At 37.5% G+C, this 72089-nt stretch overlaps 3 protein-coding genes and 1 pseudogene across 4 annotated transcripts; 3 read left to right on the forward strand and 1 right to left on the reverse strand.

Annotated features, from left to right (window-relative positions):
* Positions 1-7999: 7999 nt before the first annotated feature.
* LOC137740831 (uncharacterized) lies at positions 8000-14535 on the forward strand. 2 transcript variants are annotated; one of them, XM_068480640.2, is made up of 7 exons: positions 8000-8325; positions 8571-8656; positions 9372-9518; positions 9618-9726; positions 12073-12196; positions 13226-13496; positions 14126-14535. In XM_068480640.2, the coding sequence occupies exons 1-7, from the start codon at positions 8202-8204 to the stop codon at positions 14231-14233; spliced, it is 969 nt and encodes a 322-aa protein (XP_068336741.2). In that variant the 5' UTR covers positions 8000-8201; the 3' UTR covers positions 14234-14535. The 2 variants fall into 2 exon arrangements, with proteins under 2 accessions (XP_068336741.2, XP_088542511.1); XM_088686385.1 differs by having other exon boundaries at positions 8067-8325; positions 14109-14535.
* A 9524-nt stretch (positions 14536-24059) lies between these two features.
* On the forward strand, positions 24060-24563 carry LOC148690582 (uncharacterized). The gene is made up of 2 exons (XM_088684957.1): positions 24060-24332; positions 24435-24563. The coding sequence occupies exons 1-2, from the start codon at positions 24060-24062 to the stop codon at positions 24561-24563; spliced, it is 402 nt and encodes a 133-aa protein (XP_088541083.1).
* A 37631-nt stretch (positions 24564-62194) lies between these two features.
* On the forward strand, positions 62195-63070 carry LOC148690583 (E3 ubiquitin-protein ligase RHA2B-like). The gene has a single exon (XM_088686736.1). It carries the CDS (start codon positions 62227-62229, stop codon positions 62749-62751), a length of 525 nt encoding a protein of 174 aa, XP_088542862.1. The 5' UTR covers positions 62195-62226; the 3' UTR covers positions 62752-63070.
* A 6324-nt stretch (positions 63071-69394) lies between these two features.
* LOC148690584 (uncharacterized) overlaps positions 69395-72089 on the reverse strand; it is a 3471-nt pseudogene continuing 776 nt past the window's right edge.

The raw sequence follows: 72089 nt of genomic DNA on the forward strand, positions 1-72089 counted from the left end.
ATTAGAAAATGGGCCATAGGTTTTGACAAGAAATTATGACATAAAAAAGAAGAGCTATTCAGTTACAAATTCTGATAACAGCTAGTTGTTTTAGGTATATCTTTTGTTCTGACTCGAAGTTGATGTTAATCTGATCAAAGATCAATTTTTGAAAAATATAGGGCACCTTTCAGTTGATCAAATAAATCATCAATCCTAGGTAAAGGGTACTTATTCTTTATAGTGATTCTATTGAGCAACCGATAGTCAATGCATAATCTAAGGGTTGTATCACTTTTCCTAACAAATAATGCAGCAACACCCTATGGTGAAGTGCTTGGCCAAATAAATCCTAAGAGATATCCTCTAAATCACTGGTATGGCTATCAAAATCGTAAGCATCAGTGTGTAGGTTCTAGATCCAAGTCGTAGTGTTACGTCCCTTAGCTATTGTTCTTGAGAAATGATCCTGCAGAAGCACCCTAAGGTGAAGTACTTGGCCGAATAAATCCTTTCTCTTGAAGTTCTTGAATATTCTTTTTGAGTTCTTTTAGTTCTAATGGTACCATTCGATGAGGAGGTATAGAAATAGGTGTTGAACCTAAGCATAATTCTATCACAAACTCCACTTCACGCTGTGGTGGTAATCTAGATAACTCTTATGAGAAAACATCCTTTATTATAGGGATTAATTCTTTTATGCAATTTGTGAGCTTGCTTATCCTTATAGAAACTGAAAGTTTCCCCCTCAAGAGTATTTATGGTAATTTTCTTTGTGTTGTAATCAACTATAACTTAAGCCAGTCTACCCCTAAGATAATATCATACATTTTTGAAGCCAGTCCACCCCTAAGATAATAGCATACTCCAATATGTCTAATATCTTCAAATCAAAAGGAATTCTATGGTTTGACATTTCTGTCTCACAATACTTACACACTTTATTAACCACTTTACTACCACTCAAAGGAGATCCAACTAACAGAGAAAATGCCATGTTTTGAGTTTCTAACCCAAGAGTAGATGCAAAGCATTTCAATATAAACGAGTGTGTAGCATCACCATCAAATAACACTCTAGCCGAAGAGTTGAAAACTAGAAGCGTACCTTCCACTAGTTCATGCTTAGCTTGATTTGTCGTAGTTCCTATGGTATAAACTCGTCCTTGTGTGAGTTGTCTAGATTTCTTTGTATTTGGAAGAGCACTTGGTCTGGTTTGTGAAAATTGCCCTCCTGGACGTTGTGATGGTTGAATAATTTATGGTATTGGCCAACTTCCTTGAGTTTGATAAGGAACATAATTCTAGGGTGGTGGTGCATGACATTGTTTTTGTGGAGTATAAAATTGTACTTAGGGGGCATGATATTGTACTTGAGGTCCTTGATTCCTTCGTCGCCGTAGACAATTCTTCTTAATCTGTCCGATTTGATGATAGTGATAACATATATGGGGTTCTTGCCTGTCCTGTGATTGATACGGAAGAGGAATAAATCTTGTTCGCTTATAGGTATGTCCATCACTAGAGTTCTTATAATCCAATATTCTCTTATTTTCAAACTGTTCCGCTATGCATGCCCTTTCCTTTACATCAACATACTTGCTTAACTTTAGAATTTCCACCTTTTCCAAGATTGGTTGTCTCAATCCTTCTTCAAATTTCCTTGCTTTTGGCGTCGTCAGGAATCATATATGATGCAAAACCCATAAGCTCTTCAAATTTAATCTCATATTCATTGATAGTTAAGTCTCCTTGTACGACATTAACAAACTCTCTTGCTTTCATACTCCACAAAGTACTTGGGAAATACTTATCCAAGAAGATAATCTCAAATTCTTCCCAAGTTGTAACTTAAGTAACTGGAATACTTAAAATTGACTTCTACCAATGGTATGCTTGTTCTTCCAAATAAGTACAAGCAACAACCCCTCGAACATCTTCTAGAACCTCTTGGTTGTCCATTGTTCTCTTTATCTGCCTCAACCATTCTTCCATGGTTATAGGGTTTGGCTCACCACTAAATATAGTTGGTTTTGTCTCGTGGAATTCTCCTTGTATCTTTTATAACTCGATTTTCTTCAGTTTCATAATGTAGGTCTTGGTCATTACTTTCTTTAATTGTTGTGGCCATATCCTGAATAGCTAAAATTACGTCGACATTTTTGTGGAACTCTTTTTGATTGTTCGCCATCTTGAATCCAACAAAGAAATTATCTCAAAATAAAAGAAAGAAATAATTATAATATATAGTATATGATAATACAAAGACAATTAAGAAAGCATATATTTAATAACATTTACACTATTTTACAACAAAAAGTTGTACACACTACTTCAACTATCTTATAGTATTTTACAGCAAAAAGTCTTATACCCTACCCCCTACTATCTTACACTATTTTACATCAAAAGACTAGTACTTAGCTTGTAAGACTTAGTAAGGTTTTTCTACAACTATTAACATGTATACAACTACCGCTTCATTTTTTTAATCTTCCTCATCTGAATGAATGATGATCACTTCTAATGGTGTGCTTCATGGTTGTGTAACGCTTGTAACTGAATTTTCACTCGAATCTTCTTCTTCTTCGTTTTCTTCTTGTACTAGCTCATTAGGTGGGTCTCTAGACAATGAATTTTGGATATCTAATGGAGGCCACATATTTCCATTCTCTTCTTAATGGTAACAAAAGCAAAACTTCCTTCTTAATGGTAAGAATACTTAAAATGGCAACTCCTAATCTAAGGATTGTAAACCTAATTCTATGACACCAATTTGTCATTTTTTTTAAGAGCATGAATTAAAAGGGTAACTTTAATGTAATAATAGGTGACTGTGTTGAATGAATTAAACTAAGTTATTTACATAGTCATTACACGTAAAATAAATGACAACAACTCCTCAAAAAATTTTAAACTATTTATAAGCAGTCTCTTTCTTCCAAGTCAGCCACTAGAATTCTGTCTAAGCTCTTGTAACACAATAATACGGGATGAGCTAAAAGCTCAGTAGGGGCCCAATGTCTTCTGTGATTAATGTTATTAATGTTTTATGAGTAATGCAAGAATTTACTTCTTTTCTACCCAACCCGTTAATCTATATATTACAAACAAACAAACATGCATGTCACATACCATGCATTTTACCACTGTAGTCCCAAATGCTTTAATATATAAAATAACCCCCATAAAATATCCCAAGTTCATGAACCCCTTTTGCTAGTCATCTTATCTAATTCATTGATCTCGAGCCCAAATCACCCACATCGACGATTTATCCCGCTGATACCTTATTCTAATGTGCACACTGGGCTCGCTTGGAATTGGTTCCACAATGAATAGATTCAACAACACAAAAGCTAATTTCCACATTTTCCCACACAACCCAAGTAACTCCTTTACTTTGTTGACAAATGATAATGATCATGCTAGTCTAAATATACCATATGTATTACATTTAAGCCAATAGCTAAAATACATCATGTTAATATATCAACATTTCACGTAAATATATCAACATTTCACGTAATACAAATAACCCATGTAATGAATGAATCCGCAAATTTCCCCTGCCTCGAATCCTAAGCTCTGCACTACACGAGCAAAGCACCTCACTTCTTACTCCACGAGTACTTCTTCCGCTTATCTCCTTCATCACTCTCTTACCCACTTTCTACGTAATGCATGTATTGCATGCATGAGGCTTTGTGCTGTAAAGACAAAGGAACATTGCTCCTATTTATATTACCATGAGGCAGCTCCAAAACTTAAGAACTAAGGAAATATATAATAATATATGCATAAGGATTGGATGAAATGATGACTAAAAACAAAGCAAAGTAGGAGATGGATAAATATAGGTTAACAAGTAGCTTGGTAAAACATGCGGTACACATAAGCACTAGGCAAATAGCTAAATGAATGTATAAGAATTCGACACTTGTTTCTCAGGTGTGATCAAGATACAAGAGTAACAAAGGCTTGTCACAAGGTTGCAGGATGTGGCTGGTAAAAAAAGAAAAAAGAACTCATATTGATCTCTTTCTTCAAATGGAGGTGTACAATTGGACAAGCACAACCTAATATGATAGTAAACCCAAGTTCTAAGTAATGCATGTGTGGAGGCTCCCATGCATGCAATTATGTTTATATAATTATACAGAGAATTAATACATAATAGTTTATGTGTCGAAATAACTTTCGGAATGCGGAATCTTTCAAAGCTTTCCCATAGAGCAGGTTTGGCATGCTATATCCTGCTGGACCTCACCTAACCTTCTGGTTATGGGATGCTAGTGAGTAAATTTGAAAACACGGTCCATAAAGCGCAATTAAATTGATCGCCTGAACTTTAGTAAATACACCAAGCACTATGACGAGTATGATAAGCAAGTGCGATGAATTCTAACTTTCAGAGTGTTGCTCCAGACGTATTGCTCTGATCTAGCTAAAATGACGAGATCATATATTAGCTGTAAACATGCCTGTAAGGATAGACGTACATAACAGACATCGAGTTAACATCCCTAAAGGGTGTGCCGCATTTGAAGAACGGTTGGTCACCTCTATTAGACAACCGGTACGTCGGCGGATAACTAATCAATCTGTCCATGGCTTGATGCGCGACAAATCACTCAGTTTGTAGGATTGACTTCCCAAGAAGATGAAGGATAAGGCACAAAATGAATCCCTACTTGATTGTGTCATAATCATTTCCATCTCATGAGATTAGTCCAGATTACTCCCAAGACTTGAAGTTCTTATACCAATATATGGAATTGGAATAAGATCATCATCGATGATGTTTTCACTTATAGGGTAACTACTGACATGAATGAAAAGCGACGATATCGAACCATGTTCTGTTAGTGAAAACGTAGAAGTGATTAGATAACTAAAAGTACAAGCCATGTTGAATTAGATTCCTTACCAAAGTATGTTTGAACGTGTCGTTCCTACACTGCTCAAGGTAACCCTGTTATGTTACAACTGGGAAATGAAGGTTAATGAGATGAATGAAATAATGTGATGTAATGCATGCCTAATGGCGCAAGGCTTCTCTCAAATACCATGTGATTCATTGTAGCATTATGAATGTGGTTAGTGTTTCTCTATGGGGATATCAATTTGTGTAAATCTCCAAAGAGTTACATGGACTGATTCAAATAGATCTAAACCACAAAATACCCTCTCAATTCAAATAAGGCATTCACTTTATGGATTGAAGCAATTTGGGCGGATGTGGTATACCTATATAAGTGATTATTTGATCAGTCTGGGATATGAATAAAGGCCATTGTGTGTTCAATTAAGAAGTCATATCCCAATTGCTAGAGTTGCAGTTTTTATCCATGACATGAACTCACTAAGACTCTGGAAAAGTTTGTGAAAACTGCTTAATACTTGGAGACAGAATTTGAGATAAAGGATCTTGGAAAAAATCGTTTATACTGGACCTGAAGTTCACGCGTTTTTCTTAGGGTAATTTGGTTCACTAGTCGAGCTACACCTTGAAAGTGTTACCTTTTGAGTATACCTATGATCATCCATACATCAGATGCAAATAACACCTTGTAGAAGTTGTGGAATTCGAAGTTCCATATCTAAGTTCAACTAGCGCTTTGTTGTACTTAGCTCATTGCATTAGGCATAACATCTCATTTGTTGTTGATCTATTGTGAAAGATGCAGCATTGCACTTAGACCAATCACTAAATTGACACTTACGACATATTTTGTGCTACCCTGAAGGTATTATGGATTTGGGCTTATCCCTATGTATTTCGAGCGGATCTAACCCCTAATCCTCGGAATGATGTTTACCTTGTTTGTTATGCCGACACATGTTACTTATCAAACTAGCAGAAGACATATTCTTAAATGGTTACGTCTTTACTATTAGGGATATTGTAATATCTTGGAGGTCCATGATATAGACCTTAGTTGCGAAATCTTTTAATCGTGTTCCACCACACTTCACTACGCCACACATGAGACATAGTTGAGAGCTTTTGTTGAGCATATTCGAAGCACTTACTGTTTTCATCTATCGTTGAGTCCTAATGATGATCCATAAAGACTATGCTGCATGTATCTTTCAAACCAATACCTGATACATCAACAAAGTCAACACCAAACATATTGTTTACATCTCACCAGCAAAGCATCAGGAGATTGAAGTCAAGCAATCCGATCCCAGACAACCTTGTTGACCTCTTCACGATGTTATTGCTAAAGTCTACCTTCTAGAAGCTTGTTCAAGGAATTGATATGTGTAACTATCTCATATGTAACACTTGTAGTTTTCATTTGGAAGTTTTGTTAACCTCAGAGGGAGTGTTCAGAATTGTACTCACTTGATCTTAGTGTATTATTTTTCCCATGATTAAGAGCATTTTTCCCACTGGCTTTTAGTTACCTAACTAGGTTTTAATGAGACACTCATCCCGGGCTGGTCATACCCTTATTAGCTTTCCACTTGCATTTAAAAGACGTATAATTTTGACTTAATGCAAACTTCTCACGTTTCTTCTTAAACTATGAGTTTTATTCCCATAATGAGACCATAGCCAGGTTTGTAAGTTTTACTACTAGTGCATTCTTCTGTTTAATTTAAGACTCGTATTCTCTCATTGTGCCGATGACTTCAGCAATTGAACTTACTTCATCACTGAAGACTTGATGCGATATTTTAGTTAAGTATTTATACACCTAAGGGGGACTATTGCAGTCCTAATTAGATTAAGAATGTGATTGTGTAAATCTTGTTTAGATTATGTTATATCTTTTAGGTAGTGTCCTATTTCTATTGTAATACTTAAAAGGTAAGGAATTTACCTTCTCCACTACTATGAATAAAGGCACAATAGGTTGAGAAAACACATCACAAAATTCACCCAATTTTCTACTCTTTGCCACACCCTCTCTCTATAATTCTGCAATTAAGTAGGCCTCCAATAGTTTATGCATTGTAAGTTAAGTTATAAAGCCATGGTTATATATAACAGGATAGGATACTCTTCGGATCCAACCCATCTGGATCCTACGGATCCTTCTTCTTCTTTTCTTCTTTCATCTCTTTAGTTTTGCTTTTGCTTCCTCTTGTTCTTCAATCTTTTTCTTCAATTCATCTTCTTCTTCTTCAATCCTGCTTCTTCTTCTTCATTTTTTCTACTTGTTTCTGGGGAACTTCTACGCATCCTATTTTTCAGAACGACGAGCGGAGTTTGTCATTCCAGATGACTATGATGTTGCTGATTACCAGTGCTAAGGAAGCCACCATGTCGACTCCGGGGAAGCCACCACGCCAAGTCCGGGGAAGCTAGGATGCCAACTCGGACCGTAAAGAAGAAGGATCCGGATGGGTATGCTTTGGAGACGATCCTATCCTATATATAACATGGGCGTATCTCTTTTAAGTACAAAGAATTCTTCTATTTTAATATTTACTAGAAATTATTTGGTTGTGAATTCGTCATTCACGAGATTCAAAACTTAGACTTCTCACTTACAAGTGAAAAAAAAATACAACTAGGCTGTAATGCTAAATGGTGACGTTTGTACAAACTAAGTGAGGGAGAAACACATGAGTGTTCCTGTAAACTGTTGTGCACAAATTTAGTTGATAGAGTCTTAAGATTCTTAACCATGTAAGATGAAAATTAAAGTTTAAAGGAGTTAAAATGTCAAAATTTGAAGAAGTAAAAAAATAGGCCAAGATGATAAAGAAGGGATTATTTTTGCTCACCACTTCAAGTGATGATAATTTTCACCACTTTATTTATCACCGTTAGATGAATTTAAATTTTGAAATCTATGCAGTGAATAGACACAAATATCAAATTTAAGATTATCAAATGATAATAAATAGAATAATAAGCATTAACAGATAAATAAAAAAAAAATGCTAAAAAGATTAAATTTTTACATTAAATTTACAGACTAAAAATGATGTTTTATCTATAAGAAATAAACGCGTTAAAAAAAAAATCCAATAAAAAAAGCAAATAGGGTCCACGTATTGGAAACGCACCAAGCGAGAGACCTTTTTCGCTTCTTACTCTTTGTCTTGTCCAGTTGTCTTAATACGACCATTCCCCAATTACCAGATATATAGCGGGGAGAGAGAGAGAGAGAGAGAGATTGGGGAAATCAATTAGGTCTTGGCTCAATGCAATACTTACAGTTTCGAAATTGAAGAGCCCCATTTCTCTGAAGTATTTCAATGGCCGATCACTCAGACGCTTCGCCTCTCATGCCTCCGAAGCAGATCACCGAGCCCAGCGAGATCGACCTCGAAGCGGGCCCTGGCGAACAAATCCAGTGCCGAATTTGCCTTGAAAGTGATGGTATTTCTCTTCAACTTCACTTATTCGCTCGCCCAATTGATTTCATTTTTCTATTGGAGTGGTTGCCAAATTCTAAATTTGTGTTTCAAGTCTACCAACCTGATAAGCGTGTCTTGCAATTGGAAATGTTGCACAATTCCAAATGTATTTCGAATTGAGTGTGAAACTGTGATTTTTTCTTTTGGGTTCCTTTTAAATGCTTAGAGTTTGGTATTAGAAGCTTATAGTGGGGGTTTTCCACTCAGGTAGGGACTTCATTGCTCCCTGCAAGTGCAAAGGGACTTCCAAGTATGTCCACCGGGAGTGTTTGGATCATTGGAGAGCTGTAAAGGTTTGGTTGCCATCTCTATTTTTTTGTTTTTGTTTTTCTCTTTTCAAATTCAGTGCAGATAACACCATGTTGTGGGTTTCCACGCAAATGCAAGCTGAGTGATCCCATCCATCCATCCATCCATCTACTATATCAATTTTTATTACTTGTCATTCTTCTCAAACTGTTACTGTATCGTGTTGTGTTGTATGATTTTTTTGGGTATTTGAAAAATAATAGAATGCAAATCCAATGACAAGGAAAGGTCATTAATTAGAATCTAGATTGGTGTGTCGTGTATGGGCTTCAAAATGTGCTTGTTGTAGTTCAAGTATGAAATAAATTTTATTGAAGTGAAGTTCCCTCAACCCTAATGTCTCTGGCTGTCCAGCATATGATGAAATGGAATCGAGATCTTGTTACGCTTGCATTGTCATGATTTGTTGCCACTTGCCAGTTGTTTGTTAAGAATATATTGATCGCAGTGTGTTATACATGCGTAGCAAATTAATTTTGTTTTCCTTGTTGATGACTATTTAAGTCAGTTTTAGACTGTCAGTGCGTTGCAGTAAGACCACACTTGTAGAACTCAGAAGTGGGCTTTAATTGGTCCTTCCATTATGTGTATGATTTATCTAACTAAGACAAATTAGTAACATATGTCCACATGTTCGTGTCTGGCTTCTTGTTGGGTTTCTCCAAATGATATCTGATTATCTTATTTTAACTTTTCCAGGAAGGGTTTGCATTTTCTCATTGCACAACCTGCAAGGCTCCTTATCATTTGAGAGTTCATGTCATTGCTGATAGAAAATGGCGTACCTTGAAATTCAGATTCTTCGTGACGAGGGACATTATATTCATATTTCTGTCTGTTCAACTTGTAGGTCATTTGTTTTTTCCTTTAGTTTCTTAGTTTTGCTTGATAGTTTGCATACGTTTTGCATATATAAGCATTAAACATTTTTGTTCATTTGTACAGGTGATTGCTTCGTTGGCCTATTTGGTTTATTTAATAGATGCTTTACAGCAATTCTGGCTTCGTCTTGCATGGGGTTTTGACAGTGAGCTTAGCTTCTACTATATATGTGGTAAAGTCTCAAGTTATAATGTAAATGCTTATGCTAGACAAATAAATAGTGATAAATGTTATAGATAGTGTATGCGATTCTTATTTTGGGCTGTATAAAATTATGTATGGCACCTTAGCCTGTTTTGTTAACCGACTTATATCTATGTCCTTACTAACAAGGTTTCTGAGATGAACATGTTCATCAGATTGAAATTACATAGGAAAGTAACATGTGATTGAATAGACAAAAAACCAAGTGACTGAGCAAGCTAGCAAGAAAAGAGGAAGAATGAAGAATATATATTGGTCTGTAGACAGTAGCGGAGGGAAAGAGAGGGGGGGGGGGGGGGTTCAATGGGTTCACATGACCCCAACAACTCTATATTACTCCACACTATTTTTGCTATTGATCCCAATACCCCAATAAGAACTTCCAATAATCAAGTTCAGTTTAAATTTTAGGTTCAGTTTAAGTTTATGTGTGTATGCTTGCTTTGATTTTCATTATTTATTAAAACACTATATTAATCAACAGTATTTCATAGTGAGTTGAATGAATTGAAAAGATTGATCAATAATCTTGCACAAAAGTTGGTGTATTTGCTTATGGCAGTCGAATTGAAGGTTGTGACTGCTTAAGTGGAAAAATCTAATATTATACAGTTAAGATCACTATATGGTTATAACTTGGTTGTATACGTCGAAATAAATATTGTCATTATTGATAATGATATAGTACAACGACAAGTTCAAATTATAAGAATCAGTCATGAATTATATATATCTAAATAACAAAATATTACAACATTTATTTCTTTATTATGACCCTAGTGAGTTCAAATCCTGCCTCCGCCACTGTCTGTAGATGTATGTTTATCACTTCTTTTGTTTTGTTTTTTTTGTAGTTGTTTCTACTCTATCCTTATTTGTCATGGACGTGTACTTGATTAGGTGTTAGCACTTGCAATTGTATAAAAAACTGTGGCCTTCAGGGCCCACTACAGTCTTACTTCCAATTTAAATTATTATTCACCAAACAAGCTCTCTTATGTTTTGATCAAAGCAGCTGGGAGGATATGATGGTCCTCAAAAAGTAACTGGTTAAGTGCAATAGAATTAGTGGGTCTAATTTTAGTGCTAAAACACTAATCAAGGATCATTCATATAAAAATATGTTTGGAAATAAGCGTACTATATGTTAAATGTCTCATTTATTATTGTGACAATACAGAAACGTTCTCTTTGCCCTTTTAAATAGTAGAATAGAGGTGAAAAAATGGAGATTCGGTATGACTTTATTAAACACCTGATCAACTTTGTTTTTGTCTCCATGTGTTGAACAGTTATTGACCGAAAGAATTGACATTTAGGTGTCACAGCAGTGAATATTTTTGTTCCGAGATGAAATCACATGGATTTGTCTCACTTCACTTTCATGTTTGCTGATAAATGGTTTGAGAAAACTCATGATGTTATTGGGATTTTCGTTTTACAAATTAATAGTGTTTTAAGCCATTCTGAATTTTATGGATCAGTTTGAGATTTCAAAGTTTCGGAAATAAATATATAATGAAAATCTGCAAATGTAGTCTAGTGATATTTTCTGTAGCCATGTTGAAACCCGAGAAGTTTTTATCCCAATAAGAAAGGGGTAAAAGAAATACAGAGAGTGAGGTGGTCTTCAAGGTCTTCACGGGAGGAAGATACTAACTGTAGGGGTAATAGATTTATTAGTGTGTTACTGGGATTACTGGCTGAACACTGTGCTGTCAAACAATGACATTTAGCATTTTGTAATGGTATCTCAAACTTTATTGCACGGACTAAGAAAAATTTCAAGATAGTTACAATTGTATTCTCAGATAAAATTATTTTTTATTTTTTTATTTTATTCTCATTTATACGAAACATAGTTATCTCTCACAACACTTTCTGAGTGTGTTTTATACATTATATATCTACATTTTACTCTGGTTCTCTGAGTTTTGGGGAAAATTTTGAGGGTTTAGGGTTTATATATTGTGCCATGGTAGTTGGTATGGGTAGAGTCTCATTGCTACCTTTAACCACAAGTAGTACATGTTTTAAGTGCCTTCTATCTGAGATCTTTATGTTATGTTTCTAGAAGTCAAAAAGAAAATAAAAGATAGTGTTAATGTTTCTTTGACCACAATGAAATCTTTGTTGCAACTCTTTGTTTTATAACTTTTCTGTTATTTAGCTTGGCAATTAGTAATCAATTGATTGAAATGTTGAAATATATATTTAGCATAATGGAAGAGTACATGTTTGCTCCCTTGTTCTCTGGGTTAATACTTCTCCTTTTTGGTTATGGTAATTTACATACTTCTATTGTTAACTACAGGAGCTCTATTGTTTTTCGCTTTGCTTGGGTTGTCTGGCTGCTTCATTACTTGTTACGACCGTAGGGTGCGCAACGATTTGGCTCAGCCATGTCGTGAATTATGCCTTTGTTGCTGTCAACCTGGGTATAAGTCTACACTTGGAAATCTTTGACCCAGTTGGTACACATGATTTACGTGGTTATATTATCACCTCTAAATGTATTAAGTTTTTGTATTTACAGTGAAGAATTTGTGTTTGTAAAATATAGATGCATAGTAATACAACCATAGCAACTCTTAGAAGAAAAATGATCAAACACCTATCATCTTTTACAGGCAAGCTCTGTATTGTTTGTGACACACACACACATATATATATATGCTATTGCTATGCATGTGAGATAGTTTTCTTGTCAAGCTTCATTAAATTTCAACTGGCAAACGGGCACATGCTATGCATGTGAGGTAATTTTTGCTAGAAGAAATTGAAAAGTGGGAAAAAAGCAGTGGGGGAGAGAAATATGGGTTTATTTTATTTTTATTTTTTATATAAAAATTTTAATTACTATTATCCCCTGAACATATTAAATTTATTTTATTCAAACTACAATAAATAAGGGCATGTTTTTCTTTTCACCCTCATTGGTTGATAAGGAGGGTTCTCTTAATAATGTATATAAATTTGAAAAATTTGACATTTGATTCCATGCATGCATATATTGGATTGTCCAATTGCTGTTCCTTCCCTTCTCATTTCAATTGTTTCTTTGGCAAATGAGGAAATGTGGCTTCCTTGCATATATTACACTTTATTAATATGTTTTTATTTATTTATTTATTTATAATGTTTTTCACTTAATATCTTGTAAGACAACTTTTTGTTGACTTTCTGTTTACTGCAGATAGGTTTCATTCATATTATCACATACCAAACTTTCTACTTTTAATTATCAATTTTTGTTTTGTTTGCTTTTTTTTTTTTATTAACTGCATCAATAGTTGGATACTGTATTATAAATCACAACCCAGACGCTTAATGTGCTACATCTGTCCACTTCTTTAGTGTGCATAATATGTTGTCCTTATGATTCATTAATTCACATCACAACTTAGTGTTTATTCATTGAAATCAGTTTTTGAACGATGCAACTTAATTTTGAACAATCTCTGCAGTGTGTGCGCAGACTGTCATTTACCTGGAACACTTTGTATGTGGACTGACTGTACTACATGCTGGGGAAGTTGTGCAAGTATGGCAGGTGAATGTGGTTGCTTGGGAGGCGCTGGTGAAGCAGGGCTACCAATATTATTTATAATGGCTCTGATTGTGCTGGGACTTTTCACCGTGATTGGGATATTCTATAGTGTCCTCGTAGCTACAATGGTTGGACAACGGATTTGGCAGCGGCATTATCATATACTTGCAAAAAGGATGCTGACAAAAGTGAGTTAGGGACCTTACTTTTATAATTTGGTTTTTCAGGTCATGTTAATGTATCGTCTAGACACTGACTAGAGATTACCATTTCATCATGCACCATGCCAAGTAAAGATCAATGACCGAACATAATTTCTTTTTCTTGAATTTTTTATTTTTTTATTTTTTTTTATAACTACTAGGGCCATTAAATTGTAGTTGAATTCAGTAGAGGGACACCTATAGCAGACTTAAACAGTATTGCATGGTAACCCATGTCATCGATGAGAAATAGTGTAGTTAATAATATAATCTCTTGGTGAAAAGTGATCGAACTGTGCATCTGCCCGCACATGTTGCAGTTAAAACTCAGTATAAGATGTTGATCATGTCCCCTTGGCCCATTTATGGAACAAGGAATGCTTAACTTTGGAAGCTTATGCTATCTGCTAAGCCGGATCTGTGAGTTGTTGTGATGAATTAGTAGGTCTACTTAAGTCCGTAATAGATTAAACAGATTTTTGTATATACTAATCTAACTAAACAATTTCTGTTTATCAAAAAACGGAAGAAAATTTATCGTTTCTGTAATTTGTAATGATACTGGATATTGTCATACAGGATCTTTATTTCTTAAAGTTTGTTTACTGGTGTAGGAATATGTTGTTGAGGATGTTGATGGTGAGATAACAGGATCTGATTGGTCTCCCCCACCTCTCCCAGCTGAGCATATTCAGCAGCTGAAAACGCTTGGCCTACTATAGATATGAAGAGGGCTTGTTTACTGTTTACCAGAATAACACGACATTGAGATAGACTGCCTGCCTCTGCATTTGGTGGGTCAAGTGTTTTTACTATAGGCTTCCGAGTCTCGTTCGCTCGCTTTGATCCGAAAAGAGTTGATGGTCACTGAAAATATCCCATAACCATTTCTTCTTGTTTGAGTTATATTTGTAAAATTTTATCAGTGTAAGAAATCAAGAGTAGGAGAATCTCAAAATCACTAACATGTATATCATTGATGTTTTCTAGCCATAAAAAGGAACGACTCCTTAATTTTCTCGCATTTCTTATTTTTGGGGGAATGTCTGAGTGTTATCTTGTGGTTTTTTTTTGTTTTTCTGTTTTCCTTCCAGGCAATGAAATGTACAGGTCTGATGTGGCCTATGCATTATCTACTTGTTATTGGTTTGATTGGTACTTCTCTTTGAAAATTTGGAACCAAATGCCGTAAGCTTTCGGTATTTGCGGGGTTCAAATTAGTACTATACTAGATTAGAAATTAGAGATTGAGTGAAATTTTGCGCTCTTCTAAAGTGAGAGGGTGGTGCTTATTTAGTTTAAATTTTAAGATTCAGGTCTTAAATCAATTAAACTAAACTACTAATCTAACAACAATCAATAGGATGAGTATCACCTTTATTTTAGAGGGTGTACGAAGTTGCATTTATAAAGATTAGAGGTGTGATTTTCCGTAATTTAAAAGTACTTTGTTTAGATAATATCAGGAATATCAAAATTTTAAACCAAATTTGAAACCAAATGAGATGTCATTAATAAGAATATCGACATTTAATTAATAATTCAATCATCTACAATCACATTATTTAATTTATAATTTAGTTTGAAAGATTTGGTTTAGCATTACCTTGTTTAGTAAGCTTCTTGGTCTTTTGGGGTGATGATGGGGCTCCTAGATTCTTAGTGGGTCCTTATCATCTTAAGAGATCAAAATTGTTTTATAGAATAATCGAACATTCGAGATGCAATGGATTGAATCGCGTGAAATGGTGGGTTTGGTCTGGTTGTTTGTATCACAGAAACTGCGGGTTTTCCCATACATGCATGAGCCTAGCATATAAAAATAATGATAGAGAGATTAAATTAACAAATTAAATGAGGTGTCATTAATAAAAAATAAATACGTTTATCAACGATTAAATAATTATTCAATCATCAATTTTCATGTCATTTAGTTTATAAATTTAATCTCTTTAACATTTTTCAGCATATAAATATGTATTTCCGATACATGGTACGTATGACATGTATGTTTCTCCCTAAGATGTCGGTGGCCGATGATGTAAATATATGTCGTACAAGACAGGTGTTAGCCCTATGACTTTTAGCAATGCATGACACTTTACCCTCTTTCCGTTGTTGTCAGCGGGCGCCCTCCACATTAAAAGCAAAACAATCGGAATGGAAGCCAAAACCAGGAAACCACCCAGCCTCCATAAACAAATATAAATATGGAATATATATATTGTAAGCCTTATCCACTTTTGTTAGCATCTAGACTTCCTTACCTATAAATAATTGCCCCCGACAGGCCACATTATGTTGTCAATCAAATTAGAGAGAGAGAGAGAGAGAGAGAGAGAGAGAGAGAGAGAAATGGCAGATATTGCAATTTTGGTGGCAGAAGAGCATGAGAGAAGCGTAAAGAATGGAAGAAAGGATGATGATCATCATCAGCAGCAGCAGCAGCAGCAGTTAAAGAGTGAGTTGGGTTCTCGTGTTTCGGTTTTGGCTCAAACCCTGCAGAAGAAGATTGGACACCCAAAGATGGAGTTTTTCAAGTGGGCAAAGGAGCCCAGAAGCCAAGTTGGTCTTGAGGCCTCCAATTGCTTCTTCTCTGCTTAATTAATTGAATTCAACGGAATCATCTTCCAGCTGCTTTTCAATCTTCTTTTTCTAATGTGTTTTCCTGCTGTACATGTAACATGATATCCGCTTTCTTTTTGCTATCATCATCTGTACAAAGCCTGTTGTTTTTCTTTCTTTCAGTACTAGAATTGGGTCGATCAACATTTTATGCTTTTTAGGAAATATCAATGAAAATAAATTTTGGTAAGTAATATTTTGGCAGTTATCAGAGAAGCTCATTATTTCTTTTGGGGAAATAATGGCAACAACCCCCTAGCATCCAATAGCCTTGCTCATTGTTTCAATCTTCCATTGTTAACTAAGTTGGGATGAAAAGTGTTGACCAACCCCGATAACTGGTGGGCTCAAATTGTTTCTTGGTTGTTAGAAAGAAAACTACTGCTTTAGCCGCTTAGAGCGGTATTCTGAAATCTAGGACGGTTTGAGATGGTTGGTAATCCTAAGACTAAATTGTAGCAATGATTCATTAACTTTAACTCAATCGGAGTAATGGTTCATCAATTAAAAATTCATTACAGTTAGTTTTCAACTCATCAAAACGTGCGGTTATAACCCCTTAACTAAAAACTCATTACTATTGATCCATCAACTTTAATTCAATTGCAGAAATGGTCTCTCAACTTTAACCCAATTGAATTAATGGTCTATTAACTTTAATCCAATTGTAGCAATGGTTCTTCCAACATAACTCATTTTGACAAAATTCTGATGAAATTGACGAAAATGATCATAGCTACACGTTTTGATGAGTTGAGGGACCCAATTGTAGTAATGGTATTTTCAAGATAACTTATTTTGACAAAATTCTGACGAAATTGATGAAAAATATCATAGCAACACATTTTGATAATTTGAGAGACTAATAATAATGAATTTTTAGTTGAGGGGTCCTTGCTCCAATTTAATTAAATTTGAGATATCATTGCTACAATTTACTGAATTAAAAATATGGTCTTATAATTAGGGTTTATTGTTCCTTTTGTTCTCTTTACTTTCTGCTTCTTTGAGGGATCATTGCTCTAATTTAATTAAAATTGAGAAACCATTGCTACAATTTACTCAATTAAAACTATTTTGTTTTGGTCTTATAATTAGGGTTTATTGTTCCCTTTGTTCTCTTTACTTTCTGCTTCTCAAGTTAGTGGTATTCCTTTGGCAAATTTATTATCAAGTTAATGGTATTCCTTTGGCAAATTAAAGGAGAGGATCCTCATTCATTGATTGGAAATTTGGAACCTAACTCTGGGCGTTGTCTTCCTTTGGCAAATTTTCTATCAAGTCTACTGCTTGGATGCAAATTCAGGGATTTGGATTCCATCCGGATTTAAATTGTGGAAATCCTAAAGATTTTTACGTCTTAATAATTTATCGTGCATCGTACGGTCATAAATAATTTGACTTTTTTTTTTATATTTAAACTTAAACATAAATAGGATCTAATAAAAATTAACCGCACGATGTATAAAGAACGATTAAAATATAAGAATTACTAGAATTCCAACAAAATGAATTCGGAGAGAATCTCTTCTCAAATCGAGGTGTGTACCTCTGACTGTCTGACAGACAGACATGCATGTTTCTCTGTACAATGTCGGTGGCAAATGGTATAATCTCTGTTGTATGAGACAGGTGTTAGCCCTCTAGAGGCTTTTAGCAATGCATGACACTAAGCCCACTTTCAGTTATATTTTCAGCGGGCGCCCTCATACCATTAAAAGTTAAAACAAACAAACGGAAACCAAAACCAAAACCACGAAACCACCCACACTAAAATAAAATAAAAGAATCTTAATGATATTATTCATTTTTAATATTAAGGATATTTTCATCTTGAAAAATTATTCCTAGTAATTCATTTATATTTTTATTTTGTTATTTTCGTTAAAAACTAAAAATTTTTAAAAATTACTTTTAATAGTAAGGATATTTTCATCTTGAAAAGTGATTCCTAGTAATTCATTTACATTTTTATTTTGTTATTTTCGTTAAAAACTAAATTTTTTTTAAAATTTTCGTTAGTTTTCGTTAAAATGAAATAATGGTGTTATGTAAGAATAGTGAGCGCAGTAACCTGTAAGCCTTATCCGCCTCTGTTAGCATCTCAAGTTCCGTTCCTATAAATAATTGCCTCCGACAGGCAACGTTATATTGTCAATCAAATTATCAACCAAGTCCCAACAATTTCAAAGGAAGTTGAGAGAGAGAGAGAGAGAGAGATGGCAAATATTGCAATTTTGGTTGCAGAAGAGTATGAGAGAAGGGTGAAGAATGGACAAAACGATGATGATCATTATCAGCAGCAGCACCAGCTGGGAGTTTGTCAAGTGGGCAAAGGAGCCCAGAAGCCAAGTTGGTCTTGAGGCCTCCAATGGCTTCTTCTCTGCTTAATTGAATTCACTGCAATCATCTTCCAGCTGCTTTTTCATCTTTTTTTTCTTTTATTTAATTTTCCTCTGTTCATGTAAAATGATATCAACTCTCTTTTTCCTGTGAGCATCTGCACAAAATGCGTGTGTGTTTTTTTATTCCTTTCTATTTGTTGTAAATTAGATTCTGTATTTCAAAATTCACATCACTTTTACATTATCCATTTGATTAACTACTATATATATAGTTAGTTTCTTAGAGCATCTTCGCCTGTTAATGGAGGGCAATGACAATTGAAAGGGTAATAAAATTGCCTTTACTATTCTCAAAACAGTAATTATTTTTGTGCAAGTTCACCTTTTTGGAAAGATGAAGGGTAAGTGACAGGGGGATTGCTATTTACAAATAATTTTTGAGTAGTGCTATTTACACACATTTTTTATTTATCACATACCTTTGTTAAATTTTCTTCCATTGATTTTCTTCAATTCATTTGATTCGATGACCGAAAATTGAGAAGGGTGTGTGAGAAGTAAAAGTCGGGATGTGCATAACCCTACTTGTTTTTTTTTTTCCTTACGTTTTGTGTCTTGTAAATGTGTAAGTTTATTCTTTGAAAATAAAACTCTCTATTATAATTTTAAATACAAAATTAACGTTACAAACAAACATAATTAATAAAACAATAACATTTTGTTCAAAAAAAATAGAGCAGTAACAAATGCACGGCATTACAAACAAACAGGCATAAATGTTAGTACAAGTTTTTATAAGGCTTATTTTCAGCTACGTCTCTTAAAACTATTTTAATTTTATTGTCTCTATAATTTAAAAATCATTACTTTACTCATTTAAACTCAAATTTCATTTTACTTTAATTTCTGGACTCTTTCTTCTCCCTAAGGTCGCCTCCTAAAACACATGGGAGCATGTTTGCTCATCACCTTAAACTTTGGTGTATACTCACAATACACCTAATCATCTGCCATATGTCCTTTCACTTAACCTTAGTTAATATTTTTCAAATTTGAAAAAGTAACATTTAATGTTAAAGTTAACTAGAGTTAGTTGCAAGGACACATGTGCAATAAATTTGATTATAAATCTTCATCATACATCAACATTCAACAATTAGATAATATTAAGTTTAAAAGAAGCTAGTTGAAATCAAAATCGAGATCAAATAACAAAATGAAACGAATTTTGAATTTCAAATAGTAAAATGGTAACTTTTGAGTTATAGAGAACAAAATGAAATATGGTAGATAAAAGTAAGCCTTTTTTATCGTTGTTTAAAATTGCCGTATAAATTGCGTGTGATGTACATGCAAGAGACAAATGGAACCCAAAGATCCATTGTTGGAGCCAAACAAACAAGCATGATGTGCAAAGACATGTGCACGTGGGTGGGCCACAATCGTGGTTTTTTCTGTACCAAAACGGGCGCAAGCCCACGCGTTTCGGGCATTTCATATGTGTCATCTTCATGTACATGCGATGAATGATTGGACGTAGAGTGTAGAGGGGTGTCGTTCATGAAAACTTCGAGATCAACATGCACAACTTTGAATTTAGGATAATATTTGACAATATTCCAATATTCCCAATGGTTGAATGATTGCTTTTGGTTTTTGGATTTGGCATTATACCAAGATTGTGCTTGAAGTGTCTACATAATATGGGAGAAGAAATAATTATAATCAAAGTAGCTAATGTAAATTTGGGTATAGTACAAAAAAATAAATAATATATTGTTACTTGATTCGCTAAATTTTCCCCACTTCGAAGATTGCTACTAGCTTGTACCAAGTCGTCTCTTCATATACTAAACGATTGGCTAAGTACTTTCCAACGACTGGACATCGATTCTTTCATTCTTTTCCCATCAATTTTCTCAAGATAATTGGTATGAATAAGACTCCACATTTCTCGCAACTGCATCTCATTACTCGTAATCGGATTATGAGTAACTTCAACCCAGCTAGTACACAACGTAACATCTTCAATAAGCGTCCAATTCGTACTTGCATAATTAGTCATTTTGTTGGAAAAAAATTAGATTGAAACTCTGAGAGAAAAATAGGAATGTGGTTGAAAGTGGTTGAGAAAATATGAAATTGTGGTTTAAGGTAGAAGATAATGAGAAAGTATTTATAGAAAGTAAAATCAAATTTTTTTTTTTTTTGGATTTTTATTAATTTTTTAAATTTTGTATTCATATAATTAATCTTTGTTGTTGGATTAAAAAAATATATATATATGAATTCCAACACTCCAAATTGTGCCACGTGGCACAACGGTAAGATTTTCAGAAATTTAAACTGTTTTTTTTAATTTATAAAGCCGAATAACGTGGACCGTTGATCTCAGATCCAACGACTACAATTAAATAAGGTTTTAAAATTATTATTACCGTTGGAAATCCAACGGTATAGAAAAAAGTACTGTTGAGATCCAACAGACAAGGAGGCACCATGTGGCCTCCCAACGGTAACATTTTCAGAAATGAGCCACGGGCCCCATTTCTACATTATTGTCGGCCGACGAGCGCCAAAGCGCGCTTGATCCGCATGCGCCTGGCACAAATGGTTTATTAAACGTGGCTAACGTCGCTTGACATCAGCCTTGCCATCGGCCTCTCGAGCCGTCAACTTTCACCAGGCCTCTACCTCGGGCAGCCTCGAGCTCAATCGCCTAGATGGGCTGGACATGGTTGCTTGGGCTACTGCCCTTTGTTTTAGGGCCTGTTGCTGGGGCTACTCCGCACAATGGAGTTACTCTAAGTCCGATCGCCCTCCAATCTTTCCACCGGTGGAGCAAAATTTTTTGGATTGGTGGCCAATTTAACCCAATTGCATGGGCAATTGAGGATGGTTGGAGATGCTCTTAAGGCATATTTTGTTCTAAGTCTTGATGTTCATGAGACTTGCAACTTATAATTAAAGATGAATACTTTTAGATAGTAGTATTAGTGGCTTGGATTGTCTATATTTTTTTTCTATTTTTTTTAAAAACAATATTACTACTCTACACTACACTAAGGGGAGTAGGAAGAGTTTGAATCTAGGACTCGGTAGGTTAGAGAAGAAGGCGATATCCACCAAGGTGTTATACGTAAAGTTGTTAAACACATTTACCACTCTCGAAATACCTTTTTAAAACAGAAGTATAAGAGAAGATATATGTAAGTTATCAGCTTGCACATTACTTAGGGTTGATTTGGGAAACGTATTCTCTAAAGAGGTAATTTGTTTGTGTTCACAAAATATTTCCAATACTAAAATTGGTTGGATCAACATTGTTCTTTTAAAGAAATATCAATGAAAAGAAATTGGTGGCAAGTACTATTGACTTTAGTTAGAGAGGAAAATTGTTATTATTTACCATATTATAGGAGAAAATTTGCGTTTATTGAGTCTAATCTTACTCTTATTTAGTCTATTCTTTCTGGTCTCTCTAATTATGTCATGGCTTGTTTCATGTGTCTTCTAAAATTACTAGGAGCGTACTATCTACACACCATTTTTTACTTTCCACGATCCCTTCTCAATTTTCGGCCATTTGTTCAAATGAATTGAATAATATTAAATAAAAGTAAAAATAGATGTGTGAATAGCACCATCCAATTACTAGTGCCCTTGATAGAAAAGCTCATTCTTTCTTTTGAGGGCAACAGCCCGCTGGTAGCCTGGCAAGATGTTTGCCTACCTAAATCCATTAGGGGCTTAGGTATAAGACCTGCTCATTGGTTTAACCTTGCAGCGTTAACCAAGTTGGAATGAAAAGTGTTGACCAAATCCGATAACTGGTCGGCTCAAATTGTTTGGTCTAAATATCTCTGGCGAAATCATTTCTTGGTTGTTAGAAAGAAAGCTACTGCTTAAGCCTTTAGGTGCTTGGAGCGGTATTCTCAAACCTAGGAAAGTCTTGCTTCACGGTTTGAGATGGTTTGGTCATCATAAAAATATTTTGGTTTGGTCTTATAATTAGGGTTTTCTCGTTCCTTTGTTCTCTTTACTTTGTCCTTCTCAAATTAATGGTACCGATTGGCGCCCCACTGTGGATAAAGTAATTTGTACTTGGTGGTTGTCTTGCTTTGGCAAATTTTCTATCAAGTCTACTACTTGGATGCAAATCCAGGCTAGTCCCCCTCACCCAAAAACTTGTTTTTCATATGTTGAGGAAGCTTATTATTCCCCTAAAGTTCATATTTTTGCTTGGTTGTTAATTATTTAAGGATTTAAGGATTTAAGGATTCAAGGATTCAATCTATTATCTTTGAACCCTTTTGCCCTTTATGTTATTAGGAGCTAGAGTTTACTAATCTTCGTTTTGTCTCTTGCCTTTTGCTTTCTCTATTTGGATGCATTTTTAATCGTTGGTAAATATGAGAATCTAGAAACCATCTTTTGTTCAGGAATTCTAATCCCCACCCACTAAAGTCATTAGAGCTCTATTCAACTTTGGTCAGACTTACCTCTTGATCATATTCCTTTTGAGCAAATCCCACTCATGTGTCCAACTCTTCTCAGCGACCTCAAAATTTCATGATCGACCCCTACCCGCAATAATTTAAAAATATAGACTTTGTTGAAAACATTGGCATTGTTATGAATGCTCACGCACACATTATCAATGCCCTTACAAATTGAAATAGACTTTGGAAACAAAAAGATTGTTTTTCAAAACATTGGCATTGTTCGACTGCAGTTAAATGAGATAGAGAGAATACAGAGAAGAAAGAAAGATTAATAACTTCAGTATCTATTCCTCCCTCTTTTATTTGTTATCCTCTTGTGCTATAGTTTTAATGTGATATTTTACATCTGCTTCACTTCTGTCACCAGTAAAGGTTATCTTTTTAACTTTTACATATTTATAACACGTTATCAGCACGACTCTCTAAAATCTAATCATTCTCTCATTTCTCTTTGCCGAACAAAAAAAAAAAAGTTCATTCTAAGGTTTTTACTGTTCATCTTCTTCCTCTGCCTCAACTGCGTGATATACCCTCGCGAAGAACTGTTTGCTCCATACCTGCTTCTAGTTCTCAACCTAACAGTTACATATATCTTTGATTTTTTGTTTGGTGTAGATCTTGATTACTAACCCAGTATTTATTTATGTTAATTTTACTGCAATCCAAGATGGTGCGGTACAATCGCCCATCTTGAATTGCAAATTTAATCTTATTGCAATCCAAGATGGTGTGGTATGATTGCCTATCTTGGACTGCAGATCTAATTTCATTGCAATTTTAGGTGGCGCGGTATAATCACCCACCCTGCTCTGCGTATTTAAATTTTTCCTGCTACTTGAGTGGTGCGAAATAATCGCCCATTCTTGTTACATTATTTCAATGAGAATGGTACGGTATAATCGCCCTCCTCATTTACCCTGAAAATCTCAAGCCAGAAGTTTTGAGTGCTTATCATTTTGGCCTAAAGATCAAAATGAAAAATTTGTAAGAACTAGAAGTTCTAACACTATATTCCTCCAGGAATACATATTATTGCAAGTTCTTACACATCTCATTTTCTTTTAGAAAAGAAAATGGCGAACTTGACGAAGCTTGATTTTGCTGCCTTGGACATTACTGGGAAGAATTACCTTACCTGGGCACTGGATACCAAGATCCATCTAGAAGTTGGGAATCTTGGAGATACCATCAGGGAATATAACAGCTCATCCTCTCAAGATCGGGCAAAGGCCATGATCTTTATTCATTGCCATCTTGATGAGGAACTAAAGAGCGAGTACTTAACGGTTGAAGATCTGTTAGCTCTTTGGAATGCCTTGAGAAACAGATACAATCACCAGACAATGGTGATTCTTCCAAGAGCTCACTATGAGTGGACTCACCAAAGGATCTAGGATTTCAAGTCAATGGCAGAGTCCAATTCTGCGTTGTTCAGAATTACCTCTCAGATGAAGCTCTGTGGGGATACTATTACTGAGGAAGATTTGTTGGAAAAGACTTTCAGCACGTTTCATGCCTCAACGTCCTCCTGTAACAGTAGTATAGAGTGCAAAGCTTCACTAAATACAACCAGTTGATATCTGTGCTTTTGGTAGCTGAACAAAACAATGAGCTCCTAATGAAAAATCATTAGTCCCGACCTACTGGATCTGCACCATTCCCAGAAGTGAATGCTGCTTCCCTTGAGGTGAACGCCACATCTTCTAGTGGCGATAATCATAAACGAGGACATGGCCATAAGCGAGGTCGGTGGAATAGGAAAGGCAAGAACCATGGTGGTCAGTTTCACAACCAGGTTCCAAGGCATAATTCAGGCTAGAGCTTCAAAAATGTGAATCGCCACAAAGGCAAAGCTCATATGAACAATGCTCTCAGGAACTCTGAATGAGCCTGCCATAGGTGTGGTGGCAATGGGCATTGGGTGCGTACTTATTGTACCCCAAAACATCTGGTGGATTTGTATCAAGCCTCCCTCAAGGAGAAGGGTGTCAAAACCAATTTTCTCGACCAGGCTAAACCAATGGATATACCTGATCTCGTGTGCGACTTATCAAGACCTTCAGATGTAATTGAAGGCTTAGGTAAAACCCAGATTATGTTACCAAATGGAACAATATTGTCCATACAGAATGCGTTGTAAGCTACTCGATCTACTCAAAATTTGTTGAGTTTCAAAGACATACGTTTAAATGGATATCACATTGAAATGAAAAGTGTAGAAAATGTGGAGTATATATGCATTACCACCAATGATACCCAGAATCGTATATTGGAGAAGTTGCATGGTTTGTCAAGTGGATTGTATTATACATACATAAAGATAGTTGAACCACATACTGTCATGAATCGAAAATTCATTGATTCAAAAGTTTACATGCTTTGGCATAACCGTCTGGGTCATCCAGGATCTACCATGATGCGTAGGATTATTACTAACTCTAATGGACATCCATTATTGAGCAGACACATTGCTATCTCAAATGATAACCCTTGTAAGGCTTGTTCTCAAGGGAAGTTAGTAATTAGACCATCACAACTAAAGGTTGATACTGAATCCCCATCATTTATGCAAAGAATTCAAGGAGATATTTGTGGGTCTATTTAACCATCATGTGGACCATTTTGATATTTTATGGCTTTGGTTGATACATCTACCCGATGGTCACATGTTTGTCTCTTGTCTGCTCGGAATGTAGCTTTTGTGAGACTTCTTGCTCAGATAATTAAATTACGAGTACAGTTCCCAGATTACCCCATTAAGTCAATCTGACTTGATAACACTGGTGAATTTACGTCTCAAACTTTTGAAGATTACTGCATGACATTGGGCATTGATGTTGAACACCCTGTTCCTCATGTCCATACTCAAAATGGTTTAGCAGAAGCATTGATTAAGCGGTTTCAGTTAATAGTTTGCACTCTGCTCATGAAAACAAAATTGCCAGTTTCTGCATGGGGACATGCCATCTTACATGCTGCATCATTGGTTCAATTGCGACCTATAGCCAACCACCAATACTCTTCAGTATAACTTGTGTTTGGACATCAGCCAAACATTTCACATTTACAAGTTTTTGGTTGTGCCGTCTATGTGCCTATTGCATTGCCACAACGCACTAAAATAAGACCTCAACGTAGATTGGGAATTTATGTGGGTTTTGATTCGCCATCTATCATTAGATATTTGGAACCCTTGACAGGTGATATGTTTACAACTCATTTTGATGATTGTCACTTTGATGAGACAGTTTTCCTGTCGTTAGGGGGAGAAAAGACATTTCCAGAAGAACCGAAAAAGCTAGCATGGGTTGTTCCCACCTTGTCTCATTTTGATCCTTGAAGCATTCAATGTGAAAATGAAGTAAAAAGGATTGTTCATCTTCAAAGTATTGCCAATCAAATGCCAGATGCATTTAATGATGCTATGAAAGTGACAAAATCACATATACCAGCTGCAAATGCACCTACAAGAATTGATGTCCCTGTTGGACAAAATAAAGTGCAACGAATGATTCATCTGGTGCACGTCTGAAGTGTGGTAGACCCCCAGGTTCAAAAGATTCAGCCCCTCGAAAGAGAAACACAAGGGCACAACTGAATCCAAATGAAATCATTCAAGAAGAGAAAATGAATGACAAATCCACAATTCATGATTCTGTACTTTAGAAAAAGAAATTGTCCCTGATGAGACACATGTCCCTGAAGAAACAGAGGTACATGAAAGCAAAGAAATCTCCATAAATTATGCTTGTTCTAATGAATTGTGGGATCGAAATGAAATAATTATCGATGACACGTTTGCATTCGTAGTAGCCACTGAAATCATATTAAGTGATGATATTGAGCCCCGCTCTGTTGATGAATGCAAACAGAGATAAGATTGGCCTAAGTAGAAAGATGCACTCCAGGCAGAATTAAATTCCTTGGAAAGGTGAAATGTTTTTGGACCAGTAGTTCAAACCCCACATAGTGTAAACCCCGTGGGTTACAAATGGGTATTCACAAGGAAACGTAATGAGAAAAACGAGATTGCAAGATATAAAGCACGACTCGTTGGACAAGGCTTTTCGCAAAGGCCTGGAATTGATTATGAAGAGACATACTCTCCTATAATGGATGCAATTACGTTATGTTACTTAATAAGTTTAATGGTTTCAGAAAAACTTGACATGCGACTTATGGATGTCATCATTGCGTATCTATATGGAGAATTAGATGCTGACATATACATGAAAGTCCCAGAATGACTTAAGTTGCCTGAAACAACTAACAAACCATGAGGTATGCTTTCAATCAAATTAAGACGATCATTGTATGGGCTGAAACAATCTGGACGAATGTGGTATAATCGTCTCAATGAGTATTTGATCAAAGAATAATATATCAACAATGTCATTTGCCTTTGTGTGTTCATTAAGAAATCGAACTCTGGATTTGCTATAGTGGCAGTATATGTCGATGATATAAACCTAGTTGGAACTCCAGAAGAGCTTAATAAAACTGCTGAATATTTGAAAAGCAAATTTGAAATGAAAGACCTTGGGAAAACAATGGTCATTCGTTCTTTGGACATTAAGAAAGATCCATTCCATACAAAAGAAGATGATGAAATGGTCCTTGGTCCAGAAGTACCATATCTGAGTACAATAGGTGCTTTGTTGTATTTAGCACAATGTACTAGACCAAATATAGCTTTTTTAGTTAACTTGTTAGTAAGGTATAGCTCTGCTCCAACAATTCGTCATTGGAAGGGTATTAAAGATGTATTGCGATACCTTCATGGGACAACAAACATGGGTCTCTTCTCTCAAAGAACTTCATAAATGACCAAGTCCTTGTTGGATATGCAGATGCTAGTTTTCTCTCTGATCCGCATAAAGCCCGCTCACAAATTGGATATATGTTCAAGAATACAGATACAACAATCTCATGGCGCTCAACAAAGCAAATATTAGTTGCTACATCTTCAAATCATTCAAAAATACTTGTTTTACATGAAACAAGTCATGAAGGTTCTTGGTTAAGATCAATGATCCATCATATCCGGAATTCATGTGGTCTAACTTCGAAGACAGACAATCCAACTGTCATTCATGAAGATAATGCAGCATGTGTTGCCCAAATGAAGGAAAGATTCATCAAGGGCGATAAAACTAAACACATATCTCCAAAGTTTTTTAGTGCACATGAGTTTCAGAAGGCTAAAGTTATTAAAGTCAGACAAATTCGTTCTAATGAAAATCTGGCAGATTTGTTCACCAAATCTCTACCAAAATGCACGTTTCAGAAGTTAGTGCAAAGTATCGGATTACGTTAACTTACCAAACAACTAAATTTGGAGAATGCGGAATCAAGGGGAGATATATATTAGGGGGAGCATCCATGATACATGCTTGTTGTACTCTTTTTCCTTCGATTATGATTTTTCCCATTGGGTTTTTCCTATCAAGGTTTTAATGAGGCAACATAAGCATATTTAGCACTATATCAACAATCCAGGAAAAGTTGTACTCTTTTTCCTTCGCTATGGTTTTTTCCCACTGGGTTTTTCCAAGCAAGGTTTTAATGAGGCAACTCATGTTGATATGTGGGTGTCCAAGGGGGAGTGTTGAAAACATTGGCATTGTTATGAATGCCCACACACACATTGTCAATACTCTTGCAAATTGAAATAGACTTTGGAAACAAAAGGATTGTTTTTCAAAACATGCGATGTAAATTTCAAACTGTAAGAGCTTGTTTGTATGGAGCCGCTCTATAAATAGAGCACTCCGACTCTAGTTAAATGAGATAGAGAGAATACAGAGAAGAAAGAAAGATTAATAACTTCAGTATCTATTCCTCCCTCTTTTATTTGTTATCATTTTGTTCTATAGTTTCAGTGTGATATTTTACACCTGCTTCACTCATGTCACCAGTAAATGTCATCTCTCTAACTTTTACATATTTATAACGGACTTTTTATATCATCTAGCTATTTGTTTTATGTTCCCCATATTGTTTTTCCTAAAGTTCTTAGTAATGAATGAACACTAAAATTTCACACAACCATATTTTTTGACCTTACTATTTTGTTTCCCACGTTACTTGTCCCGAAATTCTTAGTAATGAACGAACACTAAAATTTCACACAACTATATTTTTTGACCAAACTATTTTGTTTTTCTATGTAGACTTGCAAATGAGTATGAAAATCTCATTAATTTAAATATAATTTCCACTTATGAATATGGCCCGTGAATCAAACAAGAGAGAGAGGACCATTTCCACTTATGAATATGGTTTTCTTTTTGTTTGAAACACATCTCTTTTGGTTTAGGAAATAACTTCTATTCTTTGATACTAAGAAAATGATGGACCGATAAATTAGTATAAACGCAGTATTTACAAAACTTGTCTAAAACCATCCACTTGCAAATAAAAAAACAAAAAACAAAAAAAAAAAAAAAAAACTTCAAGAGCACCCAAGGTCTAAACATATTAAATGCAAACGATTATCCCAAATCACATTCAAAACTAAAGATTTAGTAAAAAGTGAAAGGAACAAGAGGGAGATGAGTCAGCTGTGCCGTCTCACCGCAGGGAACACATATCCATTACTTGACAAATACAACGGATCATATTAAAATGGATCAATATTAAAATGGCTCTTGGCCACTTTAAAACTTTGCGACAAGCAAGTCCTAATCTTACCTGCCCTTTACCGTCATTTCTCTGAAGTCTCATATTAGGTCGTCCACCTACAACCTAACTATACTATATTGGAGATCTTCTCCCCCAACCACACACACACAGATATATATATATATATATATATATATATATATATATATATATATATTCACGTTTGGATTTACAATATTGCTAATATAGTTAGTAAAATATAGAACGGGTATACATAAAAAATATGTAACTGCATTATTTTTCAGCTTTTTCTTAAACTACAATGAATAATTCGCCAATTATTTGTTCAATGTTGTGTAAATCCTAGTTTAGATTTGATTCTAGTTAATCTTTCCTATATGAACTTGTATTCCTTGGGGATGAAGAATTCCTTCTCTTTTTTTACTATTATAAATAAAGGCACTATGTAGGGAGATAATAGATCCTAAACAAAATTCCCTATGATTCTACAAACACATCTCTCTCTCTCAATCTCTCTACCCTTGCCGCCAGCCCCATTCCAGGCTTCCCCTTGTCAGATAAAATAGGCTACAATTGTGACATCCCACATCGCCCAGGGGAGTGATCCTTAAATGTATATTCCCATCCCTACCTAGCACGAGGCCTTTTGGGAGCTCACTGGCTTCGAGTTCCGTAGGAACTCCGAAGTTAAGCGAGAAACGCTCGAGAGCAATTCCATGATGGGTGACCCGCTGGGAAGTTGCTCGTGAGTTCCCAAAAACAAAACCGTGAGGGAATGGTAAGCCCAAAGCGGACAATATCGTGTTATGGTGGTGGAGCGGGCTCGGGAAGTGATCCGCCCCGAGCGGGGATATGACAAATTTGGTATCAGAGCCTAACCTTGGTCGCGTGTGTGCTGACGAGGACGTCGGGCCCCTAAGGGGGATGGATTGTGACATCCCACATCGCCCAAGGGAGTGAACCTTAAATGTATATTCCCATCCCTACCTAGCACGAGACCTTTTGGGAGCTCACTGGCTTCGGGTTCCGTAGGAACTCCGAAGTTAAGCGAGAAGCGCTCGAGAGCAATCCCATGATGGGTGACCCACTGGGAAGTTGCTCGTGAGTTCCCAGAAACAAAACCGTGAGGGAATGGTAAGCCCAAAGCGAACATTATTGTGCTATGGTGATGGAGCGGGCCCGGGAAGTGATCCTCCCCAGGCCAGGATGTGACAAATTTGGTATCATAGCCTAACCCTGGTTGTGTGTGTGCCGACGGGGAAGTCGGGCCCCTAAGGGGGATGGATTGTGACATCCCACATCGCCTAGGGGAGTGATCCTTAAATGTATATTTCCATCCCTACCTAGCACGAGGCCTTTTGGGAGCTCACTGGCTTCGAGTTCCGTAGGAAGTTAAGCGAGAATCGCTCGAGAGCAATCCCATGATGGGTGACCCACTGGGAAGTTGCTCGTGAGTTCCCAAAAACAAAACCATGAGGGAATGGTAAGCCTAAAGCGGACAATATCGTGCTACGGTGGTGGAGCGGGCTTGGGAAGTGATTCGCCCCGGGCTGGGATGTGACAACAACACGTTATTAGCACGCTCCTACTGCTGCACTTAGGAATTTGACGAGGAGATTTTCTGCATTAAACCAGTTCATCCATATCATCATGCAATCAGGTTCTTCCAAAACAATGGTTTTTATCTCGATATTTTTGTAGCCCTGATAGCATGAACATTCACCATAATGCATACCCAACTTTACGTTTTCCAATTTTAGATTCTACATAAATTGTGTATGCATATTCATAATTGTTGAATTATGTAAATTTGATATTTTCCATGAATTGCATCAAATATATGTACATGCATTAAAATTATTAAATTGAATATGCTATATATTGAATTGAAGAAAAAAAAGAAAAAAAAAACATTGAAATTGCCATATGGGTTCTTCGAACCATGACCCTGAGCAAGCATGGAGCATCAGACTCCTTTGGAACTCGACGCCTATGGCGTCCAAACCCAGAAAACCCACATCGCTTGAAGCGAGACCACGACCTTGTAGTGTAATTTACTACCTATATCCAACATGGTGTCATGATTTTTTATCCAATATCATTAAAATTCCTGAAGAATTTCATCGAATTTGGGTGAAATTCCAATTTGAATTTCTTAGGTTTCCTTTTTCCCCCGATGTCGAAGTACTCCCTCCATTCCTAGGAACTTGCTTGCTGTCGAACCCATGACCTTGCACCGAGATATTTCTTCCAAAACACGGTCACTTGCAGCGACGACGCCAACCTTCGTCCCCGGTGACTGCACCCAGCTTTGGCTAGGGTGTTCTTGGTTGAAACCCTAAGCCTAATATTTCGGTTGGCCTTCTCGGCCTACAGAGAAAGAATTTCTTTTCTTTTAAGAACGATCTCGCAGATGCAGCCCAATACCTGGCTCAACTTAACACTGGCTCAAAAGGCCATGGTGTCCCAGCGATGTGTGCCGCACCACATCCCAACTCCGCTGACATATATGTGTTCCCCCATGTTATGACACACATGATCTAGCCCCCGTCTGGGCCATCCTTTTGGGCCTGGCTCCTTTTGTGCAACCAGTTTACTATATTGGGCCTATAACCCATTATAAATATTCGGGCCTGATCAGCTTGTGCCTACTCATGCCCAATTTTTGGGCCTGGGTCGTATATTTCACACCACTTAGCCCACCCATGGAGTAAGGCCTTATTTTGGGCCCGAGTTTATTTGCCTAATTATTTTAGGCCCAATGGGTTTTTTAATTTTTTACACACATTTTAATTTTGGCCTGAAGTTCTATTTGCATATTTTTGTGTATATATTCGTGTTGCCTGCAGAAACATATGAACCTGAAGTTTATAATTACTTTGAAACCTGAAGTTTCTATAAACATGCCTTGTTTGAAAACCTGAAGTTTTCTTTAAAAACATCACCCATGAAAACCCGAAGCTTTTTCATGCGAATTTAACCAATACATGACTATTAGAACTTGAATGTTCTACTCCTAAGTGAATGGATTGATTTTTTTCTCCATTACACTAACCACATCTTGTCCATCTATTTTGTGATAGAAACATGTCGAATTTGAACAAACTCGACTTCACCGCTTTGGAGGTCTCTGGAAGGAACTACCTCCAATGGGTCCAAGAATCTCCACCTCACTACAAAGAACTTGCATCCTGCCATTGAAGATGAGATGGACAACCCTGTTGGCGAAGCTGAGAAAGCCGCTGCTATGATCTTCATCCGAAGACATATTCCTAATGCCCTGCAAACTGAATACCTTGCTGAGGAGGATTCGTGTGCACTATGGGTCGCTTTGGCTGATCGTTTTGATCACCAAAATGACATTTTCTTGCCTGAAGCAAGGCATGACTAGCAACATTTGTGCTTCCAAGACTTTAAGTCTGTGAATGAATATAATTATGAAGTTTGTCGAATCTGATCACATCTCAAATTTTTTAATGAAACTTTGATTGAAGAGGATCTCCTGGAGAAGACCTATTTGACCTTCTCTGCTACTAATATTGTCCTACAACAACAATATAGAGCTCAGAAGTTCACTAAGTTCTCTGATTTGATCTCTCTTTTACTTATCGCTGAAAAGCAGAATCTATTGATGAAGAAGCATCAAGCTCGACCTCCCGGGGCGATTGCCATCCAAGGGAGGAAAGAAAGCCCAGACTCGCCCAAACCTTGCTTTTAAGGCCTCGAACTTCAAGAATAAGGGCAAAGCATCTAAAACCATGGATGCGGATATGTGCTATTGCTGTGGTTCAAAGGACCATTGGTCCCGTGTTTCCCCAAAAGGTTGTAGCTGAATATAATTCTCGTAGTAAGAAGTTTGAATCAAACTTTTTGCAAGTGGAAGAACCGGAGAATACCAAAATGGAGGTTTCTGACTTCCAGGAGGATACCACCCCTATGGAAGATTAGAATCTTAGACATAGACTTATTTTTAGTTGAAATAAGACATTGGGGTCGAATTCCACCTAGTGGTCGACCACCCCTCTTTCTTTTTTTTTGGTTAAATTTTGAACAATTTTCATTTATCTTTGGATTATTTGTTGGTGATTTGTTTTTGGATATTAAGTTTTTAATTAATTATTGTCCTTGAAATACTTAAAATTATTTTGAATTGATATTTGTTTTTAAGAACTTTTATACATGTAATCAGCTCAAATTAATTTTTCATTCTAGGTGTATGACTAGTGGGGAAGTTAGTTGTTTGGCAGATAATGCAACCACACACACCGTTTTGAGTGAACGCATCTATTTCACTAACTTCATACCTAAGAATGCACCTCTGAGAACCCTCTCAGGCCCATCCATCATGAATAAAGGATGCAGTAAGACACGTATAATGTTTTCTAATGGTAAAATTTTGACCATTGATGAGGCTTTCTATTCTCCACGTTCTGGAAGAATGTTGTTGAGATTTGAGGACATTAGAGATAACAATTACCACGCTGAAACCCACATAGAAAATGGAGTTGAATTTCTATGCATAACTTCCTACAAATATGGCCAGAAGCGTATTCTGGAGAAGATAGAGCGTATCCCGAGTGGTCTGTACATTACGACCATACACCCCATAGAATGCCACTATATGGTTAGCCATACATCTAGGACTGTGCATGAAATTACACTTTGGCATGACCATTTGGGACATTCTGGACGAATAGCAATGTGTCGTATCCTCAAATCATCACACGGGCATCCACTAACCCAAAGTTTAGGTTCGATTCAAGGAATCACATGTCAAACATGTTCTATAAGAAAGCTTATTACTAAGCCTTCTTATGAAAAGATTCGTTCGAATCCTCCAATTTTTCTACAGCAGATTCAAAGGGACATTTGTGGACCCATTCACCCTCAATTCAGACCATTTAGATACTTTTTGATGTTTCCACACGTTGGTCACACATGTGCTTGTTGTCCACAAGGAACACTGCATTCTCCAAACTGTTGGTTCAGGTTATCAAGCTTAGGGCTCACCACCCTGATTAGCTGATCAAATCTATTCGATTGGATAATGTTAGAGATTTCACATCTAAAATTTTTGATGACTATTGCATGTTGGTTGAGGTTGAAGTTGAACATTTTGTACCCCATGTTCACACCCAGAACGACCTGGCAGAGGCATTTATCAAGTGCTTACTAATGAATGCTTGATCGTTGCTCATACGTACGACGCTCCTGATTGCTTCTTGAGGCTTGTTGCGACACACCCATTTAATGCCCTTCAGTTGGTTACCAGATATGAACCTGACATATTGCATCTGCGTGTTTTTGGTTGTGCAGTCTATGTGCTGATTTTGCCGCCCTTACATACAAAAATGGGGCTTCAGTGAAGGGTGGGAATCTATCTTGGATATGATATTCTACGATCATTCGTTACTTAAAACCTTTGACAGGCGATCTGTTTACTGCGCGTTTCATAAATTGTCACTTTTATGAGGCATTCTTCCCGTCGTTAGTGAGAGATAAAAACGTCAACGTTCCTGAAGAACGATGCAAATTATCATGGATAACTCCAACTTTGTCTTATTTAGATCCCTGTACCGCTCAGTCTGAAATTGAAGTGCAGTACATATTAGATATCCAGAGCATGGCTCAAAGCATGCCAAATACTTTCACCAATCTAACGCACATGACAAGATCACATATTGCAGCTGCGAATACGCTTACAAAGATGGATGTACCAAATGTATGATGGACTTCCCTCCTGGAAGCTCAGGATTTCAATTTTGGCAATCCACGTACATTAGCGGCTAGCTAATCATCTTCCTCTACACAAAAGCATGGGAGACTTCTTGGTTCAAAGGATTCACACCCTCGGAAGAAGAAACCCACAACACAAGGTCCCGAAGAGCCTACCATGAATCCGACTATCCCTTACTCATTCTATCCAACTCATGAGAAAATTCTAGTTTATGGAAGCATCATTGAAGAGATGAATCCTCCTCCTGCGAATCGTGAGATTTCGGTCTATTATGATAGTGTGTGGTGTAGAAATGAGATGATCGTCGACGATGCATTAGCATATGCAGTAGCTACTGAGATCATGTTGAGCGATGACATTGAACCGTGTTTCATTGATGAATGTTGATGTAGAACTGATTGGTCAAACTGGAAACAAGCAATCCAAGTTAAATTCAATTTGATTGCGAAACGTAAGGTGTTTGGACCTGTAGCTTTTACTCCTCCACATGTGAAGCCCATTGGCTACAAGTGGGTTTTCGTTCAGAAGCGTAATGAGAATAACGAAATTATGCGTTACCAAGTTCGTCTTGTTGCACAAGGCTTCTGACAACGCCCCAGGATTGGCTATAACGAAATTTATTCACCCATTATGGGTGTGAATACTTTTCACTACCTTATCAGTTTGGTAGTTTTTGAAAAACTAAGTATGCAGCTGATAAGCGTAGTAACTACGTATCTCTATGAAGATCTTGATACGGAAATTTATATGAAAGTTCTTGAAAGACTTACATTGACTGATTCAAATATTTCCCTACCCCGAAACACGCTTTCAATTCGGCTGAGGCGTTCACTTTACGGTTTGAAGCAATCCTGAAGAATGTGGTATAACTATGTGAATGAGTATTTGACTAGTTAGGGATATGTGAATAAGCTATGCCCTTGTGTGTTTATTAAGAAGTCACATTTTGGATTTGCAATTGTTGCAGTATATGTCGATGACATGAACTTTATCGGAACTCCTGAAGAGCTCGAGAAAACTGCCGCACACTTGAAGTCGAAATTTGAGATGAAAAATCTAGGTAAGACTCGATACTGTCTTAGTCTCGAAATAAAGCATTATTCAGATAGAATCTTAGTTCATCATTCGAACTATACCCAGAAGGTGTTGCGCCGCTTTAATAAGGATAAAGTAAAGCCTTCGAGTACTCCTATGGTCGTTCAATCGCTAGATGCAAAACGAGATGCCTTCCGTCTAAAAGAGGATGATGAAGAGATTTTGGAGCCTGAAGTTCCTTATCTAAGTGCGATAGGTGCTTTATTGTACTTAGCTCAATGCAATAGACCCGACATCTCCTTAGTTGTTAATCTATTGGTAAGGTACAGTAATGCACCAACACACAGACACTGGACTACGAATTTAGGCTTGTTCTATCTGTACGGATCCTCGAGTGATGCTGCACCCTCTAGTTCTTGAGTTGATTCTCGCCTTGTTGGTTATGCTGACGCAGAATACTTATTTGATTCGCACAAGGCATGCTCTCAAATGGGTTATGTCTTTACCGCTAGAGGTACCGCAATCTCTTGGAGGTTAACTAAACTGTGAGATCCCACGTCGACTAACGGAGAGAGGGTAATGTGCCTTATATGTGCATACCGACCTCCATATAACACGAGGCATTTTGGAAGCTCATTGGCTTCAGAGTTCATCGGAACTCCGAAGTTAAGCGAGTTCGTGCGAGAGCAATCCCAAGATGAGTGACTCACTGAGAAGTTCTTTTGTGAGTTCCTAGAAACAAAACCGTAAGGGCATGGTCGAGGACCAAAGCGAACAATATCATGCTACGGCGAAGTCAAGCCCTGGATGTGGTGGAGCCTGGGTCGGGTTGTGACAATTTTGTATCAGAGCCATTCTGCCCTTTGATACGGATGTGCCGGTAAGGATGCCAGGTTCCCCTTAAGTGGGGTAGATTGTGAGATCTCACATCGACCAACAGAAAAGGGGTGATGTGCCTTATATGTGCATGCCCACCTCCATATAGCACGAGGCCTTTTGGGAGCTCACTAGCTTCGAAGTTCATCGGAACTCTGAAGTTAAGCGAGTTCGCGCGAGAGTAATCTCAGGATGGGTGACCCACTAGGAAATTCTCGTTTAAGTTCCCAGAAACAAAACCGTGAAGGCGTGGTCGGGGCCCAAAGCGGACAATATCGTGTTACAGTGGATTCAAGCCTGGGATATGGTGGAGCCCAGGTTGGGATGTGACATAAACAGACCTTAGTTGCCACTTCGTCTAACCATGTTGAAATTCTCGCCTTACATGAGGCAACTCAGGAATGCTTTTGGTTGAAAGCAGTAGTGGGCCATATTCAAAGCTCATGCGATGTTTACCTCGCTGTTAATGTCCTGACAACGATCTATAAAGACAACACAGCTTGCATCGAACAACTCAAGAAGGGTTACATCAAAAGAGACAACACCAAGCACATTGCACCGAAGTTCTTTTTCTCATATCAACAATAAGAGCATTAGAAGATTGAAGTCACACAAATCCGTTCACAAGACAATCCGGTCGACCTCTCCACTAAATCACTGCTGAAGAAGACATTTCAAAAGCTTGTTCAAGGAATTGGTATGCGTAAACTTTCTGAGTTGTAATATTGCTATTTCTCTTTGGAATTGTGTCGAACTTAAGGGGAGTAACTTGAAGAATACTTGCTTGATTTTAATGTACTCTTTTTACCCTATGATTAGGAGCATTTTTCCCACTAGGTTTTTGCTACCCAACTAGGTTTTAACGAGGCACCCACCTTGGGCTGGTCATATCCCCGATGATGTCTCGTAGATGTTTCTTTTGGCTTTGCATTTCTCACGCATTTTTCCTTAGACTATGGATTTTGTCCCTACTCGGGTTTTTGCCATAGCCTTAGGGTTTTTTTAGTGAGACTTACTTCGACTTACTCTTTTATGCCAGTTCCTACCTTATTGGATAAGCATTGTTCCTTAGAATCAATGCCAACGAGTCAACTTCCTCAACTTCTGCATGATGCTAAATCTACCTTGAGTATTTACACACTCAAGGGGGAGTGTTGTGAACTTTCCTAGTTTAAGTGTGATTGTGTAAATCCTAGATTAGATTTGAATCTAGTTATTTTTTCCTATATGGACTTGTATTCCTTGGGGATGAATGATTTCTTCACTCCTTTTACTACTACAAATAAAGGCACTACGTAGGGGGGATAATAGATCCTAACAATTCCCTACGATTCTACAAATACATCTCTCTCCCAATCTCTCTACCCTTGCTATTGGCCCCCTTCCCCTTGTCAGAGAAAATAGGCTACATCGATCAATAATATGTTTTATTTTGTCAAAATCATAAATTTTGTTAGATTAGATATTAGATTGATCACCAACAGGGTTCGAACCCACTCTGCCATGCATTGGTCACCAACGAGGTTTAAACCCACACCATCATGCAAGGGCTCAACACCTTTCCACCACTGTGGTAAGGAGCCACTTGCTTTGTTCAATAATATGTTAAAAATATTGTATTTGAATTTTATAAGCATGTATAGCAATCGTGAAAATACATACATACCGCCATAATATGTGCATAGTATGTGTAATTTTAAATATAATTATGTTAACAATTCACTGTCAAAAGTGTACAAATAAAAGAAGAATACTTTTAATAATACATAAGGACATAATACCCATATTATACCAAAAATTTTTTATTTTATAATTGCAACCTCACGTAATATATTGATGTGATAATACAATATTACATTATAGTCCTATTATATTAGAAATGTGATTGTGTAAATCCTATCATATATAGGATATTTTTATGGGATTCTACCATATCTCTTAGACTAGATATTGTAACACCCCGCCTTGAAATATCTATTTTCAGGAAATAATTACCATAGTAGACCCAATTAAACTCTTGTTTAATGTACTACCATCAAACACTATTCTTAATTTAACATTCCTTAATAAGTCACGTAATCTCAACCAAAAACATCTTATCAAACGCATAAGATTTAGTTTCATCTTATTCATCAAATTTCTTTCCTTAAATCAACTACCCAACCAAAATGGAATTCTTGATTATTTGAGGCTACATATAACCCTGTTAGACTACCTACGTACCCTTGAGGGAGATCAAGCCTTTCGTAGTTCACATTTCCACTTTCTAATTCATTTTTGAAAAACATTTAAGTAACTCACAATCATTAACTAAGTTCAAAAAAGTGAATCACAACAAATGCATGTTAAATATGGATTCAGAACACCGTAATTAGCATAAAAAGACGACATTGGCTCACTGGCCACACGTTGCCACACTCGTCACTGCGAGTGGTAGTCGGCCACCCCGACTCGCTGAAAAATTCCACTATTTCTAAAAATTCTCAAATATTACAAAAATGTAGAGCAAGTTAAGGGGAACAATTTTTATACTTGGGCCAAAGTCCAATTCGGCTAGGAAAATCCCCAATTTCACTCAATTTCGCCAAAACCCTAGAATTTGGTTGTCCTCGATTTGTCACCTCTGGTGCTCTGCCGCCCCAACCAAGGCTTGGGACATGTTCCTAGGTTCACTAAAAGTCCATTGAGGGTGTTGGGGGTGGAAGTTTGCTTCAGATACGGTGGATCGCAGCCATGGAGTTCCGATGCACTACCGTTTTGATTTGACTCGAATCGGGGCCTATCTTCCGTCGATTTTGGAGTGAGAATGGAAGAGTGGGAGCTGCTGAGTCAAACGGTAGCAGTCCGACACTTAACTCATTGGGAAAATGTCAGATTTGGCATTGGAGGTGAGGTTTTCTAGGTCAGGTCATGCGGGTCAAATAGAGGACCTGTTTCCCCCTTTTTTTTCTTCTCCCCCCTTTCCCCTCCTTTCCTTTCTCCCTGATTGGCTAGTCCCTTTCCTCCCTTCTCTCATTCTCATCCCAGCTGTCCATTTCTCTCTTTCCTTTTCTTTTCTTTATTTTTTCCTTTCATCCCAGCCACACACGTGGCATATCACATGGCTCTAGATTTTCTGGAGCCTTCTAGATTGAAGTAAAATTACTAAAATATCCCTGACTTAAAACGTTAATAACTTCTTCATTATAACTCCGTTTCATGTTTGCGCCTACGCGTTCGTGAGATCGAACTCTATTCAAAAATATAAATCATGACCTCTAAAGGTCTAAGGATTTTAAATAATTATTTTCCAAACTTCAACTTCATAACTAGTTTAATTAAAATTCTAAATTCAAATAAATTAATATAAATTCTCGAAAAATAATATAAAATCTCAATAATACAAATATGTAAATTATAATAGTCTCCGGAAACAAAACTTTAAAAGTTCTCAATTCAACTTTTCACAACCAGAAATCAAATTTTTTTTTTCGATTTTCTCCACATATTCATATATTTGAATTTTCAGGGCATCGCATATATTATCCTATTAGATTTGTAATCCTATTGGGGTAAGGAATTTGCCTTCCCTACTACTATAAATAAAGGCACAATGGGGTGGCATAACACACTCCTCACAATTACACATCTCTGTCTCTTTCTCTCTATTGCATCTCTGTCTCTTTCTCTCTATTGCTGCCCCACCCTCTCTCTATGTCCTTTATATTGTTCAGTAAATTAGGTCTACAATATGTTATCAGCACGCTCTTGACGCTACTCTAAAGAGAGTTTGATCTTCAATCAAGGGATTATTACGTTTTAATCATTCATTTTATGATTAATTTATTATTTTATTGAATTTATCTACCTACTATTGATTCAATTTAATTTTTCTTTGTTGAACGTGATACAATGCATTGGAGATGTAACAATTTTCAAGAAGGATCTTCGACAAATTCAAAGGCTCAGTTGTTTTCTACCGGTCAGGTATGCTTATAATAAAGGAAGATATTTGAAATGACCAAGAAGCATGAAAACATTTCCCATGATGCATGAACCCCCTACATTTACATTTACCTTTCGATATATATTGTATATGTTTATATATTTGTCAATATATATAAACATTCATGCATTTTTGCTATGTGGAATTTGTGAGTCAAAGAATCGAAGGAAAATATAAAAAATTAGGTGTGTGAGACCACCATGTGTAACAACCCATCCTAAATTTTACAGTTGTTATAATTTTAAAGGTGTGATTTTACGAAAATGCCCTTTGAGGTGGAATCATTGATTTTTGTTGACCCTCGTATTGTGAGACATATAACCCATTTTGTCAGCGCCTTGTAGTACTCGTCACTACGAACACATGGGCGCAAGCGGAATTGAATTTGGAATGTAAGGGGCATTTTGGTAATTTTACTGTTTTGTCTTTTCTTGCCTTATTTGGTGAGCAAGTAGGGCCCACCTTTGCTTTTTGGTCTCCTGGCTCTTTCTCTTTTTTCCCCTATTTCCTCTACTTTCTTCCTCGTCGTGAAGCATCTCTCTCTAAAACTCTCTATTCTCTCATCTCTCTCTTTGCCCCGATGGCACCACACGCAAACAAACAATAATGACAACATCACCAGACCACCACCACCCTATGAATCTCGTGGTCTCGACCCTAGGCCAAGGCCTTAGAACTCCAGCAGTGGCAGAAACCACTATTCATCATCTTCCCGGATAAACCCATGGCGAGTTCTTGCCACCCCCGACATAAGTAAGTCCTTAGAACCCTTTAGATCGTGTTTTAGGGTTAGATTAGTGTATTTTAAGTTATACTTGTGTGTTGGATGCATAAATAACTCGGGAAACCCTTCCCTAGTTTTTTGGCGAGGACCACGACTTTTACAGTGTTTTCCGGCCAACTCCTGCCACAACTCGGCCTCTTTTTGGTATGAATCCCTTCTTCTCATTCCAAGCTTCATTTTCATAGGTAGAACGATGATTTTGGTTGAGAAATGAGCTCAAACAAAGCTCTGGAAAAGTTGCCCAGAATCAGGCTCGTTTTAGGCCTCGCGAGGAACGCAAGTACGCCTGCACTTGCAGGCGCTTGAGGTGGCACATGGGCTACAATGCTCGATGTGTAGAGCACACGCGCCTCCACTGGCACGTGGTGATGTGTGGGGGAACTCGAGGTCCCTCCTTAGGTTTTCGACACCCCGAATGAGAATACGATGTCTGTTTTTCTCAATTTCAATAGTTTTAGTAGGTCTTACTAAATGGTCCTTCTATGTGCTTAGATACATTTGTTAGTGGCGACCCCATCCTCTCTAGTCTATATGACTCTTTGATGACGGAGTATTTGTGAATGGCCCCTTCTCGAATTGCATGTTTTTATAAAAATATTAGACTTGCATACATTTCGTGAATTAATTACGTTTTACATGTTTTACGGAACATATGTTTATGAAAATAATGTTTATGGAGTTGTTTATGATTTCATATGATGATGTTTTAAGCCCTAAGCTTTGGTATGAGTTTTGAATTACGTTTTCTGTGCTTAATTAGTGGGTATTCATATGACATATACACACAACATGAGTATGTATACGTCTATGACCATAGGACATAGTTGAGGAGCAGTGAGATATTTATGACATACTCCTAGAGTGTCGAACAGCTTCACTAGCCACGGTTAGTGTCGGTGTGTTATGTTATATTTCTTCTTTGGCGTAACCCAAAGTCGTACATCTTCACCTTCGGGTGATGGAACCTACCATATTTCTTCATTGGTGTAACCCAATGTCATACAGTTTCACCTCCAGGTAATGGATATGCCTTTAGGCGACTATTAGTGTTTGGATTATGAGCTTTTCCGGATTTTCCTTTGGAGGATTTCGATACCACTTTTAGATATGGTTTTATTATCTACGAATGTTTTCATGGCTTGATAAGGTTTCCAAAAAACCTATTATGTAGTACTATATGAGCTTTTCAAAACAAAGGGTTAGTATGTTCGAAAGAAAAATGGTTGTCCTACTAATATTATATTAAATTGGTCCACTCACGCTTTGTTTTGTGCCCCTTTAGGATTTAGAATTGAGGCGTACGATCCTTGTGTCAGGGCACTCCCGCATAGGTATCTTTGAGTCTTCTCAGTGTATGACCCATTCCTTTGTTTGTACCTTTTTATAATGATTCTTTCACAGTATTCTTAATTAGTTGTATGCTCTAAACATGTTTCCGCATTTGCTTATTTCTATATTTACATATTTTATTTACTTTCGTTTACCGATATCACTTGCATGCATGTTAAAATGGCTTCATCACCCTCAAGTGTCGGCCATCTTGTGCCCATCCTGATATTTGGAGATATCGGGATCTGGGCGTGTCAATGCCTTCGGCCTACGATGTTTTTTACGAGTTGGACTTGTAGCCATTAGTAGCATATGCTGCTAGTCTCCCTTCTATGCCTTGGCCCACTTTAATAAGCTTGATGCTTGCTCGGCCCGCCTTACACCTCAACCCACCAGCAAGTTGGATGCTTGCTAGGCCTCGCTTCCTCTTGGCCTGCTACCACCTATAGCTATCTAGGCTACTTTGCACCAATGACTCAAGCCCTAAGCCTATAGCTTTTGCTACAAAGCCGTGACTTTGTAGCCAACCAATTCGTGTTAGGCTGTAACTTTTTTTTGACTCGATGCCATATTTTGGCATCCCCCACTTCTTAACCATACCCAAAATATTTTTAGGGCATTTTTGGTTAAAGTCATACCAGGCTATAATTTCATTATCACTTAGTCTCAAGCCAATCAATGCTAATACGACCCGGACTTCATTATTTGGTTCCAGAACCAACCCCGAATGGTCCCGATTTATTGAGTTAATTAAAAGTGACCACTAGTCCATTAATCTGACAAGACATTCAAAATTATCGGCCTAAAGCCCACTTTTGAACATTAACGATTCAATATTTTATTTTTCTTCTTTGAACCATTGACTCTCTTTCAGAGTCCCGAAGCGCTCGCACTTGAGTTCTTGAAGTAACCTAAATCCACTACACTTAAGATTGTATGTTGTATTTTGTATTCTTGCAGGCACCTCCTTTTTATGAACCAGAAGTTCATAACTAAATCGAACATGCAGCTTCGGATTTAGTGCATTTAAAACTTGAAGTTTTCATAAAACAATACACCCATGAAAACCCAAAGATTTTCATGTAAATCATGTCTAAGAACCCGAATGTTCTAACTTTGATACTTATGGATGTTTTATTTCCCATAGCACGAATCACAATCTTGTCCCTCCATTCAGTAAATTGATGAACCATCACAAGTTCGATTTCCCTGATTTGGACATTTCTTGACAGAAACCACTTTATGTGGGTACAAGACATGAATATCTACTTAACTATCAAGAAGCTGAGAAACCATTGAAGCTAACCATGGCATGGAAGAACTGAATAAGCCTCTGCCATGATCTTCATCAGAAGACTTATGCCTCCCTAATGAGGATTCCATGGCTCTTTGGCTTGCACCTCCGGACCATTTAATCGTGAAAGATATTGCTCGAAACACACAATGATTACGTCCATGAATGAGTACAATTCTAAAATTTATAAATCCTATCGAATTTTGACTGGAGAATATTTTTCTCATCCTTCCATGTTTCTAACTTGCTCTTGAAGAAGCAATGTAAAGAGCAGAAGTTTACCAAATTACTACCACAAATGTGAGAAAAAGGTATAAACCCAACATGGGCTGGGGTTTATCGAACGACATAGACCCAGTTTGGTCAAAGCTTACCAAACTGCATACCTTGCTTTGGTAGGGATGTACCAAATAGACTTGCATGGTTCAGATGGAACCTTTTGAACCTGTATGTCTCTCTTTTACCCAATTTAAGGTGGTTTCACAACACATGCTAGAATCAGGGCCCACTAAGGGGTGGCATCACAGCCTAAAGTGTGATCCTTGACATCTAAGACCTAAAACTTCAAGAATAAGGATAGTATTCTTGAACCTCAACCTTGCAGAATCTACTTTCGTCTTGATGGAAGAGATAATTGGTTACGCATCTGTTCGTTCCCCTATCAATATGGTTGAGGAGTACCATTCTCATAGCCAAAATCTGAGACTAATTTTGCTCCACCAAACACCATTGGAAGAGAAGAAAATTGATCTAATGACCTTGTTGGCGAATCCCCTTAGTAACTTTGGTTTACTTAGTAAACATTTTTCTATGTTCTTAGATTCACGTTTGGTGTTTGTTTTAGGGTTATGGATAATCTTATCGATATTGTCCTCGAATATGAGTTAATTGAATCATGTTTCTTAAAACATGTGACCAAATTCAATTAAACACGTGATTAGGTACGTGTGGGAAAGTTAGTTATCTGGATGAAAGCGATATTACGTACACTAACTTTATACCTAAATCAAATCTCTAGCAACGACTTCAGGTATATCCAACCTAATTAAGAGCATTGGTATGCCCCTCATTGTATGAATGGTACTACATTACCATTTAAGAGACCTTATATTCTCCCCATTCTGGAAGAACGTGGTTGTGTTTTAAGGATATTCGAGAGAACAATGATCATGAATGAAACCATTGAAGAAAATGGAGTAACATATCTTTTCATCACCTCAAAAAATGAGCCCGAAGCTTTGCTTTGGGGCCAATAGGTTGTCTCCCAACTGGGAACACGCCACATATGGCCGGCCTCGAGCCTGGTGATTAAGTAGTTTACTTGCTTTGGCATGACCATTTGGGACACTTAGGTCGAACAATGATGCTACGACGCATCTCCTTACTCAAAGTAAGGATCTTGTGCTTACAAGCACACTTTGCGAAGCCCACTCGTTTGGAAAATTTGATTTCTATATCATCCTTCTCAAAATACGAAATGACCATCTTTTCACAATGGATTCAAGGTAATATATGTGGACTAATCCAACCATACTGCGAACCATATATATACTTGTGGCTTTGGTTGATGAATCGACAAAATGGCTACATGTTTTTCCACACACATTGCTGCAAACCTCCTGGCCGATTTTAAGGGATCACCACCCTAATTATCCCATAAAGTCTAGAAAACTAGATAGTGCTTGAGAGTTTATATTGAAAGTTTTTTTTTTATAAGTATTGCATTTCTTTTGGGTTAATTGGACATCAAATTCTTATGTTCACCCCAAAAACAGCCTCGCAGAATGATCATATATCGCAATTTAATTGATTGTCGGGACCTTGGTGAACACACTAAGCTTTCAATTTCTACCTAGAGTTATGCAATCTTGTACGCAGCTATGTTGGTCTAACTTGAGGCCCATTACCACCCAATCTATTTAGCGTTACAGTTGGTTACTGGGTATGAATCTGGTGTTTCGTACTTACGTGTTTTGGGTGTGCATTCCATGTGCCAAGTTGCACCACCACAACATACCAATATGGGTCCTCACATAAGGATGTGAATCTTTGTCAATCATGATTCTCCTTCACACTAGCTCTCTTAGAGCCCTTGTAAGCGATCTCTTTACTGCTTAATTTGCGTGGACGTTGCCCACTATGTCTCATCTTGATCCCCGTATAGCCCGTACTATACAAGTGTGATAAGCAAGTGCTACATATTCTATCGTTCAGAATGTTGCTCCAAACGCATTCCTCTAAAGTGACAAGATCATATACTAGCTGCAAACATGCTTGCAAGGATTAACATACTTAATGAAAGTCGAGTCAACATCCTCGAAGGCTATGTTGCCCCTGTTGGATGGTTGGCCCCTTTGTTGGACGGTTCGGTAAACTAGCAGATAACCAATCAAATTGTCTCAGCATGAAGCATGACAGATCACTTGGTTCATATTATTCACCTCTTTAGAAGAGGAAGGCCATGGCACAAAATAAATTCATACTCGATCATTGTCTCAAATCATTGCCATCTCATGAGATTAATCCGAATTACTCCCAAGACTTGAAGTTCCTTGTCTAGTATACTAGTTTGGATAAGATAAAGGAATGGGAATAAGATTATCATCGATGATGTTTTCACTTATATGGTAACTACCTACATAAATGAAAAGCGACGATATCAAACTATGTTTCGTCGATTAGTGACAATGTAGAACTAATTGGACAACCGAAATCAAAATCTAGGTTTAATTCCTTACCAAAGTGTGTTTTGGGCCCGTAATTCCTACACTACCCAAGGTAACCTTACTGTGTTACTAGTGAAAAAAGAAGTGTAATGAGATGAATGAAATAGTAAAATATGATGCACGCTTTCTAGCTCAAGGTTTCTCTCAAACGCCATGTGATTGATTGTAGCATTATGAAATGTGGTTAATGTTTCTCAATGAAGATTAATATGGAGATTACATGTAAATTCTTGAAGAAATACATGGACTGGTTCAAATAGTTCCAAACCATGAAACACCTTCTCAACTCGTTCGAGGTGTTCACTTATGGATAAAAGCAATCTGGCGGATGTGGAATACCCATCTAAATGATTATTTGATCAGTTAAGGATATGAAATTACGCCCTTACTTGTTAAATTATGAAGTCTTATTTCGAATTGCTAGAGTTATAGTTTATGTCATTGACATGAATCTCACTAAAACTTTGGAAGAGCTTGAGAAAATTGCATCTAAAGATAGAATTTGAGATGAAAGATCTTGGGAAAACTCGTTTATGCCTTGATCTGAAGTTCAAGCGTTGTTTTGAGGGTATTTTGGTTTACCAGTCGAGCTATACCCATAAGGTGTTACCTTTAAGTATACCTTTGATCTTTTATACGTTATATGCAAATGAGACCTTAGAAGAGGTTATGGAATCCGAAGTTCCATATCTAAGTTCAATTTTGTGCTTTGTTGTACTTCGTTCATTGCGTTAGATAAGACATCTCCTTCATTGCTGATCTATTGGTAAAGATGTAGCATTGCACCTATAGGCAACCATTGAATTGGTATTAAAAGTGTTTTCCGTTACCCTAAAGGTAATATGGATTTGGGCAAATCCCTACGCATCTTGAGAAGATTCAACCCCCTTGATCTTTGAAATGATGTTTTCTTTGTTGTTATGCTGATTTAGGTTACTTATCAAACCCTGAATGGTTATGTCTTTACTATTAGGGATATCGTAATATCTTGTAGGTCCACGATATGACCTTAGTTGCGAAATCTTCGAATCGTTCCAAGACTTACCTCACTTTATTACGCCACATGTGAGACATGGTTGAGAGTTCTTGTTGAGCAAATTCAAAGTACCTGTGATGTTTTCATCCATCATTAAGTCCCAATGATGATTTATGAAGACTATGTTGCATGTATCAACCAGACCAAGACATGATACATCAACGACATTAATGCCAAGATATATTGCGCCTACATCAAATCAGCAAAGCATCATGATATTGAAGTCATGAAAGTCGATCACATACAACCTCGCTGACCTTTACACGATGTCACTGCAGAAGTCAACCTTCCACAAGCTTGTTTGCGGAATAAGTGTGCCTAACTATTCATATGAAATGTTTGTAGTTCTCATTTGGAAGTTTTGTCAAATTGGAAGTTTTGTCAAATTAGAAATTCTATCAAACTCAGGGGGAGTATCTAGAAGTATACTCACTTGATCTTAATGTACTCTTTTTTCCTATGATTAGGAGCATTTTTTCCATTGGGTCTTTGCTACCGAACTAAATTTTGACGAGGCACCCATCCTGGGCTGGTCATACCCTTGTGAGCTCTTCTACTTGCATCCAGAAGACGTATAGTTTTGACTTAATGCAACTTCTCACTTTTCTCCTTAGTCTATGGGTTTTCTCCTACCTTGGGTTTTACCATAGCAAGGTTTTGTGAGTTTTACCTTTTATGCATTCTTTTGTTGAATTGAGACTCACATTTGCTTAGTGTGCCGACGACCTCATCAACTGTACTTACTTCATTGCTAAAGACTCGATACGCCATTTACTTAGTATTTACATACTCAAGGGGAAGTGTTGTAGTCCTATTAGATTAGGAATGTGATTGTGTAAATCTTATCATATATGGGATATCCTTATGGGATTCTACCATATCTCTTAAACTAGATATTATCCTATTAGAGTTGTAATCCTATTAGGGTAAGGAATTTACCTTCCTACTACTATAAATAAAGGCACAACGGGGCAGCATAACATACACCTCACAATTACACATCTCTTTCTTTCTGATAGGAGCATATTTATGCGACTTAAATGGCTTGTTCTCGTACATTTACGTTATGTTTCTTTAGTTATTTTATTACTTTAAGCTATTTTCGTGTGTTTGTAGGTCCAAAGGGCTAAAGGAGCAAAAAGATGCATTTTGGAGACTTTTGGAGCACTTTTGGGCTAAGGACGGATAGCTTATGCTTGAAGCCAAAGTGTTGGACGAAATTGAAGACCTAATTGGAGCCAAAGTGTTGGAACCTTGTTCTCTTTAGTTTTAGGACATTTAAACCTTTCCTAATCCCAATCATGCCATGCATAACACACATCCATTCTAACACATTGTCATTGCACATGCATTTCCTTCATTAGTTAACCCACATGCACTTATCACTTATCATCACCACATATCATATCACTTAATCACTTATCACTTATCATCACCACTTAACCACTTATCATATCATAACCACATATCATATCACTTATCACTTATCACTTAACATAACATCCACCTACTTCACCTACAACATCCACTTCACCTACAACATCCACCTACTTCACCTACAACATCCACCCACTTCACCTACAACATCCACCTACTTCACCTACAACATCCACCTACTTCACCTACAACATCCACTTCACCTACAACATCCACCTACTTCACCTACAACATCCACCTACTTCACTTACAAATGACATAGCCATATGTTCCCTCCACTACTCCTATAAATACCCTTGCATTCAGTCATTCATGGATCATCTCATTTCATACACAACACACCACAAACACATCCTTTTCTCTCTTAGCCGTGAGTCTCCCTTAGAATCCAAAAACCATCTTTCCATTTCCATCACTCCTCACTCCATTCCACACTTCCATTCCCCCAAACCAACTATCCTTAGACCTTATGCTACAATAAAGAGGAAGAGAAGAGGGCCTAAACGTTCATACAATTCAAGTTTGAGTTGTTGGAATGTTTAGGTGTTTCTTTGATTTCAATGTTTAATTTTAATTCTCTTTGTTTTGTATGAGGAACTAAACCCCCCCCTTAGCTAGGGGGTGATTCGAAATATATGTTTATGCTTGCATTTTGATTTGATTACTTCTAATTGCATTTCATAAGTTGTTGATTCAATTTGTTTAACCGTTTGATTGATAACTTATTTATGTATGTTTATTAAGAATGCGCGCTTAATTTTCATGCATGAATATGACGCTAGAATATAAGTGAGTTTCACCTAATAGTTACGAACTTATATTCACAAGTAGTGGAGGTTGCTTATAAACAATCGCGTTAAACGAATTCTTGGCATAAGTTTCATGCGTATTCCATAGTAACGAATGCCTCGTCAAAACTTATAATCTTCATAGAGCGTAATGATTCTTGCTTGTATCTCTATTATGCAATCATGTAGGGGACTTGTGGGGAATGTTTTGGGTTGTCGTATGCAATCATCCAATTCAATAACGTTAGGAAGATTTGAAGGTTAATTTAAGCGGATCTAATTAACTTGGAGTGTTGAGAATTAATGAATTATTGAAACGCAATTGGAAATCATTTTATTATGCAAGTGTAACATGTGTGGAGATGAACCCCTTGGCTAGCATCCATTCATCCGTACTTTCATCATATTCATATTTACATTCTGTTTAAATTTGTTCATTTAATTTAATTTCGTATAAACTTAAATCCCCCTTTACTTTAATGTCAATTTAGTTAGAAATCATTTTAGTTTGTGTTTTTAAAAGCATTTTGAGTCTTTGGTTTGTCTTAGTGTTTTAAAGTTTAGTTTTACATTCTTTGAGTCTAGTTTAGTGTTTATTATTATGTTTTTACGTTTTTGAGTCAAATCCAAGTGATTAACAATCCCTCCTAATCCCCGGTCCAGAACGATCCCTACTTATATACTTACTACAATTTGACGAAAAGAGGGTTTAATTTGTGTGCGTATAAATTCTCGCACCAAATTTTGGCGCCGTTGCCGGGGATTAGAAAATTTGCTAATCCCTTGGATTGTTTGTTTCTGTATTGTCTTTTAGATTTAGTTTTTATTTGTGTTTTGTTTGTTAAGAACAACATGGCACTTGATAACGCTTCTCTTTTGTCACAGCTCATGGAAAGGTCCCAAATGCAAAGAGTTGATATATCTAATCTTCAATCAAGGAATAACGTGTTTTCCAATACTTACAATTCGGATTGGAGTGATCATTCAAACTCTATGTGGTGGGAACCTCAAAATGCTCAACAAGGAGGATATTGGCAGCCACCACAACCTCATATTCAATATGCCCAACCAAACTCAAGTTCGTCAATAGATTATAATCAAAAGCTTAATGAATTAATTTGTTTGGTGCAGGGCTCACAAAATCAAGACAATGAGGCTCAACAAGAAGGATATTGGCAGCCATATGAGGAGTTCTATTCAACGCCTATGCAGCCACCACAAAGGTTGGACCACTTGGATAAGCAAATTGGGCAGATCGCGGAGTTCGTAGGACAGTTTCGAGACCAAGGCGAACTCCCTAGTTCAACCATTGCAAATCAGAAGGGAGAATTTGAAAACACCAATGCTATCATGTTGAGAAGTGACAAGGAGGTTGGAACGGACCCTCAACCATCAAAATCAAATCACAAGGAAGAGGAATACACCCAACCCACGGAAAGGGTGGAAACACCTTTACCGGAGGCACCTATTGCTCCTATGCCATCTAATACAGGTATGGTTGTTCCAAATTTCATTATTTTTAACCCCGTTCCAACAAGTATCCCTATTCCTTGCAGATTCATGACTTCCAAGGAAGAAGAAGGTGAAAAAGACATCTTGGAAGCCCTTTCAAAGGTGACAAGTAAGGAATGTCATGAATTCATCAAAGAGGACGTTCTTGAAACCACAAAATCCAAAGAAGTTAAATTTGATGACATTGGACAAGTCATAACCATCACTTGCAATCTGGCCAAGTCCAATATCCCTGAAACTTTCAAAGGAGTGGTGTTTGTCATTGAGTTCTTGTCGGACAAAACAAGTAAGTTTTTTTCAAATTCCTTTACATTTTATACTAACTTGCTGTTTTTTATGAATCAGGCACCTACACTAGAATTCAAACCATTGCCGGTTCACTTCAAGTATCACCTTCCATTCAAGGACCAATTCCATGCCGTTTGATTTTATTTATGTTAATAAAAAAATAAAAAAAAAATAAAAAAATAAAAAAAAAAGAGAGAAAGAAAGATACTAAACATGGAGAAAGGTGGAGCTTCACAAAGGTTGTTTGCGTGAAGCCCCACTACGAGGCGCAGAAGCGGAAGGCATAGAAGCGGGAGGCATAGAAGCGGGAGGCATCGGAGCGGAAGCCATCGGAGCGGGAGGCATCGGAGCTAGAGCATTCCAGGCCTCAATACTTGGCCAAGCGCTGGATGACCCAGGAAAAAGGTGCCTCTGGAGATAAGACGCAAGCCTTTGACGGTCACTGTGAATTCGACCCTCAGATTCTTGCAGCTCATCAAGCTTCCTCTTCATCCCCGACGAATAGTTATTTGCAAGCACATGCAAACTTCTATTCTCGTACTTAAGCTGCTGGATCTCTTGCTTAAGTCTTTCCACCTCTGCCATCAACGATTCCACTTGGCGGGACCGAGCAAGCAGGCGTTGGCCCATGTTGGACACAGAACTCGCACACTGAACACTAAGTGCGAGGGACTCTTGAACGGCCAACTCATCGGACCGTCCTGACAGCAGCCTACTATCTTTTGGAGTGAGGAGGTTTTTAGCTACTATTGTAGCTGTTGTGGCGTCCTGCATCACAGAGTCTTCACCTGAAAGAGGACCGTTAGAAGATAAAAAAGAAGGGCGCCATACATTACCTTGACGGGGCGCAACCGGATCGCTGCTGAGACTCAAATCTAAGATAAGGTTCGATGAGTTTGCCATTTTTTTCAAAAGTGTTCAAAGAGAAGGGGTGGATGGAGTTAAAATTTCACAAAGGGCCGGAGTCGAGTTTCAGGAATGGGAAATCTTCAGAGTGTGTGTGTTGGGGTGATTGATAGCTCTATAAAAAGCCAAGACGACGCGTCCACCGATTCAAAGAGCCGGATTTTCCGGCGTAATTTAGGCGACGCTCCCTCGGCTTTTCAGAAAACGCGTTCAACTTTGTCAAAAGATTTCTGACAAAGCTGAAAACACGTGGAGGCCATCATCGCATCTACACATCTTTAGCCGACAAGCGCAAAGTTCGGCGACGCTTTCTCTGCTTTTCAGAAGACGCGTGCAGCTTTGTCAAAAGGAGCCGCATCTGCACTACCACGTGTCGTTCAGAAAGCGAAGGGGCGTCGTTCAGAAATCGAAGGGGCGCCTGCTCAGAAATCGAAGAGGCGTATTCAAAGATCGAAGAGGCGCCACTATTTCAAAGAGCCGGATTTGCGGGATCAAAACGTTTGTCGACAAGGGTAAAAAGTACCACCACTTGATATTATCTCTATATATGTCGACCTTCGTCTTTTATGGCAGGGCAAACCTGAAGAAAATGCCCAACTCTCCCTCACCTCTGAGGGCGCACTCCCAGCAAAGCCTTTCAAAATACTCAATTCTTTCTTCTTCCCCAAAGATGATACCAGATGCCTGGAGTACATATGACCCAAGAGGAAACGGCGGATTGAAGCATGTGCTGATTCATTCACCGCTTCTTCAAAGCAAAGGTATCTCATATCATCAAGGTCAAAAGCAAAAGTATCTCATATCATGCTCTTTCCCTGTCTTTTTCTTTGTCCTTGTTCTTACTTGCATGGCAAAGTAAAAGAAGCAATCAGCCGGCACTTGGAGTCAGTCTTCCGATCTGGAGCCAACTGCCTGGAATCTATTCCTGATTGCTTACCTAGCGTTGCTCTCGAGTAGTCATCTTCAACGGTTGATACACTTCCAGAGAAGGGACCACTCCTGCAAAGATTGAACAAAGAAACAGATAACAGGAGGAAGCTCAGACCTTCGGGGGAAACTAAAAGGAATCCTGCTGCCCAGTTCAAGAGTAGCACAAAGGAAAATCAACGATGGGCGGAAACCAGTTCAAGAGTAAGCCTGTGGAATCACAAAGATCAAAGCCTCAATGCAATCACCAAGGAGAAGAGGGAATTTACACTCCATAACCAGATTTGCGTCCCTAAACTCTTCTCTTTGTTAATTACATTCTGCCATGTTTAGTATGTTTAGTTGCTTTTTGTGTGTTTACTTATGTTTTGTGTGAATCTATGCTTAAAACATTGAGGACAATGTTTGATTTAAGTGTGGGGGGGGTAACTAATGTTGTTAATTTAAATTCGTGGGATTTTATCACCCATAACTTCAAATGTTGTTCCTTGCTGTTTTAAGGTGTTTTTAAGTTGTTTTAGAGTGTTTTAGTGTGTTTTGTTTTATAATTCGAAAATCCCATAAAAATTTGAAAAATTGTTTTGAAAAACCCAAAAAGAGTTGTTTTAAGAGTCGTTTTTGTGTGTTTGTGTCTTAGGGTACCTTCCAACACAATGATAAGGATTTGGTTTATAATTGCATGACGGTTAGAAAGAGTTATAAACATAGAGAAAAGTTTGATTTACTCTTGGTATATGCTTGGTTATGGTTATAATGTATGACTTCACATGCAATCATAAAAGAAAAAAATTCGTTTTTCTAACATGCTTGAAGGAAGGAACTCAAACAAACGCTACAACCCTGAGAGACTTGAGCCTATAACGTTCTTTGGAGAGTATAATCTGTGATTTCTTGTTTTCTAAAGTCGTTGCATGATCTCATTATTCTTTGCTTGGTTACTACTTAGAAGGCGTTTCATCATATAGTTCCAAATGCTAGAACTCATGCCCATTTCATTCAAAGCATGTTATTGATTTGCATAACACATATTCAAGAAGAAGTTGTGTAGTGACCACCACCATAGCCAAATAGCCTTACTTCCCATACTTCGTATATGTTGTAAGTTTTAACCCCGTTGAGCCTCGTTTTGCCTTTATTCCTTGTTTACCCACATCACCCCTTACCTAGCTTAGAGTAGGACTTTCCTATACCCTTGTTCTTAAAGTTTAGTGAGCATGACTTAAATGAATTCCTTTTGAGTTACATTATGCAAGAAAATGAGTGTGGGGGAGTAAAAGTTTGTTCTTACGTTTATATGTATGTTTTGAGATTCAAAAGAAAAAGAAGAAAAGAAAAAAAAAAAAAAAAAAAAAAGGAGTGAAAATAAGTAAGAATGAACTCACGAGCGTTGATGGTTGAAAAAAGGGTCCAAAAAGTTGAATATGGCCCTAAGTTTTGTGTGATTTTCCCTTCGGTGTTCAAAGTTGACTTCTGCGTTGTTAAGGGAATTCTAAGTGTCTAATTCAATACTTTGCTCACTATTGCTTTAAGAATGTTTGTTTATCCTTCACCTTTCATTGTTAGCCAATACCCTAGCCCCGTTACTACCCTTTGACTTCTATATTGAGTGTTATGTATTTCAATTGTGGAGTTTGAACTTGGTATGAGCTTATGGTGTCACTGGTTCTCGCGTCTAAGTAGTAGCATTCCATTCATGAGATCATATCTAAACATGCTTATTAACTCCAGAAAATGCTTTCCTTATTATAACATATGTGAGTGTTCGTCTACATGTTTACATCAATCTTCTCACATATACCTAGTGTAGGGTGTGTAGTCAGAAAATCTGTGTGAAAAACGAGAGTACATCTAGTAAGAAATTGAGGGAATTCTCTAAAGGCATGTTACAACATTTGAAATGTGTTTTAATTGCTTAATTGTGAACTAGTATGTGGTGACTATGATTAAGAATGTACTTAAGTGTAAAGATGGCTCAAATCTGTGAGAATAATGATTTTTAACTTGTCATGTGCATTGGAAGTCCCTGATACGATTGTTGGAAGGTGTAGGTTGTGTTTTGTTCTTTTTGTTTTGTTTTTCTGTTTTGCTCGAGGACTAGCAAAAGCTAAGTGTGGGGGTATTTGATAGGAGCATATTTATGCGACTTAAATGGCTTGTTCTCGTACATTTACGTTATGTTTCTTTAGTTATTTTAGTACTTTAAGCTATTTTCGTGTGTTTGTAGGTCCAAAGGGCTAAAGGAGCAAAAAGATGCATTTTGGAGACTTTTGGAGCACTTTTGGGCTAAGGACGGATAGCTTATGCTTGAAGCCAAAGTGTTGGACGAAATTGAAGACCTAATTGGAGCCAAAGTGTTGGAACCTTGTTCTCTTTAGTTTTAGGACATTTAAACCTTTCCTAATCCCAATCATGCCATGCATAACACACATCCATTCTAACACATTGTCATTGCACATGCATTTCCTTCATTAGTTAACCCACATGCACTTATCACTTATCATCACCACATATCATATCACTTAATCACTTATCACTTATCATCACCACTTAACCACTTATCATATCATAACCACATATCATATCACTTATCACTTATCACTTAACATAACATCCACCTACTTCACCTACAACATCCACTTCACCTACAACATCCACCTACTTCACCTACAACATCCACCTACTTCACCTACAACATCCACTTCACCTACAACATCCACCTACTTCACCTACAACATCCACCTACTTCACCTACAAATGACATAGCCATATGTTCCCTCCACTACTCCTATAAATACCCTTGCATTCATTCATTCATGGATCATCTCATTTCATACACAACACACCACAAACACATCCTTTTCTCTCTTAGCCGTGAGTCTCCCTTAGAATCCAAAAACCATCTTTCCATTTCCATCACTCCTCACTCCATTCCACACTTCCATTCCCCCAAACCAACTATCCTTAGACCTTATGCTACAATAAAGAGGAAGAGAAGAGGGCCTAAACGTTCATACAATTCAAGTTTGAGTTGTTGGAATGTTTAGGTGTTTCTTTGATTTCAATGTTTAATTTTAATTCTCTTTGTTTTGTATGAGGAACTAAACCCCCCCTTAGCTAGGGGGTGATTCGAAATATATGTTTATGCTTGCATTTTGATTTGATTACTTCTAATTGCATTTCATAAGTTGTTGATTCAATTTGTTTAACCGTTTGATTGATAACTTATTTATGTATGTTTATTAAGAATGCGCGCTTAATTTTCATGCATGAATATGACGCTAGAATATAAGTGAGTTTCACCTAATAGTTACGAACTTATATTCACAAGTAGTGGAGGTTGCTTATAAACAATCGCGTTAAACGAATTCTTGGCATAAGTTTCATGCGTATTCCATAGTAACGAATGCCTCGTCAAAACTTATAATCTTCATAGAGCGTAATGATTCTTGCTTGTATCTCTATTATGCAATCATGTAGGGGACTTGTGGGGAATGTTTTGGGTTGTCGTATGCAATCATCCAATTCAATAACGTTAGGAAGATTTGAAGGTTAATTTAAGCGGATCTAATTAACTTGGAGTGTTGAGAATTAATGAATTATTGAAACGCAATTGGAAATCATTTTATTATGCAAGTGTAACATGTGTGGAGATGAACCCCTTGGCTAGCATCCATTCATCCGTACTTTCATCATATTCATATTTACATTCTGTTTAAATTTGTTCATTTAATTTAATTTCGTATAAACTTAAATCCCCCTTTACTTTAATGTCAATTTAGTTAGAAATCATTTTAGTTTGTGTTTTTAAAAGCATTTTGAGTCTTTGGTTTGTCTTAGTGTTTTAAAGTTTAGTTTTACATTCTTTGAGTCTAGTTTAGTGTTTATTATTATGTTTTTACGTTTTTGAGTCAAATCCAAGTGATTAACAATCCCTCCTAATCCCCGGTCCAGAACGATCCCTACTTATATACTTACTACAATTTGACGAAAAGAGGGTTTAATTTGTGTGCGTATAAATTCTCGCACCACTTTCTCTCTACTGCTGCACACCATCTCTCTCTGTCCTTTATATTGTTCAGTAAATTAGGCATGTAGTCTAAATTTTTTCAAAAATAACACGAAATTACACACTTTAAAATATTGTATCTATTATTTTACATATATTATAATTTGAATGAAATAGCTAGAATTCCACATCAATATATCACTATAGTGTCATTGCTATGCGCAAATTAAAATATTCACATCACATTACTACAGAATAATTAATATTGTCTAAAGGTATCGTAATTTGGATGGTTCACAAAAATCTAGGGAAAGATTGGTTACTCTCGCCATCTGTGCTAGGACATACCCACAACTTTGAGTCAGAATAACTTACGCGTGACACCTATCTGTCAGCTGCCACTAATATAGATTTGCATAAGAATTTACAGATGATGCACCTACAAAGACCACTAACAGTGAAGCTCATACCTTGGTGGTGCGACACACAATACAAAGATCTTACCAACTGAGCCAACCTTCTTTAAAGGTATAATAATCAGGCATAATGGCGTGGTGTTGCAAATCCCACAAGTTGTCACATTAACGTGCATGCTACTCGTTATTGTACATCATCATCAAATAAGACAAAAACTTTTAATCTACTAATAAAAATTAATTGTACCTAAATTATTTTCTTTTCATTTGGTAGGCTTTTTTGTTTTTTAATACATACAATATTATGGGAAGTCAAGAGTGAGCTTAAGCCTTGGTTTGGCTTAGCTTCACTTTTAAAAAAAAGTGGGTATGACAAAAAGTTGGAGCATTTTAAGTGTTTGGTAAACACTTTAAATCAGCCTTTTTTTTCAAAGTTATGGGTGAAAAAAAACTAAAAACTAGAAGCTGGAAATAGCAGCTTCAACAAAACAGCTTATTTTGGTCAAACATGGATGCATAGTAAAAAATAAATGAACTTGGTAATACATCGGGTTGCAAACTTCAATCTGATTTACGAAGGTGATCTAACCCTGACCATCTCCTTTCATTCAAAGGTACAATATCGAATACGTAGTGAGACAAAGAAAACGTTTTTCTTCGATCCGGAAACAACAAAACGATGTTCAAATTGTTTTGCGTGATCGAAACGCCGAACAGGAGTGAGTCAATTGTAAACGTTCCGAGCTGCGAGGTGATCTCCCCATCAAATGAGATGTGCGTTTCAATATGGGGGACAAAACGGGAGAGAGAGAGAGAGAAGGGGGGAAGGGTACGAAGGTGGGTGAAGACTGAGAAATTTCAGGAAGGGGATCGTCTGTTTATCGATTGTTGTTAAAATGAAGAGAGAAGGATATATTATTGTGAAACCATGGTGGGGCTCCTCTGGTTTTGCTAGGTTACTTACATATTGCGAAACCTTTCTACCTCCCCCATTTCTAAATTATTGGTTGAAAAAGGATAAGCATTATCCATCTAAGTCCTTAAATTAAGAATTGCTAATCCAATCCCCATAACAAATTCAACACCTCAACCTCTGTTCCTAAACTACAAGATAAATGATGAGCAGCACCAATCTAAAATCAAAATCCAAAACAAAAACCAAATCTAAAACCGAAACGAAAAGATGGAAGGAGCAGCATCAATCAAGAAGAGAGCAGTTCAATCAAGAATTTAGCTGTGCACCCGAATGCGATTTCAGTTTTTGATGTCTTTGTTTATGAATGGGGAGTGACTACGGAAGAGATGAAATGGAGGGGATGAAATGACCATCTTATCCTCACATGTGAAATTATTTTTTTAAAATGTCTTAATTATAAATATTTAAGATAAGGTTTATAAATATTTTTATTTTAAAAAATAAAGTATATTTAGTAATTCACCTTTATTTGTTAAGTATATTTAGTAATTCACCTTCATCTTTGAGATGTATCTCTATCATGCTTTTCGTAGTTAGGGAACTTGAGAAGAATAATTTGGTTGTGTCGCTGAGTCCAATTCAATGAACTTAGGAAAATCTGAGAGTTAATTAGTGCTATTCACAGTTAATTTGGGGCATTGTCGTTCATTGTTTATAAGAAGAATAACTGGAAATCAATTTGTATGCATATGCTTCATGTGTGGTGAAGAATCCTTTAGCTATCATTTCATTCATATTTCATTCACAACTTAATTTACTTGTTGCCCTTTACTTTTGTTTTAGTTAAATTCTTCCAAAATCCCCCCAGTCATTGTTTTGTTTTTAGTTTAACTTAGTTTTCAGTTTTATAAGGTTAACTTGTGTTGATTAGCATCCTTCTAATCCCCGGAATAGAACGATCCCTACTTACTCATACTACGATTGCATAATTTATAGGGTTTAATTTGTGTGTTAGTTTCTACCACATCAAGTATAAACTTTGCTTAATCAATTATAATACAGATATAATCATATGATGATGATTTTTTTCTTTTTTTTCAATCAAAAACTTCTTTGTTAGAAAATTTATACTCATATGTAATATATAGAAGGATGAAAATTTTTGGGGCCTTCAAAAATTGAGAACCAAGCTTATCATTTACTTGTACATATATAACCAAGCTTATCATTTCCATTTTCCTTAGGTCTTTTAATTTGCAATCCTAAGAGTTTTTTATTTTTTTTCACATAGGGAACCATGCTTATCATTTCTATTTTCCTTTTTGTTGAGTGAAAGTTTAGGAAGAGATTGGTTACTCTTACCACCAACATCAGGGTATACTTACAGCCTCGAGTTAAAAAAACTTACACGTAATACTTAACTGCCAGTTGTCACTAGTATATATTTACGTAAGAATTTACAAAATGCACTTGAATCTTGATGGGAAGACAGATAAAACAGAAGCCTTACCGACTGAACCAACCCATGTGGCATCTCCATTTTCCTTTTGGTTGATTATATGTTTGTAATCTTGGGTTTTTTTTTTTTTTTCCTTTTTTGTTTGAGGAATTATATCGATTTGACGATAAAACCAAAAGGATAAGGCGACATTCCAGCTCCCAATAAACAGAAGAAGAAATTATGTTCAATTACTATTTTTGAAGAATGCTTTTTGTAAATTCTCTGAGTTCACTTCATACTGTAATGTTAGGGATACCAAATATTTAAATTTAATTTTATAAACTAAATAATATAGTTATTAATGATTGAATTATTACTTAAGTATTAATTAACATGCTGTTTTTTTATTAATGACACATTATTTAGTTTACGAATTTAATTTAAAATTTTGATTTCCTTAATATTATTCTTTGTTAATAACACATAAAACACGTTATTTCATTCTGAAAGACACGTTTTGAAGATAAATTTACATTCCCCTAGTTTGGGCTTAAGTGGTTTACGTTCCTCCAATCCTGCTACACATGTTGCAACATGACAATGGTTACACAAGCCGGATTCCTTCCGCCTAATCATTCTCATCAAACAGTCCAGATCCTTGAAATTTGATCTAACGGCTAAAAACACGGGCACACTCTAAAAGTTATAATAACTTTAGCCGTTGGATCAAATTTCAAGAATCCGGATTATTTGATGAGGAGGATTAGGTGGAAGGGATCCGGAGAGAATCCCTTTCCGATTACACGGAACCGATGAATAAAAACATGAAGATTTCAAAATTAGGGCCCATTTGGAGATATTCAATTTGTAAACAAAAAATAATGTGTCGCCAATAGAAATGAACACGTTTATGAAATCTTAAATAATAATTCAATCATAACTTCTACGTCATGTAATTCACAAATTTTTATCGATAATTTTAGTCTTCCTAGTATTATCTCAAAATTATATATAAGATACGTACGATGTGACCGCACACGGGCACTGCACTGTACCTGCCCACACCACATTCGCTGCTATACATCCACAATTAAAGCCAAAAGGTCTCGTTGTATTAACTTGACCTTCATTTCCTCAATCATATCCTCAGCAGCGAATGAAAAGTTCCCTTTGTCCAAAAAAAAAATTCCTCAGCAGCCAAGCCATGGGAACTCTCTCTAAATTGATCTCCCATCTCTACACCCTCACCATAATCTTCTTCACTCTCCTCATCCTTGAAATCGCAATCCACGTCCGTTCCATCGCCAGACTCAACCTGAATTCAGGCAAACGTGTCATCACCACCACACAGTATCTCAAACTCATAGAGCAAAAGAATCCCACAATTTGCTACACAAAAAAACTGAAGGCCACAGAATGCTCAGTTTGCTTATCAGATTTTGAGGAAGGTGACAAGATTAGGCAGCTGAAATGTAAGCACACATTTCACCAGGGCTGCCTGGACAAGTGGCTGCAAGAGTATAGGGCCACGTGTCCACTTTGCAGGACGAAGGTGTTGCCGGACGATGTTGTGGCTAGTTATCAGCGGCTGAGAAATCAGGTACAATACGACGGCAGCGATGCGGAGTTGATTTTCTTGTTATCTTCGTTGCAGGGGAATACTTTACATAGATTTTTCTAATCAGCAGCCTTGTCCTTTTAGTTGGATTAATATTAGTACAGTATATATAAATATTTTTTTTAACCTTGTTTTTTTTTATTTTTACTTTACTTTTTTATCTTTTGTTTTTATTTATCATGATCTTTTATGTAACTTTAATCAGTATTATACATAATGTAATTTGGCAATACGACGCGATTAGTTTGATAAACTGTAGTTTAGTTAAGGGCCTAGTGGGAGAGTGTTTCCAAACAAAGGATATATTTTTGTTGCTTCTCTTCTCTCTTAATTTGTAACAATATATTTCTGCATAATCTACATTAAAGCATTTTTTGTTTCTTTTTTGAGAAAACTGTAAAGCATTTTTTTCTGGGAAGTGCTTCGTATTTTCTTTTGTTTATCCAACAATTATCGTCAGTGGCAGAACTGCACGCTAACCAGCTCAACCGGGGATGGCCACCATACCCCACAGGCTCAACCTAATTATTTTATTTTAATTTTCATCTTTTGTGCCTGAAATAATACATGCGGGGGACTTGAGAGGATGAAGAAGGTTGTTTAGTGAAAATGTAACAAATAAAGAAAGAACAAAGAATAAGATATCAAGTTTGATTCCTCCTATTTGAGTTAATATTTGAATATTGGACCTAGATGAAGGAAAGCCCTAGGATGCCAACTAAAAGGGGACTTGCCCGAAGCCCAACACCAAGCCCAGAGGCAAAGTGAAGCCTTCTCAACCAAGATACAAGCCACGTTCTTACCATTGAAGAGACAAGTGGTGGAGACTAACCTACTACCAGCCAAAGAATACTTTCTAGTGGCATTCCAAGTAAAAGGCTGATGACTCACTACCCTTCAGATGCTTTCGGGCAAGAGCAAAGTCATAGCAATTTAGCTAATTGGCCTATAAAAGGAGGAAGAGGCCCCAGAGACAAGGACACTCAACCAATCAAACAAACAAGCATACAAACTCTACTCTCAAGCCAGATTTGCATTCAAAAGCTAAAATCAACCCAGATACAAGCTATCTCTTGCCCAGTTTAAAGCTCTACTATCTCCCTTAGTGGCGTAGTATCGATTTTCTTGTGTAAACTTGTTTACCATCCATCCTTTTTTAGCATATAAACCCCTGTTAATTCAAACAGAAGTGATTGCAAGAGGTTCAACCTTGATAGACAACGTGAAATCTTGCCCGACGCTCTTTGTTTGTTTTCTAAATTTGTAGATCTATTACTTAATGCATTCTCCAGTATGTATTCAAGTTATTTCCATCAGTTTTCCTATTTTAAGAGTTCCATTTGCATCTAGATTTGGTTAATTTAATGGATATGTTGTCATTAAAATCAATCAAGAACCAAGCAAACAGCATAAAAGGGCCTGGACTCCCTTCATTTGAACATACAAGACTGTGAACTAAAAGTCCTTGTTTACAAGGCAAGAAAAAGAACTTAATGTGGACTTAACCTATCCACACCAATCCTTTGATAACAAGAAGTCCGAGTAACTTGGGGCGCAAGTAATTGACTAAAAGCACTATTGTTCTACATCTCCTATATTGAGATAGCAATGGCACGCCTAACACTTAGATAGTTTTGATTGCGAGCCTCAAGGCTTACACCTAAGGCCCCACAAAGGCACCTTTTAGAACTACTTTGTCCTCTTCTTGTAGCACATCAACAAGCAAGAGCCCGATTACACATCCAAAGTGCCAATCCCGTAGGGAGCTGTGCTAAGGCCCGAAGATCATTTTCCAGAGAAATCTTCGCCCAAACATAGTTTTGGCACGCCCAGTGGGATATTCATAGTCTTATATGCCAAGAAAAAGAAGGGAGGAGAAAACCTTCAGGTGGAACACAGAATACGGGCCATCTCAGTGTCTACCAAGATCGAGCATGACAAATCATCCAGAGGATTTTCCTTCCCTGCAAGGACCAGCTATTCTAGAAAGCCTGACTTCATCCGAGAAGTCAAGAGGAAGGTAACCAATGAAGATTTGTAAGCGACCATGGTCCAAGTGCTGAAAAGTATGGAGAAGATCACCCTAAAAACCAGAGGAGAAGTAAGCAGATTTTGTTCCTTAACAGGGAATCTGCAAAGAAGATTAGATCTGGAGTATTGTACTCCAAATAATGGTTATGCTAGGGAAATGATGAGGGAAGAGAGCCCTAAGAAAGAACTAGTTATCCCCCTATTTCCTGTGCTTGAGGAAAAAAGGGATAAAAGAAAAAACAAGGATTTGGAGCTAGTCACCCAGTATTGAAGAAGATCTTGGAAACAAAGTTGCCCAACCCCCTATTATGAGGCAAAGTGGGCAAGAAAGAAAGAAGTATGGGATGCCCCAGTTAATCGAAGAATCCAGTGAAAAAAGGTGAGCCTACCAAGGCAAACAAGTATTCTCCTTATAGGCACCCACCATTGGCCAGTAAGGAAAGGGATGCTAAGTGAAGACAGCCCGACCCAAAGAAGGAAACCTTCTCTGGCAATGATTGCAGCCTGAAATGGGGAGCCCCACATACCCCATACAACAATACAGCTAACCAGTAGCTCAGAGATGAGTTAGCTGAGTTAAGAATGATGGTGGCCTAGAATGCTCAACCTCAGGCTCGCCTACTGTTTAAGATCATTTACCAGAAGCCATACCCGGAATATATTGATGAGCATAATCATTTTCCACTCAACTTCAAGATGCCCGCGTTTCCCACTTTTAGTGGGGAGGATGGCAGTGTATCTTCTGGAGATCACATCTTTAAGTTCTCTGATCATTGCATGGCATTTGAAGACAATTCTAATTATAAGTTAAGATTGTTTGGGAACTCGTTGGTTGGCCTAAAATCTCAATGGTATTCTCTGTTGTCTCCTAATTTTATTGCTAACTGGGGGTAAATAGATATGATTTTCCATGAGCAATTCTATAGGATGCAGCCTGAGATGTCTATCAATAACCTAGTAGAGGTGAAGCAATAAGAACATGAGTCCACAGAAGGCTTCGTGATGAGGTTTAGAAGGACAAGAATGAGGTGTCAATTCCCTATCAATCATGCCCAACTCATATCGATTGCTCAGAAGGCTTTGAGGCTGCCTTTGAGGAAAACGTTTTATGATGTACAGTTCAATGACATACAAAAGTTGGTAATTGCTGCAACAAAGTAGGAAAAGTTGTTGCTTAAGGAACAATAAGTGAAGCACTCAACTAAGGCTTGTTTTTTTTTACAAAAATAAAGCTGTAATTCACCAAGTGGAGTTTGAAAGAACTGAGCTAGAACAAAATGATGGCTATGGAAGAGAAATGATGGACATGCGTGCGGTAGAGATTACTACCCCTTTTAAACCTTTAACAATGAAGAGTTTAGTTCAACCAGTCAAGGATCAGAAAGTGGTGATGAATGATGGTGGATTTGTCCTTATGAAGCCCCTAAATACCAAAGTTATTCTTTTTGATCTAACCAATGCCTCAGAGATCTATGAAGAGTTGGTGCAGGTAAGAGTGATTGTGCCCGACAGACCAACATGAGGAACTATCAAGCTGCCCGAGAAACCCAAAGCAGCCATAGTTAAAGGGTTAGTGTTGTGTAGCAAGTGCCAAAGCGAATGTGAGTTTGTAGTACCAACATCAGGAGCCATTATTGATCAAGAATTGATTAGAAGAAAAGAGAAAGCGGAACAAGAAGTCTGCAGAAATATCAAGCAGGCAGTTAAGAAAGAGACCTCAAGAAATGTTTTCCAAAGTTTGGGAGGAGATTCTTAACCAAAGGGCTTATCAGAGGTATTCAGAAATTATAAAGCTTCTGAAAAGGTGAAGGACAGAGAAGCCAAACTACCAAAATGGGTAGATGTAAGGCCTCCCTAACCAAGTTACAATGGTGTTAGAATGAAAGGAAGAACAAAGAGCATTATATCCCCATTCACTAAGAAAGATTATGCCCGACTCGGGCGGAAATGGTACGTAGTAAGAAAATATGGGAGGCCTGTCAAAGAAATGGGAGCCTTTATGATTAGGAGAGTTCAGAGGCAGCACAAAGCTCACATGAACTCATTAAAAGTCCCCACTGCCTCAAAAACTTCTGAAAATATGAAGTTTGAGAAAGTACCTCATCGGGGAAGAAACCAACTTCATTGGAGAAGCAAAAATAAGGTAAAAAAGGCAAATAGCAAGGTTGAGGGGGAAGGAGATCATGTGCCACATAATCCTCATCCTGAGAAGTACAGAATACTAAGGAGAGCTTAAGAGGACATGGTAATGATATCAACACTAAGATGGAGCCCGGAGCTAATATGTTTTGGAACTATCTCGCCTGAAAGAGGAATGCTTCCACCGTTGCTGGTTAATACTCTCTGTGAAAACCTAGTGCAAGCATGGAACTTTGGCATAACTCGGGAAGAAAGGTTGCCTGAGCTGATGTTGCCAGAAGAAGCATATGCCTGGTTAGATGAATTCATGGACCACATTGGAGTCAAGAATGAGGACTTACCTGAACCTAGTAACTTCCATGTAAACAGGACATTTGTTCTATCTGCCATGTTTTGTCCCAAGTATGATCAACCTGCTACAATGGATGGTGATTACTTAGCAACATAACCTATGATGGCACATGTTAGTCTTGAAGAAGTGGGAAAAAATGAGTCAGGCATAATAGTTTTACCCAAGCTCACAAAAAAAGAGTCCGAGAGAGTACTTAGACACAATGGTCTTCAGTCGTCTGAGTTTGATCCTAGCCAACCATCTTAAGCCTATATATGTAACTACTCATCTGAAGTGAGTACCTTTCAAAAGGGTTTTGATTGATGGAGGAGCTGCTGTCACATCCCAACCCGAGCCCTCACCACATTCTGGGCTCAACTCCACCGTAGCATGATATTGTCCCCTTTGGGCCCTGACCACGCCCTCAAGGTTTTGTTTCTGGGAACTCACACGAGAACTTCCTAGTGGGTCACCCATCATGAGAGTGCTCTGGCGCACTACTCGCTTAACTTCGGAGTTCCCATGGAACCCGAAGCTAGTGAGCTCCCAAAATGCCTCGTGCTAGGTAGAGATAGGAATATACATATAAGGCTTACATGATCCACTCCAATGGGCAATGTGCGATGTCACATCTGCGGTCATTGTGTTACCATATAAGTAGATGAAAAGAGTGTAGAAGTGAGGAATATCTCACCCCCATGGATCTAACAGTTTCCAGTTTCTCTGGAGCCATCACTGAAACTCATAGGATATTGCCCTTGGAGGTTAACTTGGGCTCCAAGCAAATCATGTTATCCTTCTTTGTTGTGGATAGTACTTCCACCTATGGAGCTTTACTAGGCCAAGATTGGATTCATTAAAGTCACTTTGTGTCTTCCACCCTACATTAACAGGTAACAGTTTACCATGAGGAAGGAACTATGAGACCAGGATTTTGGGAAATGGTGGAGGCTGAGTCACGACCATTCCTTCCCACTACCAATGCAGCAAAAACTAGCTTTTATAATCCTAGTATTGGGATTCTCTAATGCTTAGGAACTGATGAGAACAGCCGCCCAACTAAGGTGATGACCCAAAAGCTTTTGGAGCAAGGATTGTCCCTTACCAGGGAAGAATGAGATAGACTCCATATTGTCCCAACACCAGTAATGTCAGAACAAAGAAGAAATGACCAAATAATTACAGTAAGGTCCTTAATCAAAAAATTGTTGGTGTATGGAAAAGAGAGGAAGCAGGAAAGGGAGAGTTGTTGCCCGAGCATACAACAAGAAGGTAAAGGTAAAGACCTTCAAAAAAAGGAGAGTTAGTATGGAAAGCAATTCTGCCTTTAGGAGCTCAAGTTAGAGGCTTTGGGAAATGGAGTCCGACTTAGGAAGGTCCTTTCATTATCAACCAAGTACTAGACAAAGGAGAATATTACTTGGCAGATATGGAAGGAAGCTTACAAAGGCATCCAGTTAATGCTAAGTTTTTAAAGAAATATCATCCAACTCTCTAGGATGTTAAAGATTGTTATATTGAAAAGAGTTAGTGATTTCAAAGAAAAGTAAAGTTAGATGATGCAGTAAGAACTTTAATATAATGCAAGAAGTCAAACAAGTAAAGGCAAAGAATAATTTTATTTCATAAAAAGAAAGTTACAATGGCCCTAGCCTAACAAATTTACATCTTCACCCAGAGTGATTATTCTGGAGTAGTAAGTCTGCATAGTTGTAAAAATTCTGGTAGGCTCGATCAAAATAGTGCTACTATTAACAAGTAAAGACTCAGTATGTTCCAGTTCCAGATTTGCCTTTTTCACTTCTTCGAACTGTTATTTGAGTATGCCAATGAGAGTCGCATGCTCAGCCTTTAGCATAGCAAATTGCTCTTCTAACTTCTAGATTTCAGAAGTCACCACCTTGATCCTCTCCTCTATCACTAAACCTTCATCTGCTAGCTGTTGAATATGGTGGAAGTACTGGATTGTTTATCCTTAAAACACCTCACTCAATTGGCTTGCCTCTCAGCCTTCTAATGTTGATCCCTAAAAGCCTTCAAGTTCTCAAAATATGAAAGGAATGACTCCTTCAAGTTCTCAAAATATGAAAGGAATGACTCATGTTGAACTCTTGATAGTTGATTAGCCTTGAACATATCTGTTATGGCCTTCTCTACGTCGTGAAGAGCATTGAGGCTGAAGGAAGCTGAAAACTCCCTCTTCACTCACTCTTGAAAGACTTGGCGATGCTTTTGAAAGCCAGAAGATTCAGAGGGATGCCTTAAGGATTTTGGCTTTGTCTTGAGTTGCCCGAACTCTTTAGAAAGCTCGGGCAAAGCTGCAGTTGTGGAAATAGGTGAAGGAGAAGAGGGCAGTGCTTCAACTTCTTCAAAGGGCATAGCAATAGATGAGGTATCAGCAGAGGATGAAGCTCGAGAAATAGGAGTAGTGATGATTATAAGAGCAATGGTGGTTTTCATCTTTTTCTTAGGCCTAATAATAGGAATCCCTATGACCCCAGAAGCTAAAAGAGGTCGAGGAAGTTCCGTTTTGTGCACCAGACATGGAGGAAAATTGCCCGAGTCCTCTTTAGGGCCCTGTTGCAAAACCAAGTAAAACAAAGTTGGGAGAAGGACTACAATTCAGAATGAAGAAAGGTAAGATGAGAGAAGTCAATATACCTAAATGGAGCACGAGGACTTAAAAGGAGGGGTAATGACTCTTGGTTGTGAAGGAGGATCACTTCCACTAACTGGAGAATGAGGAGTGCCCGAACCCTCACCAAGCAAGGTCTTGAGTAGAAGGAGGAAACCCCTTTGTAATGATTACTGGATGAGGAGAAGCCCGTGGGCTAAATGCCTCTAAGACCACGGGGATCTCAGGGACTATAGGCTCCCTAAATGCTGTTATTGTTGGTTGCTGTGACTCATGTGCTGGAGATGGCAGGGGAAAATAAGAACGGAAAATAAGTATAAATAAAAGATATTAAGACATAAAGATTTAAGATCGAAGTACTCACTGAATTGTTGTCATATTCCACAAAGTGCAACATTTCCCTAGTTGACGGGTCAAACTAGGAAGTAGAAGCCACCATTTGGAGGAAAAGTTGAAAGAATAGAGGTAGAGCTTTGCCCAACTAAGGGTACAGCTACTCCAACCTTAGCCTATAAAAAGAAAGGTTAGGTATTAAAACTCTATGATGATGGGAATACAAGTATAAAGTGTGGAAAAGAGAAATACCTTTGAAGGCTTAGCCTGAGAGGGGGAATCATACGTTGATCAGGCAGACAGAGATGAAGCCTCGGGCTGAATGGACCTTTCACCTCTAATGTCCTATTTAAACATACAAGTACAGAGTTAGTGTAAATATTGAAAGAATAAAGGAAAGCAGGGTACTTAAAAGAATCGAACCTTTACCTCCAATTCCTTGAGGATAGCATCAAGAACAGGCTTGTCTTTCTGATACAACTTTGCTTTAATGGCTTTTCCCTGGAAACGATAATAGGCTTCTTGGTTGCTTAAGCCCTAAACACAAAAAAATGAAGTTGTTAGCTCTTAAACACAAAATGTAAGTAAGAAGGAAAGGTTAAAACAAAATTCACTTACTAGAAGCTTTATGTTTCTTCCTACCCACGCTCGCCTCAGCCACAAAAGCAAAAAACTTGGAGGATTTAGCGACCTATGCCCTTCTTCTCTTCTTTGTAGGGGTTCCTCGCAAACCATGGATGGAAAGCTGAGCCCGAGATCGCTCTTCAAGCTCGGACTCTAAAGATTCCACTACTGTTGCCCGAGTCCGCCGTGTGGCTCGAGTTTCCACAACAGGCTCAACCTCACCTTCTGAGTCTCCAAGTAGCTCAGAAACATCCCCACCTGCTCCAATGCCTTGTCTCTTTGCCTCAGTTGTGGCTTCTTGAAGGACAAAGGCATCCCCAACCTCTTCATCATGCCCGACGTCCATTTTTGTGAAGTTGCCTTGAGCTGCAAGTGTAAGGAAACCAAGAAAAGTTTTAGAAGAAGGCAGATTCATGAAATTACAAGTTAAAAAAAAAAAAAAAAGGTAATAGGTAACTATTAGAAGGAGTTGATTCTTCTGATGAATCATTTCCTTCCAATATGCAAGCTCATTTGGCTTTGGATAAGATTTGATTGAGAGTTGCTTAAAAAAACAGTCATGGACTTTGCGCAGGTTTCTTCCATACTTCTTAGTCCATTTTTCTTCCCACTAAGAAGAGAAGCTTGAAGGGCATTCAAAGTTCAGGTCCATGGGCTCTCGGGCAACCTTGCTCAATACCTCGAGACTTCGTTGAGCAGTTCGGAATGTGACTTCTTGTGGAGAGTGAAGACGATAAGAGGTACTACAATGAATAAAGTCGAAGAAGGGCACCCGAATAGCTTGTCTAAACCCCAATTGTCTAGCACAGAAGTTGCAATGGTAAACCTCCAGCCCGTGCTCATAGCAGTCACTCCTTACTCCCTAAGCTAGGTCCCTTGGTTGTATACAGCTGATAAATTTCTCTCTACAAAAGGGCTAGCGTCTCTTCCAAAAGCATCTTGGAAAGTTTGGTCAGAGAACTAAGGATATCTCCTCAGCACGGACGTTCCCCATTCCAAGTCTGCCCGAGTCCTGCAAACTCTAAAAAAGTAGAGGCAGCAGAAGGTGGAATGATTAGTGGGAGGGGCCTCAGCGAAGATTCCAGCAGGGGCCATTTTTTTATGGAAATCCAAGGTTGGGAGCCCGAAGCTCAGGGAAATACCATTGAAGCCAAACCTTGGTTGGTTTCGAATGGTTCACCCTTGGTAATCTTATACAGAAGATAATAGAGATGAGCAAGGAGGAAGGGGCCCGTGGCTACATCGTCAAAGTTGTGAAGAGTTTCTACTAGAGGAATCCATTCCACTTTCACTCCTTTAGATTTATTG

The sequence above is a fragment of the Pyrus communis genome, chromosome 15 (assembly GCF_041283825.1).
Source record: "Pyrus communis isolate YQ-2024b chromosome 15, ASM4128382v1, whole genome shotgun sequence".
Classification (NCBI taxonomy): domain Eukaryota; kingdom Viridiplantae; phylum Streptophyta; class Magnoliopsida; order Rosales; family Rosaceae; genus Pyrus; species Pyrus communis.

What these genes read in the sequence shown, in the direction of transcription:
- LOC148690582 (XM_088684957.1), top strand. Translation starts at nt 24,060, where the DNA reads ATGGCGAACTTGACGAAGCTTGATTTTGCTGCCTTGGACATTACTGGG. An exon ending in GATACAATCACCAGACAATG is followed by an intron (nt 24,333 to 24,434) that starts GTGATTCTTCCA and finishes ATTACCTCTCAG; the next exon opens with ATGAAGCTCTGTGGGGATAC.
- LOC148690583 (XM_088686736.1), top strand. Translation starts at nt 62,227, where the DNA reads ATGAAAAGTTCCCTTTGTCCAAAAAAAAAATTCCTCAGCAGCCAAGCC.
- LOC137740831 (XM_068480640.2), top strand. Translation starts at nt 8,202, where the DNA reads ATGGCCGATCACTCAGACGCTTCGCCTCTCATGCCTCCGAAGCAGATC. An exon ending in AATTTGCCTTGAAAGTGATG is followed by an intron (nt 8,326 to 8,570) that starts GTATTTCTCTTC and finishes TTTTCCACTCAG; the next exon opens with GTAGGGACTTCATTGCTCCC. An exon ending in ATCATTGGAGAGCTGTAAAG is followed by an intron (nt 8,657 to 9,371) that starts GTTTGGTTGCCA and finishes TAACTTTTCCAG; the next exon opens with GAAGGGTTTGCATTTTCTCA.